Source organism: Chelon labrosus, assembly GCF_963514085.1.
Source record: "Chelon labrosus genome assembly, chromosome: 1".
NCBI classification, from domain to species: domain Eukaryota; kingdom Metazoa; phylum Chordata; class Actinopteri; order Mugiliformes; family Mugilidae; genus Chelon; species Chelon labrosus.
Window position 1 is genome coordinate 31286320 of NC_140337.1, and position 71861 is coordinate 31358180.

The 71861-nt window shown below is 41.3% G+C and overlaps 4 protein-coding genes across 4 annotated transcripts; 3 read left to right on the top strand and 1 right to left on the bottom strand.

The window, feature by feature from the left end:
• Window positions 1–11079: 11079 nt before the first annotated feature.
• Window positions 11080–14515, top strand: LOC311495681 (serine protease FAM111A-like). Its single transcript, XM_084555219.1, has one exon. It carries the CDS (start codon window positions 11202–11204, stop codon window positions 12546–12548), a length of 1347 nt encoding a protein of 448 aa, XP_084411345.1. The 5' UTR covers window positions 11080–11201; the 3' UTR covers window positions 12549–14515.
• Window positions 14516–16454: 1939 nt separating this feature from the next.
• On the top strand, window positions 16455–38791 carry LOC311486763 (serine protease FAM111A-like). Its single transcript, XM_084542755.1, has 5 exons — window positions 16455–16687; window positions 17896–18000; window positions 18106–18162; window positions 35017–35070; window positions 35156–38791. The coding sequence occupies exons 2-5, from the start codon at window positions 17947–17949 to the stop codon at window positions 36881–36883; spliced, it is 1893 nt and encodes a 630-aa protein (XP_084398881.1). The 5' UTR covers window positions 16455–16687; window positions 17896–17946; the 3' UTR covers window positions 36884–38791.
• A 211-nt stretch (window positions 38792–39002) lies between these two features.
• Window positions 39003–47261, bottom strand: LOC311486755 (toll-like receptor 2 type-2). Its single transcript, XM_084542743.1, has 12 exons — window positions 46850–47261; window positions 45898–46175; window positions 45651–45807; window positions 45387–45539; window positions 43702–43908; window positions 43474–43596; window positions 42881–43031; window positions 42499–42663; window positions 42250–42429; window positions 42017–42157; window positions 41426–41934; window positions 39003–40292 (listed from the first exon to the last, which is right to left on the bottom strand). The coding sequence occupies exons 2-12, from the start codon at window positions 46172–46174 to the stop codon at window positions 39890–39892; spliced, it is 2466 nt and encodes an 821-aa protein (XP_084398869.1). The 5' UTR covers window position 46175; window positions 46850–47261; the 3' UTR covers window positions 39003–39889.
• An 11228-nt stretch (window positions 47262–58489) lies between these two features.
• LOC311492590 (serine protease FAM111A-like) lies at window positions 58490–59948 on the top strand (the record flags this gene model as incomplete). The annotated part of the gene is made up of 1 exon (XM_084550906.1): window positions 58490–59948. The coding sequence occupies exon 1, from the start codon at window positions 58620–58622 to the stop codon at window positions 59946–59948; it is 1329 nt and encodes a 442-aa protein (XP_084407032.1). The 5' UTR covers window positions 58490–58619.
• Window positions 59949–71861: the final 11913 nt, after the last annotated feature.

The window sequence follows — 71861 nt, forward strand, 5'->3', positions numbered from 1 at the left end:
ACCCCTCTCACCCACTGCATCAGACTGTAGGAGACCTAAGCAGCTCCTTCAGCAGTGACCCCTACTGGTGGTGGGAGCCTGTTCAGTGGGGCGTGGAAATGGGGTGGATAGGCTTCCACACAATGGCAGATTTTGCCACAAATCCACAGCAGCCCACTTCTACTGGGCGGACATGAGCCCTCCAGCCATTCTGCTCTGCGTCTGCTGCTAACTCTGCATATTTGGCTCTCTTGCTCTCTTTAGCCTCCTCAGCTCTATCTTCCACGGCAAAAGTAGTCACATTCTGCACTTAAGTTAAAGTGCGGATACTCGTGTAAAAAAATACTCAGGTAAAAGTACTTATTCTTTATTCAAGTAAAAGTAAGAAAGCACAGGCTCTAAAATGTACTTAAGTAAAAAGTAGAAATGATGTCATTAATGAAACAATACATCTGTTGATAATTTTGCAAAATGAAAAAAGTTCTGACAGAATAATCTAGACTGAACTGACCAGAGGTCCTTCATGAGCATCTGGATCCTTTTTAATAATAAATTGGGTTGTTGTTTTTTAAACCGAGCGCTAGCTAGCGGTAGCTATATACAATCAAAAAGATGTGTTCCCATAGCATTGCTAATGTTGTAAACTGTCACGGACATCACGGAGCTTGCCCCTTTTAGCCTTCTCCATAGACTGTATATAAAAGAGGCCTTACCGGAGCGTGCAGTCCAGTCTCCTCAGTGTACAGAGAGAGTCTCTAACTTGACAGCAGATTCCAGGGCTTTGTCAGATAGCCAGGTCCCAGTGAAAATTAGAGCGTGACACTCTCTGGTTCTCAAGAGACCGCACGTTAGCAAAGAAGAGGCTAGGTAGCGGTGGTCGGTTAGCATGGGCTTTTAGCCAAGTATAGACACTTTTGGTTTTACCGCCGTCTCCGAAGCACTCTCCTGGCGTCATCTGGCTCTCTCAAGGTCAGTGCTTCGAGGCCTTCCTGCAGATAGTGGTGGCAGCAAAAAATTAGATTCAGATTCATAATCAGAAAACTTTATTTGTGACTGGGGGACAACTAAAGGCACATGTGAGCAGCATGACGTGAACAAGACTCTTTTAAGGAAACACAAAATACGACGTATATATAAAAAACTTTGCCATGAATGTTGAAACTTTACAAACCGTCTATGGAGGATGTGAACATGACTGTATGAATAAAGTGCAAATGTAAACAGGAATTACAGGGACTATATATATATATTTACATGTTATTGCTGAGGCAAATGTATATATATGTATATTATAAATAGAACAGGATAGAATGACTTTATTCACCCTTAGGTGTGGTAAAAAAAAGTTTTTTAAAAAAAACAAACAAAAAGGTAAGGAAATGTAAAAAACTAGAATAAAAACATGTACAAAACTATAGACAGTAACATGACATAACACTGTTATTTACTGGACTTCAGAGTCCTCAGGAAATCGAGTCTTTTTAACAATGGCTGTGGTGTTGGTGCTCCAGGTCAGGTCGTCTTCGAGGTCCACACCCAGGAACCGGAAGTTGGAGATCCTCTCCACACTATCCCCTCCAATGAACAGTGAGTTAGGGTTAAAGCCGGTAAATTCAAAAATGAATGTTGGTGATGTCCAGCAATGCTTGCCTGTTGTGTGTTAACAGTGCATAACAATTGTGCACTGCAGAAAAAAACACACAAAATAGAAGAAATAGAAGAAACATATGCCATTCAAAGCATTTGACACCAAATGTTGAGATACTGGAGTGGCCATCACGAAGCCCTTAACCCCAATACAGCAGGACAATTATGGGCAGAACTGGATCATAAAAATGAGCAAGAAAGGCCTACAAACCTGACTCACTTCCACCAGTTAGACAATTTAAAGGCTAAGCTTCTGATTAATAAGTGTTTGTAGCCTAAACTCCTACGCTATCAATCATATCTGCTTCACATAAAATTAAGTACTGATGTAAAGATTAGAAAAGAACAGAGGTCAATTGTATTACAACGACCTGCTCAAACTCTGTGTGTTACATAAAAGGTTTTTACAACTGAAGTTGTTGCCTCCTCTTGTAGAGTAAAATCGAATAAAACTTCCTACTCCAGCACATATGCTGTAAAAGCTCAAAGGTGTCGGACTTCAGACGTGGCGGACCACAATGAGCCCATCGACGCGACTGATTGTCTTGCTTCTCTCTCATGCCGTCTCAACAGGTACGTAAGCTGCACTTCTAACAGACATTTATACTTCTTCACGTCTGATGGGTGGCTGGGGGCAGCCTACCGTGGCTCCTTTGCATCGAAGGGCGCATTCCTTTGGAAATTTAGCGGGCACACCCAGCCGGGAGGAGACCCAGAATTCGCTGGAGGGATTATATATCTCGTCTGGTCTGGGAACGCCTCGGGATTCCTCATTGAAGGACTGGACTGTGTAGCTGGGGAGAGGGACATATGGAGTTCCTTACTTAAGGCTGATTTAAGGTACTACGGGACACAGAAACCATAACATACGTATGTAGCCTACGCTGGTGCAAGTCATTTATACTTGTACCTCGTCAGTCTGTCTCGCTCTGTAACAGCGCCACCCTAACACTAGTCGGGTTAATTTTTGTTTCTACTTCCTGCTTCACTTTCAACAATGCCGAGTGAAACTTTCGCTGAAGTCGAGTCATAGGAATGCTTGTAATCCTTTACCTCGATGCATTCCATCTTTATTGATCCAAAACAATCAATTGGAAAATTGTGGAGATGGGGAAGCAGCTGGAAATACTAAAGGGAGGTGCACGTAAGGCTACGGCGTTAGGGTGTTGCCGTAGCTACGCTATCAAATTGATGCAGAAGCCTAAACCACCTACCAGCCTGTTGCCACCGCGAGCCAACCTTGGATAAACGGATGGAAAATTAGTGAATGTTTCTGTTACTCAGTCTAGACCAAAGTCATGGGAACATATGTCGGTACAACACAATTAAAAACCCATCAAGAGCTTTATCAGTTACTTGAAACAAGTGAATGGAGACAAGATTTAATACAGAGCTGTTACGTTAAAATGTTTTCGCTCCTGTACCTAATGAAATGGCAACTTGTCCCTCTTGTTTTTTGTTAACAAGCCTTCAAGAAGAATTAAAGGTAGTCCAGAAGGTGTAATTGTTGGATCTAAATTAGTTTTCCGCTGGTCAGACGCTCAGGTTTTATCTGCCTTTAGTTAACAATTAGTTTGATTGTTTAATTAACAACTTATTTTCATGAGTGATGTTTGTAGCTTAAAAATGACCAAACCAACAAACACAAGATCCAGCTGTACCAACCTGGTGTCGTTCATGATAACAATAAACCTCCAGATGTCTACTTTTTATTAATATTACTGTAGATAGAGTCCTGTAATAGACGTTTCATACATTTCTTTCAATATTCCAACAGCACCAGTGGATAAAGACGGCACTCTGAAGCAGGTAGAGGATTCAGGTAGGTATATGTGTTGATGACCTGACAGAAACTGAACTTACACCTCTGTATGTGTGTGTGTTTTAATGTTTTAAGGATCTAATGAATCCGCCCATGACTGAAATGTAAAGAATAACACGCAGCACATGGTTGCATGAACATATTTTGATTCCTGGGAACGGTTATACTTTCAGTGTGATACTAGCTGAGAGTGACCAGACTTCAGTGGACGCAAACCTCAATCACCTCCTACTTTCATTATTATTATTTTTTTGCAGGTGTACGTCAGATTGTCCTTGACATCAGCATCTTCTCTGGCATCGTCGTTGTCATTGTCATTGCTTTCGCCTTGATAGGAATGGCAGACAATCAAGGGTACAACCAGACAAGACAAGAGGACAACCAGAGTAATACCGACTCTGAAAGTAAGTAATCATGCACAGGTCTCGACACAACAATAAAGACCTCGGCTAGGTTCCTCTTTACCAATTCCTCAATAGTGTAATGAGAATGAAAAAGGTTTTTGTTAACTGAGGCATCGTTTGCCTCATTTATGAAGAAATATTTAACCTTTGGCAAATTTTCTCTCTTCAGCTACTTTACTGGTTTAGAGAAACGCTTCTTTATTAGATTAGATTCAACTTTATTGCCTTTGCATATAGTACAGGGACATGAAATGCGGCATCTAACCAGAAGTGCAAATAGCAAAAAGTGCAAAATTGATCAAATAGTTGGAAACAAGCTACGACTACTGTGTTACGTAAGTCTGATACTAGTAATATGTAGATAGGTATATGCAGTAGGGACATATTGCAGCAGAGTGTTACGTCTGCACTTTTTATTTATACTTTTAAGCAAGTATAGTTTCCTAAAAGTTTCTGTCTCACCACAGTCCAGATTTTGATCTATTTTTTATTTCTTTATTTGATTTTGTAGGTTCCTGCGTCTTGTGCTGTCGTGATGCTGACGGTGGTAATGCTAACAGTGGTAATGCTTGCTGTTATGGGGGCTGTGGTCCTCCTTGCTGTTCTGGCGACGGTGGTAATGCTGACTGTTGTGATGTTGACTGTTGTGATGCTGACTGTTGTGACGCTGTGAGTAGTTGCGGTGATTGTATTTTTGTGTGAATTCACATTTTTGGAAGTTGTTGTGAGATATGTTTCATTATGTGCAAAATGAGTGGAGACAGTTAATGAAAGGAGCATGTGTGGTGTGGCTGTAGCATAAGTTGCTGACTGATGGATTCTACAGATGCGGTAGTTCTAAGGCCTACTGCCACCAGCTCACATCGACTCCTTTGCTGGGTCTTTTCTTGTCTTTTATGCTAAATAGTACGGAACTCAAATCCTTTGCAGTCTAGAGATGTTGGGCAGCCTTCATCATTTGTTCTGTTTCATTCATTTCTCTTGTTTTGCTCAGCTGGGAGGTTCAATGAATGTAAAGCTAGGTTAACTTTTAGTTTAGTCCATATGTTGATGTTTTTAGCTCTGATTGCAGCCAATTGTTGATTGTCCAACACTGTTCACATTAAATAAAGTCTTTAAAGCTGAAACTCTGTTGTCGGACGTTCATTCCGTATGATGCTGCCACCACAATGCTTCCCTGTGTAGTCAGTGATTTGCATACCAGAAGTGAGTCTCAGTAATTTTAGTCAAGTCCTACCAAGCCACCATTGGCTCTTCACCAGATGTAATGCCGTTAATCGGTGGAGGTCTGGAGGTTCGGAAAAAACAATCATTGTGAAGGTGTCACTCTGGATTAACTGTGATGACATTTCTCACTGTTTAATGAATAGATCCATGTGAATGCGTCTTCCACCACTGGTTCTGCAGTGATCACCAGATTTAGACACATAAAGCAGTCCCACAGAACGACATTAAAAACCTTTTTCAGTTATGGACGAACCATTAGGGATACTTGGCCTACGATAAAGTAGACAACAGTATTTCCTCGTGATAAAATCAACCCAAATAATAATCAGTTAATTTAAGCTGCCTGTCCATCAAGCTAGTTCTTCCAGGTTCACAGCGTATGAAATGGGGATGAGAGTATTCTTGGCTGTGTTCAAAGTGCACAGATAATAATCTAATAGCACCCCCAAGTGGCCGATCGACCACACTACCAGCAAAACGTGCTGTGAATGTGACCTCATTATAAATGTCCTTTTCTATTAGTTCTACACATTGACGTGAGTGTCTCTCTCCCTACCCGTCTAAGAGTCACTTATGTCAGGTCTGTGGTGCAGAGCTGCTCAGAGATTCTCATTTGCATTTTGGACCGAACCAACAATGTTGTCTCTCTGCTGGCTGACCTCAATCAGATGGGGCCCCAGAAGCTGGCGGGGGTCTGCTCAAGGTTTTCACTTTTTAAAACTTGTTGTTATTTTCTTGCCACCGCCAGCAACCCTCACCTTAAGCCCTAACCCTAACGGTGCATTTTTTTCCCCCAAACCAAACCCCTAACTGTCATGTGACAGACAAGGGCAGTGTTTTATCTCTCTTTGTCTTTCTCCCTCCCCTGTTTGTTCACAGTTGTTTCTACAAGTGATTCCACCTGGGAAGTCTGACGGGGCCTGCTGATTAGTTGTTTTGGCCCCCGGTCATCCAGTCACCACCCTGGGCCTATGTTAAAAGGGCTTTTGATTCACTGCTGCTTTGCTGTTTGCTCTTGGACTCTGTGTTACTCACTCTTGGCTGCTCCACGTGATCCAGTCTCTGCTCCCTGCTTGCTATTCTGCTTGCCTATTCTTTTGATTTCTGTTGCCTACCTTGTTATTGAGACATGTGGACCCTTTGAGTACAGTTTATGTTAGTTGTGGTGGAAGATGCAAACTATAGGTAAGATTGGGATCAGTGTTTGGAATAACGCCGTTTAAAAGAACGGCGTTAGGTAACGACGTTCTTTTTTCAGTAACGGGGTAATCTAACTAATTACTTTTCCCGTCGTTACAACGCCGTTAACGTTACTGGACGTTAAATGCGGTGCGTTACTATGCATTGATTGAATATGTGTAATCCGAACGCACCCCTGGCTCACCGCTAGTGAGGAGGTGGGTTAATAACGAGGTAAGCGATTATGATTGGCTAAGGCAGAGTCATGTTTCATGGTAGCCAATCAGAGCCAGTGTTTTTACACACATGCCAGCACACGCGCCACACACAACAGCTAAACAGAGACTCGATGAAGCAACAGAGATGGCGAGTCAGGAGCAATCCGATGAAAAGTTGGCATTTTCAAGGTGGAGATATAAGCACTACTTCAATAAATAAAAAAATTCACTGTGGTCAAAGGGAGGAACGTGCATGTAAGCAACTCTAATTTAATGAAGCATCACACAACGACACGCATCTACAAAGCTAGTGGCCAAAAACACCGATACCTCCACCACAGATGATAGCTCGCCGTCTAAACCCTATGGAAATATAAATATTATATATATAAATAATATATACCGGTATATATAAAATAAATATAAAAAAATATATATAAATATCGAAAGTTATGTACATACACCTGTCTGTTCTACCAATTTCAACTGACTTGTGAAAACTGCTCAAAAAAATCCAAATTATTTGACATATAGCAATTTTTTTTTTTAACAATAGTAAAATAGTTACTTTCCCTGGTAACGACTTACTTTTATTGTAGAGTAATTCAGTTACTAACTCAGTTACTTTTTGGAACAAGTAGTGAGTAACTATAACTAATTACTTTTTTAAAGTAACGTTCCCAACACTGATCTTGACACACCCACACCACTGTATAAAGTACACTGTAGTTAGATCGTATTTTTTTTACTTTTATTCTTGTAATAAATATCTTTTAAACATACCTGTTGTCTGTTCAGTGATGCACAATACTGCCAACCTCTACACTGTCAAGAACTCCAAATTCCTTCACATTAACTAGATGTTAATGTGTTAATTTTGGTTATAGTTATTAAGTTAATTATTAATCAGAAATCCAAATTGTCAATTTAGTATATTTTATGAGACTGATTTGATTAATTGGCTATCTTTTCCCTTCGTAGAAGGGTGGTGCCCCGAGGTGATCTAGTAATTCAGATCCAATTATTTAATAATAAATAATTATTTTTGATAATTATTAATTATTTGTGATAGCCGAACCCAAATATTGAGTGCCTTAGTACCCAGGCCCAACATTTTCTAAAGGTGCAGTGCACCAATTTTTCTTGATAAAAATATAAACAAAGACGGATAGAGCTTTATATATATATATATATAGGTAGATCACTTTGACTTGGTCATTGTAAAAGTGTGGGCACCCCTGCCCTAGAAACTGTTAGGGATGTAACACTAAACACTTAACCCTAACCCTAAGTCCTGACATAAATCCTAACCCTTAACCTAACTTTATTGCATTTGTTAGCTAAATCAACGCTTTTGTAGTATTTTTCACACTCAGTCGTCCTCAAACCTTCTTCGTTTTTTTCCTAAAACTCGAAACCCTGAAGGAACAGAAAAGTTTTCATGAAAAGCCTCCTGAGCTACGCACTTGTCTGCTATAAGTCTCTTTCTGAGATAATCATCATTCATTCCGTTTTGACACCAGGACTCAGCTTAATCCGTCCCTGGTTTTAATTATATCCGCTGTTGTGAGTCACTGGTCAGTCACTGCCCACGCTTCATATTTAAAATTGAGGAAGGCGGCAAATCAGTCAGTCTTAGTGCCGGGCGGGCGTTGTAATTGAGCATTGTCAGAGTTTTATCAAGAAATTTTTAACAGTTTAGAACCAGTCACTGAAAGAGAACCTCACTGTGTGACTGTTTACACTTCTCCTGGAGCTACTGGCTCATTATTTACTGATCCACCACAGATTAAAATAGTTTGCTCGAGGCTGAGAAGAGGAACTCCCGCCTGTTTTCTTTGATTTGACTCCCCCGTGTCGAGGCTTCACAACCACCTTCACAAGTAAAAGGTGAAGTAATGTCATTCTTTACCTACCAAGCCTTTTAGTGTTTTTTAACTATTTTAAAGCACAGAGGGGTTACCTATGAAAATCTATGAAATCAGAAACAGTGTCAAGGTAAACACTGTGGGGGACTGATCATTTAGCAGAGAGAGACTGTTGGTCACGTTTGCACTGTAGTGTTTTATTGCTGAGGCAACTTTTTGTGGCCGCTCGTACTGAACACAAACAGGAAAATGTGTTCACACAGGAGCCATGACGTGAGCAGAGCAGCAGCAACAGCTTCAGGACGAGACATTTTTCAACAGAAAGATTTAATATCTTCTGGGGTGGCTGTGAAAAATAAGATAAAATTCAACATCTTTGTAGTTTGACAGCTATCCAAAGACTAAACGCTAAAATATTTGTTGGAGAATGTCCTGCTCACCAGCTGCTGTCTGAACGGAAAACATTGGCAGTGAAACTCTTTTCCTGTTTCGCCCCGCCATTCAAACCACTTCCTTTATAGATTCACTGGTGTCACGGAGGGGAGGAGGGAGAGGAGGGAGAGGAGGGAGAGGAGAGGGAGGGACTTGGATTCAGACCTAAAATGTTGGTCCTCAGCAAGAGGCCACAGAAGAGACATGAAAACTGTTATGTCATTCTTGTTTTATTACATTCACACATGTATATGAAAGACAAGAATCGGATTCATGCATGGCAATAAGACGATCTTTGTTGGATATTTTAAATAGTTTGTTGGTTTAAACCTTTCAGAGAGACCAATATATTTGTGATGAATAAACATAACTTATATTCAGTGCCACAAAAAACTTCTTGTGAACGTTAGAATTTTGGATGTTTGAAAATTACACACAAGTAAAAAAAAAAAAAAAAGCAGCTTGGAGGAATTTTATCCCATTCCTCAGAACAGAACCACTTCAGTTCTGAGATGTTGGTGGGTTTCCTCACATCAACTGCTTGCTTCAGGTCCTTCCACAACATTTCTATTGGATTAAGGTCAGGACTTTGACTTGGCCGTTCCTAAACATTCATCTTGAAACATGAATGTATTCTGATGGGGTATTAAAAAACGAGAAAGAGGTCCAATGAGTGTTTTTCATTCTGGATCTTTATTGTTTCATTTCTTTTGCAGGGCATCAGTGTCTGAACTCTGAAATCACTCAGTCAGGATCTGAAGAAACCTCAGATTGTTTGGTGAAAATGCCTCCCAAGTTTTCCAAAAGGCGAAAGACTGATCCAGACATCAGGACCTTTTTCAAGAAGACAGATGTAAGTACCAGCTTAGCTGAGAGTGCTCTACATTCATCATCTTGACATCTGTAACTTATCTAGGCTGAAATATTTTTTATCAGGACAGTTCTGAAAGGAATGGCAGAAGCACACAGCCGGAGGACGCTACAACCTCTCAGGTGAGGTCTTATATCACTGTGAAATGTTTGCTGTAGGCGTGAGTGGGAGACTCTTTGCAACCTTTCAAATTCATTAGACTATCAAAATTCATGTCTTCATGGACCAATTAATTATGCCAGTGAATTCTAAAAGAATCTGAAGAGAAACTGAAAAGAAAAACTCACCCAGCAAGACAATGACCCCAAGAACACAAGTAGTTCTACAAAGAGCAGTTAAAGAGGAAGAAGAAGAAGAAGATGAATGTTAATCCAATATAACTTTTGTGGAAGGACCTGAAGCAAGCAGTTGATGTGAGGAAACCCACCAACATCTCAGAACTGAAGTGGTTCTGTTCTGAGGAATGGGCTAAAATCCCTCCAAGCTGCTGTAGACCACTGATCAGCAGTTACCAGAAACATTTAGTTGATGTTACTGCTACACAAGGAGGTCACAGCAGATACTGAAAACAAGGGTTCATTTACTTTACACCTCACAGATAAGAACAAAGGAATAATTTAAAAGAATGCACAAGTATAATATTAACTGTTACATTTGTTTGATTTGGTTCTCTTTGTAGATTTTACTTTCAAGACATTTTGAGTCATTTTTCCACAGAAATCATTTGTATCATACATATAAACAAAATAAATTTTAGGAGGAAGATCAGTATTTTATAAATATATCTATTTGTATATCATCTGTGCAAAGCTTACATTGTTTGATACAAAAGTTTCAAGATGCTCTCTGTGTAAAATTCTGCAAAGGTTTCTTTGGCCCTAACTTCTTGGCTTCCACAAGAGTATTAGGTGGGAACATCATAACTTTACTAATATTAATTTTACATCATGATATGTTTTAAACTTGTTTTCATTTCGCAGACTTCTGCTTCCACTCCAGTGAAAGTGAAGAAAGAGAACGACAGAGGTTCCTTGGTGAGTAGACCGTGATACAGCTCATGCACAAACTAGGTGGCATGTTTTTGTACAACAATGGCTTTTAACTTTTATTTTCTTCACTGTTTTCATGCAGGCTGGACATTCAGCACATCTCTTCAAAGTGAAATTCAATTCATCTGCCCGTAAGGAATACACCATTCATTGTAATCAGCCTTGCACAGTACTGAAGGCAATAAAATCTGATGAAATATCTATGAAGATGATAAAGAGTGTAGATGAGAACATTATCATTCAGCTGGGTAAAGAGGATAAGGAATCTGTTCTTCCAACACACTTCCCTTGTTCTTGTATCACAGATGGTGAGTCTCTGATCATATCATGTAAATCAGAAAAGGTTGAACAAATCCAAGACCTTGACAAGACAGTATATCCAAGAGATGAATATTCTGTCTTCTACATTGATACAGTGGGAGGAGAAAACACTAAAACAAAGACGCTTTTCAGAAGCTACTTTGTCAAAAAATTCAAGTATCTCTGTGTTTATGGAAAGAAGGGGATGACTGTGGAGGAAGCTCTGAAAAGAGACGGTCGCTTCATTGATGATCTAGGTGAATTCACTCTGTCTCACAATGACAACCCGAACATCCAAACAACACGCAGACAACCGGTTGACTCCCTAGATCAGAAACAGGTTAAGATATGTCTCCCAAAGGACAACACAAACAAAAAAGGTGCAAATCAACAGGGTGAACGTGAGCAGCAGGAAACAACATCAAATAGTTCAAAGAGACAAAGTGAAACTAGGTCAGTCTCAGAAGTCGCAAAGCAGAGTGGAATCAGTGCAAAAAGAGTCATGGAAAAGGTTGACAACACTGAGGAGATTTATAATCGACTGCGTGAGCAGTTTCCAGATCTTAAAGAGTTGATGGAGAGTAGATTCCCTGGAGATTCTTATCAGGAAGAACTAGACCTGAGGAAGGAGAACTTTGGAAAGATCCAACAGGCTTTTAGTGAAGTTCACAGAGTCAGGAAGCTGCTCAAACTTGGGGAGTCAGTTTGTAAAGTAGTTGTTCAGGATGTTTGTAATGGAACTGGCTTTGTGCTTTTTGATGAGTTCATCCTGACTAATGCACATTTATTCAAAGGTTATGTTGAGGAGAAAAACCTGCAGGATGGTGTTGAGGTGTTTGCTCTGTTTAACTATGATGATCCTGAGCCACACATCAATTACTACTGCTTTACTGCAAAAACGAGACTCGTTGACATTGACTTTGAGCTTGATTATGCCGTAGTGGAGCTAAACCCTGAGGCCCTGAAACCCAACCAACAAACAATAGCAAACAAAAAGGTGCCCCCAGGCCTTCTGCACATATTTGGTCCACTGCCTAGCAATGGTGAAGCCTGTCTTATTGGTCACCCAGCAGGAGGACTGAAACAAATGGATCCTACATGTATCATTGAGAAAGAGAAGAGAAAGCAGGTGATCGATGATCATTTACATCCATACAAAGATCATATGTTCATTGTCCACTCAATCAGTCAAGTTATCAAAGATCAAAACATTGAAAGCATAATTATGGGTGGAAATAAAGCAGACAAAGTAGGGACATACAACACTTTCATGTATCACGGAGCTTCTGGCTCCCCAGTGTTTGATGCTCTTTGCAGAGTTTTTGGTTTGCACACAGCAGGATTTGTCTATGGGTTTTCAAACCACACGAAGAGTGTGATTGAGTATGCCATACCTGTGCTTACTATATTTGAGAAGTTTGTGGGCAATCTGAAGGACAGTGGAAACGAGGAGCTGCTAAACAAAGTTAAGACGGCAGCAAAGAAAAACAAGGCTCTACAAGAAATACTGAACACAGAGCTGGAAGACACTGAGGTGCCAATGGAGGAGTAAACTCGGCTTTGTGCAATTCATTCACTTTTAATCTTAATAAGCATTCCCTATTTTACATCACTCAGGGTTCAGGTTGACCTAACATGAAATGTCAGAGTAGAGAGAAAGATGTAAATCAGCTTTTATTTATTTGATTCATTCCCAATAGTTTAAAGGTTTAAATGCACTGAGTCAGAATTTGGTAGCTTTGACTTGAAATTGTTGAACTTGAGTCAAACTTCCACAAGCAACATGATGTTGCAACCCCCGTGCTTCACAGTTGGACAGGTGTCCTCCTCCATTTTTGTTTCCCCCTCCAGACATAACAATGGTCGTTTTGGCCAAACGACTCAGTTCTTGTGTCATAGGACTGTCAGATAATCCTCGAGAAAGTACGGTCTCTGGTCCCATGCAGCAAACTGTTGTCTGTTGTTTTCTTGTTGTTTTTTTATTGCAGTCTTCAGTGGTGCATTCTTGATCTGTACTTGTCATACCAAAGTATGTTCATCTGTAGGAAACAGCACACATGTCTTTCCTGAGTGGTATGATGACTGTGGTCCTATGGTGTGTAGTATCCTTTGCTCAGATTAATGTGGTACGTTCAGGGATTTGGAAATTACTTTAAAAGGATGAACCAGGCTTAGTAGTAGTGGTCTATATATATTTTTTTTCTTAAAGTGCCTGACTCCTTGTAATGAACTCAAATGTTCTCAGTCATCCAGGTGATGGTATATCCAGAGAAACTCTACAGGTCCAGTTTCTCTTATTTCATCTTTGTTTTTTGGATACTTCTGTTTGAAGGCACAGTCTGTTGAGTGTATGTAAACTTCTGACCCACTGAAATTGTATAAATTCTACATGATATACAGTATATGTCGTGCATAAAGGAGGTGTCCTAACAGCCTTATCAAATCTATTGTTTGTTAACATAAAAAATCAGTTTTATTTACTTAAGCCTGAAGGTATGTAAACCTCTGACCTCAGACTTCCCAGATCAGAGACTCATCATGTTAATGGTAAAACACATGTGGCTGCACACATTGGTATATTCTTTTATTTTTATTTTTATTTTCTATTTCACTCAAAGTGACTTTAGGATTGAACATATTACATTTTGTTTGAAAGTGTGCCTCCAGTTTGGTCCAAACTCACAAAATCCAACTTTGTATTTTGGGTGAACTGGATGTTGTTAAGTGACCTTTAATTAAAATCATCTACTGTTAACTTGTTGATGAAATGTTAAATAATCATAGCTGAGTGGTTTAAGCATTCTTCTTAACTATTTCCTTGATCTTACTTTGGCTCCTGTTGTATTATCTTTGTACTTCATTAAAACTTGTTTTGTTCTCCTCAGTTTCCTGTCATTGATGTTTTCGTCTTAATTCAGGCTCCATGTAATGAAGGTCACTGTTCCCACATCTCAATCTGAAACAACCCTAACCCTAACCATCTCAACAACACATCCATGTGTGCTGTAGTTACCACATGTGGGATTTATCTTGTGCAGGTAGTGGTGCAGGTAGATTGAACACCTCATAAAATCACATCTAAGAACGGTTTCCATTATCATACTCATCGAAGAAACTGTCAAGCAGGTATGGGAATGTCTTTCACAAGCGTCTTCACTGGAACTGAAGGATGAACTGATTTTGGTGGTCAAAGAACAAAAGTTTGCACAGCTGTGGGTGCTAAACTTTGTGCTGCAGGGATCACAGACAAACTAAGTTCAAGACATAAAACAGTCCCACAGAATGTCATTTAAAAAAACTTTGTCATAGGCGACAATACTTCCTTGTGATAAACTCAGTCCAAATAATGGGCCCAAATAAAAGGATTGACTAATTAATTTCAGCAGCTCATCCGTCAAGTTAGTTTTTGCACAGCGTATTAAAAAAAGGTGTTGAACAATTGCCGATTTTGAAGTCGACTAATATGTGGTGAATGTCGAGTTGATGTTGATAATGTCACACATAAAAACCCAGTAGAAAGTAATGCTTGGCAACAATGAAATCGATATTCTTGACCTGAATACATATTGGAACGTCTCACACAAAAGAAGCTACGGAGGCTTTTTTTTTGTAAATTTATTGAAGCTTGAACACAGGCTACTGTCAGCCATGGACCACATCAACACCATAAACACCGTCAGTCTGACACATCTAACACGCGGCTCTCAGCTCTACCATAACTCAAGTCTCTCGCATGGTGCATTCACTGACATCAAGGACCACAACCACAGCAACAATATCAACTAACAGAACACAAAAGAACATGTTCAAACATTGATAAGCAGGTAGAGCTTATCAATCCTGTGCACTGCAGATATATATAGTCTATATAAATCAGCACCGTCAAGTCAATAGCATTTAATAGTACTTTTCAGCATGTTGTAAGATATAATAATGTAGCCGGGATAAAAAAAAAAAAATAAATAAAAACATGTGGTATTTCTCCAAAGCCTTTTCCATTCACCAACAAATAGTTGATGTGCAGCCTCCTTCTCTCTGTTACTGCAGGATGTTTGGAGAAGTTGTTAACTGACTGCTGTCCAGAGAATTTGGACCGTTTCTCTGCTAGCGTTAGCCGATGTCTTTTCAGATGCATTGCAGTCGTACTTTAGTTGTATTTCAGGCCTGACATGTCACGGTAGTATGGGCTTCGTCTTTAGTGAAGTATTTCCACACACTTGATGAACCGCTGCTAGTTTGCTGCAATGACCCACTTGGCTCCTCACCTGTCTTCTAGGAGGCGTCCATGTTGTTATTGTCACATGATTGACAACTAGTCAACTTCCTGCTTAAAGCGTCATGACACAGCAGTGAAGTCGACTAGTTGGTACAACCCCTAGTATAAAATGGGGGTGAGGGTATTCATGGCTGTGCTTAACCCTTTTGACTCACCTAACTATTTTTAATTATGTGCTGCTGCATTTTCTCTTCGTTACTCTTTTCCCTTCTTCATTGTACACCTCTTTTTGATTTTTGGCTTTTAATTGTCCTTTTACCCTTTTCCAGCCTTTCTCCTTGTCTTTCAGTCGAGTTCGTCTCCTCTCAAAGCTTTGCGGAGACTCCTCCAGAACTCCCCCCTCCTCTCCTCCTCCTGAGGCCACTCCAGGTAGGTGGTGGAGCTCATGAGTTTGCGTAGTTTGTAGAAACGTTTCGGCACATCGTCCTTGGCCAGCGGCTCCAGCAGGATCAAGATGGCCGCGTCTCCGCCGGTTTGCCCTTCGAAAAGCCAGAAGTGGGAGAAGTCTAGCTCGTAGCGGTCAGACTGGACAAAGTTTTCGGAGAGAATTGTTTTTTTATATAATTTTTCAGGTCACATTACACTGCAATACTTAGTTCTCTTATCTTGTATGAAACATGGCACTGTTATTTATATATTTATTTTTTACCACTTACTTTGCAATAATTCTCACAATAGTACTGGTTTGTATATTTGTGCCTTATTCCGTGCTTGATTGTTTTTTTTCCTTGTATTGTGTTCTGCCTTCCTGTTTTTTTTTGCATTGCTGCTGTAACGTGTGAATTTCCCCATTGTGGGATAAATAAAGTATAATCTAATCTAATCTAATCTAATCTAACTCTTTTGCAGTATTTTTCACACTCAGTCATCCTCATTTTTTTGTCCTTTCCTAAACCCTTAATACCCTGAAGGAACAGAAAAGGTTCTATGAAAAGCCTCCTGAGCCACGCCCTTTTCTGCTATGAGTCTCTTTCAGGTATAATCATCAATCATTCCGTTTTGTAACACCATGACCCAGCTTAATCCGTCCCTCCCTGACAAAGTCTGATACATAAAAAAGAAACCCTCCCTAGATCACGTGTACATCTTGCTTTTAATTATACCCACCTTTGTGAGTCACTGCTCCGTACTTAAAATTGAAGTAGGCGGCAAACCAGTCAGTCTTAGTGGCGGGCGGGCGTTGTAATTGAGCTTTGTCAGAGTTTTATCAAGACATTTTTAACAGTTAACCAGTCACTGAAAGAGAAACTCATTGTGTGACTGTCTACACTTCTCCTGGAGCTGCTGGCTCATAATTTACTGATCCACCACAGATTAAAATAGTTTGCTCGAGGCTGCGAAGAGGAACTCCCGCCTGTTTTCTTTGATTCGACTCCACCGTGTCAAGACTTAACAACCACCTTCAAAAGTAAAAGGTAAAGTAATATCAGTGTGGACACAAGCTTTTAGTGTTTTTTAGCGGTTTAACTGGCAGTGAGGGGTTACCTTTGAACTTTTCTTTTCACAGACAGAGTGTTAAGGTACACTGTGTGGGGGATTAATCATTTACCAGAGAGACTGTTGATAAGGTTTGCACTGTAGTGTTTTATTGCTGTGAGGAAACTTTTTGTGGCCACTCGTACTGAACACAAATAGGAAAATGTGTTCACACAGGAGACATAATGTGAGCAGAGCAGCAGCAACAGCTTCAGGAAGAGACATGTTTTTCGACATAAGGATTTAATGTCTTCTGGGGTGGCTGTGAAAAATAACATAAAGATGAGATAAAAATAAGAGAAAACCCAACATCTTTGTTTTCAGTTTGACAGGTATCCAAAGACTCAACGCTAAAATATTTGTTGGAGAGTGCTCTGCTCACCAGCCACTGTCTGATAGGAAAACATTGGTAGTGAAACACTTCTCCTGGTTCACCCCAACATTCAAACCACTTCTTTCGTAGATTCACTGGTGTCATGGAGGGGAGGAGGGAGAGGAGAGGGAGGGACTTGGATTCAGACCTAAAATGTCGGTCCTCAGCAAAAGGCCACAGTAGAGACATGAAAACTGCTGTGTCATTCTTGTGTTATTACATTCACACATGTACATAAAAGACTAGAAGATAAGATTCATGCACAGCAATAAGATGATGAAATACACTTTCTTTAGTAGGATGTTTTAAATAGTTTGTTGTTTTAAACTTTTAAGAGAGTCCAATATATATATGATGAATAAACTCAACTTATATACAGTACCGCAAAAAAGTTCTTGTTCCTGTCAGAATGTTGTACATTTAAAAATGACTCAAAACAACAGATTTCCACACAAGTCCGTAAAGTAGACAAAGAGAAACCAACGTTTCTGGTAACTGCTGATCAGTGGTCTACAGCAGCTTGGAGGAATTTTAGCCCATTCCTCAGAACAGAACCACTTCAGTTCTGAGATGTTGGTGGGTTTCCTCACATCAACTGCTTGCTTCAGGTCCTTCCACAACATTTCTATTGGATTAAGGTCAGGACTTTGACTTGGCCGTTCCTAAACATTCATTTTGAAACATGAATGTATTCTGATGGGGTGTAACAAATGAGTAATAGGCGCAGTGAGTCTTTTTTAATCCTGGATATTTATTGTTTAATTTCTGTTGCAGGGCATCAGTGTCTGAACTCTGAAATCACTCCATGAGAAACTGAAACTGAAAATGTCTTTCAAGTCTCTCAAAAGGCAAAAGACAGATGTGGACATCAATCAAGATGTAAGTAACAGAGTGGTCTACATTCATCATCTTGACATCTGTAACTTGTCTAGGCTGAATTAGCCACTGGATGATTTGTTTGTATATGAATCTTTTTTTTATCAGGACAGTTCTGAAAGCAGCAACACAAGCACACAGCCGGAGGGCGCTACAACCTTTCAGGTGAGCTCTTACATCACTGTGAAATGTTTGCTGTAGGTGTGAGTATATCCAGCAAAGGTTCAAAAAAGGCAACTGAACCTTTGTTGGATATACCATGACCTGGTTTGTGAGAACCTTCACAGACATATCTAGGTGTGAGTATGAATGATTGTCTGTCTCTCTGTGTTAGCCCTCTGATAGATTGGCGACCTATCCAGGGTGGACCCCACCTTTCACTCAGTTTATTTTGCAACCTTCCAAATTCATTAGTCTATTAAAATTAATGTCTTGCTGGACCAATGAATTCTGAATCATGCCAGTGAATTCTAGAAAAACTGAAAAGAAAAACTCATCAACAACGAGCCCGAGAACACAAGTCATTCTACCAAGAATGGTTAAAGAAGAAGATGAATGTTAATCCAATAGAAATGTTGTGGAAGGACATGAAGCAAGCAGTTGATGTGAGGAAACCCACCAACATCTCAGAACTGACAAACCATTACGCAAGATAATTTATTCCTTTAGCAATTACGCTATTAAATACTGAGCTGAGGAAATACTTATTGACTGATCTGTTCTTGGCACAATGCACTTTAGGAGCTACGGATATGTGCAGTTCATCTTCCATTTATTTATTTATTCATTGCGTTTTAGTACTTTTTTTGGCAATTTTTAATTTTGTATTTATTACTGTGTTTTTAATAAGCACACATCTTTTATTCTGGGCTGCTATTTTATCTTTTTTATTTTTATTTTATTTTACTTTATTCTCTATCAGGACAAGCGGTTATTTGTATTCTTTTTATCATTATTTATTCTGATTCTGATGTATTTTTATTTATAAATTGTACTTGGACCCAGACCTTATCACGTTACTCCTGCTATATACTATTGTTGTGTGAATGGTTGTATGTCTAGATGGTGGACTGTAGAAACTGAATTGCCCTTTGGGGATTAATAAAGCTTTCTTTATCTGTATCTGGTTCTGTTCTGAGGGATGGGCTAAAATTCCTCCAAGCTGCTCTAGACCACTGATCAGCAGTTAGACTTAGATAAACTTTATTCATCCACAAGAAAAATTGCTTGGTCACAGTAGCAGTAACACTCTTAAGAACCACAGATAATCATCAAATCAAATTTTATTTGTATGGCACTTTTCATATTAAAAGCAATACAAAGCCTCACAGAGGCTAAAATCAGCAAAGACAAAACACAGGCTAAAAACACTAAGGACAAAACCCAACCCTCCCACCCCCGTAAAAACACAGAGATACAGGAGACACACACACACACACATACACACACCTCCCCATCCCCCCCACATGTAGAAACACATACACACGCACACACCCAAAGGCTCACACTCACTGTACACGTTAGAGAGAGACATGGCCAGGCACCGAGACCTGGAGCAAGGAGAAAGCCACCTTTGGGGGCCGACCGCATCGAGAGGGCCTCCAGCCCACGACTATAGGCAGTGCCGCCATAGAGAGACAGCCCCGACCCGGGTAGACCGGAGGCCCTACACCAAGGTGCAGAGCCCCCCAGCCACCAGGGCCAGAGCCGCCCACAGGACAGCACCCCCGTCAGTAGACCAGCAGCAACTCCCAGTGTGGTCGGCCCCCATGAGGAGACACTGGAGCTAAAAACTGAGGGACTAAAACTGTAAGACAAGATAAAAATGACCAATATAGATAAGATGCCTTCAGCTTGTAAAATTGTGTATGTAGTTAAAACATTTATTCATTACAGTGTGGTGGTCTTTCTGCTGGGCCTTAGGCCTGTCGCACCTCCAACGGTGCCTGTGGTGGACTATGCATGGCAGGGGTCGTCCACTTCCCCTGAGGCAGGTCTAACCCTGACCGCATACCGCACGGTTTTGCTGCAGGGTCTTCAGCTAGGGACCACCGCTCATCGACGTTTCGCCCCTTAACCCAGAACATCTCTTGGTGGTGGGGCAGTGAACAGGGACGTCTCCCTGACACCCCCTGCAGGAAAACCTAATTGGATGTTGCTCCCCAAGCCTTATCTCGTCGTTTCAGCCAGAGCCAGTGGCTTGCTTTCTCTGCTTCCTCAGAGAGCTCTTTGGTGGATCTGCTCAGTGTGGCTCCACGTAGTCCCAGGTCCTTGAGCAGGCGTGATGTAGATCTGCCCACAAAGCCTCTGGCTCCCACCTCCACCGGGTACAGTCTCACACTCCATCCACTTTCTCTGCACTCCGCGACCAGGTCTGCATACTTTGCCTTCTTTCTCTCATGTGCGGCTTCCAGTCCCTCCTCCCATGGCACTGTCAGCTCAATCAGTATTGCTGACCTTGCCGCTGCAGACCACAGCACGACGTCTGGTCTTAAGGTGGTGCTGCATATCTCCTGTGGGAACTGGAGCTGCCTTCCCATGTCTACCTCCATCTTCCACACCGCCCCTGGTGTTAATAGCTTGGCGGGTGGTCTCCTGTTGGTACGCACTGTGGGTTCCCCCTCCCTACGGAAGTGGATACTGCATCGGTTCTCTGATGGACTCTGGTTGTTTGCCTCCTGCCGACTTCTCTCCAGCACCCCTGCCAGCTTCCTAAGCACTTGGTCGTGCCGCCATCTGAGCCGACCCTTTGTCAGTGCTGTTTTGCAGCCCGACAGAACATGCTGGAGTGAGGCATTGATGGTCCCACAGAGGTCACAGGATTGCTCTGTTCCAAGCCATTGGTGGAGATTTTTAGGGCTCGGGAGGGTGTCGTATGTTGCCCTAATGAGGAAGCTGAGCCGAGCCTGTGGCAGTTTCCAGAACTCTGCCCAGCTGATTGCTCGGTTTGCAACACCCTCCCAAGTTGTCCACCGCCCCTGCTGCCCCAGTGCCACAGACCTCACTCTGAGCTCCTCCTGCTCAATCCTGGTGACCTCTGCAACAACGAGGTCCTTCCTCTCCTTCCTGCTTGCCTTGGACCATAGGATGGGTGGCTCGCTCCATCCAAGGCCTGCCCGCCCTGTCTGGACCATGCCCACGACTTCTTGATGTTGCAATCTTCAGATCACCTTCTGCACCTCCTCCTTGGCCCTCCATTTCCTTCCACTCTCAACATTTGTCTCGGCCACTGCCCTGTCGGAGGAGTCCCTTAATTCCATCACCAGCCTTGCCTTCTCCTGCCTGTAGCCCAGGGTGATGGATTTCAGGGGTAACTGGAGTGAGTTCACTCCATACAGGCCAGCAGCTGAAAAGCACCGTGGTAGACCAAGCCATTTGCGGATGAAGGAGTTGGTTTTCGCCTCCATCTGGTTTACGGCTGATGAGTTGACCTCGCACAGCTTCAGAGGCCACATCACCCTTGGGTACAGGGTGAAGTGATAACACCACACCTTGTACTTTCCAGGTAGCTGGCTTGCGTCGATCTTGGACAGACCTTGTGACAGCTGCCAAAGAATGATCTTCCCCATATCCTTGTCTGAGAGGCAAGATGTATAAAATCTTCCCAGGCTTCGGATGGGCTGATCCACGATGCGGGGGATGTCTTCCCCGCTGATGGTGAAGGTGGCTCTGTCATTTCTCTTCCCCCTTCGCAGCGAGAGGCTTCTTGACTTCTGCGGCTTGAACTTCATCCTGGCCCAGGTGATCAGCTCATCCAGCCTCTTAAGCAGCCTAGATGTGCATGGGGCGGTTCGTAATAGGCAGGTGATGTCGTCCATATAGCTCCTTAGGGGTGGGAGCCGCTGGCCTGCAGGCAGCCGAACCCCACCCACCACCTGCCTTGCCCCGATCAGGATGACCTCAAACGCTGCCACGAAGAGGATGGGGGAGATGGAGCATCCCATTGCGATCCCTGCTTCTAGTTGTTGCCAGCCAGTGGTGACCTTCTTCAGTGCAAAGCACATGTGCATGTCCTGGAAGTAGTTGTTAATCATGGTCCTGATGTTGTCTGGGATGTAGAAGAACTCCAAGGCATAGTCTATGAGCAGGTGTGGCACTGATCCATAGGCATTGGCTAGGTCTAGCCATATGATGTGCAGATCTTTCTTCTCCCTCTTAGTGGTCTGGATCTGTTCCCAAATCATGGAGGCGTGCTCTACACAGCCAGGGAAACCTGGAATCCCGGCTTTCTGGCAGCTGGTATCGATGTAGTTGTTCTCCATTAGGTAGGTGGTCATTCTTCTTGCCATCACAAAGAAGAAAATTTTCCCCTCCACATTCAGTAGAGCTATGCTCCTGAACTGCTCGATGGTCTTAGCGTTCTGTTATTTGGGAATAGAGACTGCCACCGCCCTCTGCCACTCCGATGGTATGCTCTGCTTAGTCCAGGTGATTCTCATCAAGGTCCAGAGTAGCTTCAGCACTCCTGGGCAGTTCTTATACAGCTTGTACGGTATTCCGTTCGGGCCTGGTGCAGAAGCTGATCTTGCCCGATGTATCACCTGCCTGACCTCGCTGAGCTTGGGTGGTGATGCGTCAAACAGGGCTGATGGTTCTGAGGGTCTAGGCACATACCCTGGCGAGCCTAAGGGGATGTTCTTTGCTGGGTCACTGTACTGAGTGCGGATGTGCTCCTGCAGTTCTTCTTTGGAGATATCCAGAGTTCCACTTGTCTTCTCCTCAAGGAGTCCACGTGCATGCCGAAATGGATCCCTGAAGAAACTTGATTGTTCCTTCTCCTTTCTTTTCCTCCGTCTTCTGATGCGTTCTGCCCTCCGGAGTCTCCTGATCTCATCCCAGAGAGCTTTCAGGCCCTCCTTCTCAGACTCCTCTGCCTTCCTCCAACGCTTGCGGAGCTGCCTTCTGCTTGCCACCAGGTCATCGATCTCTTTCTCCCTCCTGCCCTTTGATCTTATTGCTGCTTCTCTGATGGTCACCTCGCCATACCTGTTGCTGCATTCTTCATACAAGATTTCCCCGAACAGGTTTAGTTTGGCTACCACTGACCCATGCAGTGCTTTTTGCAGCAATCCGCTCAGATGTTCATCCAGCTTTCTCCACTCCTCAGCCTCGTTGGCCTTCGGCCACTTGATCTTGTTCCTTCGCAGTGGGCTCTTCAAGTTCCTGGCCTTTTGGCTCAACTCTGTTCTTGGGTTGCTCTGGGGTGCTACTGAGTTCACTTCTTGGGGTTCATCAGCATCCCTTTCCTCCTCCCTCCTTTCATATTGCCCTACCTCTGCAACATTGGGCCCGTTGGCACTGTGGTTGTCAACCCGGCCTTGGATCCCATTTGTCTGACCCGCCCTTACCGGGACGGTGCAAGGTTGCATCAGGCTACCACCACCACATTTCTTCTTTCCCATATGGATGTGAAGTCCCCTCAGAGTTGTTGTTTTTTCCCAGCCACACCCACACTTCCTTAAGGTCTTCTCTTTTGCCGATATCCTTGCGTTCGTTACCATGTGGTCCGTCCTTGTTGGCCCTTCTTCTAGTTAAAACATATTCTTCTTCTAGTTAAAACATATTATTAGAGTAAAAATAAAAAAGAAATGATAAAAAGTCTGAGAAGAACTGCTAAGAACTAAAACTGCTAAAATCTGAGGGCCGAAAACTAAAACGTTAAAATGGGGTAAAAATGAAAAGTATAGATAAAATGCTTTCAACTTGTACATAAAGACATGTAGTTAAAGCGTATAAAAAATCTGATTAAAAGGTAGGTCTTGAGCCTCTTTTTAAAAATGTCAACAGTCTCTGCGACCCTGAGGTTCTCCGGCAGGCTGTTCCACAATCGGGGACCATAATAACTAAAAGCCGCCCACCATTTGTTTTCGATCTAACTTTTGGTATGATTAAAAGGCCAGTGCCAGACGACCTCAGGGTCCGCGAGGGCTGATATACTAAAAGTAAGTCAGATAAATAAGGAGGCCCAAGACTGTTAAGACACTTAAAAACAAGTAAGAGAACCTTAAAATCAATCCTGAAGCGCACGGGGAGCCAATGCAGCGATTTTAAAACCGGTGTAATGTGCTCCCTCCCTCTGGTCCTCGTCAGCACTCATGCAGCTGTGTTCTGTAGTAGCTGGAGATTAGAGATACTCTTTTTGGGAAGACCAGAGAGCAGGGCATTACAATAATCTAAACGACAAGTGATAAAAGCATGCATCAGTATCTCCGTGCTGGCCTGAGAGAGAAATGGGCGGACTCTGGCTATATTCTTAAGATGGTAAAAAACAATCTTTGTTATGTTTTTGATATGTGGGATAAAACTGAGCTCAGAGTCAAAAATCACGCCCAGGTTTTTTACAGTTTGTGATGGTTTAAGATCTTGTAATCTTGTTAAAAGTTTCTCTCTCTGGCCTTCAGGACCAATGACTAAAACCTCTGTTTTGTCCTGTTGTGTATCATCAGCATAACTATGAAAGCTGATGCCGTGCCTCCTGATGACATCCCCAAGGGGAATCATGTAAAGATTAAAAAGAATTGGACCTAAAATTGACCCCTGGGGAACCCCACACTTGAGCTCATGGGTTCCTGAGGAACATGTACTGTATCCATACTCACAAAAAAGTGGTGATCTGTGAAGTAAGAGACAAACCAGTTGAAAACAATACCAGAGAGGCCAACCAGGTTCCTCAATCTGTTTAATAAAATGTGATGGTCTACTGTATCAGAGGCGGCTGTTAGACCCAGTAGTACCAAGACTGTGAGTTTATGTTTATCCAAGTTAAACCTGATATCATTTAAAATAATTAAAAGGGCTGTCTCGGTACTGTGGTTCGTCCTAAAACCAGACTGATGCCTCTCTAAAATGTTGTTTGTCTTTAAAAAATAATTTAATTGGTTAAAAACCTTTTTTTTTTTTTTAAATTTACTTAAAAATGGTAAGTTGGATACAGGCCGGTAATTCTTTAGAAGGGTGTGGTCTAGACTGCCCTTCTTCAGAAGGGGCTTCACCACTGCCGTTTTGAAGGAGGTGGGGAAGACACCTAGCCTGGTCGTCACCATCCTACGTTTCCGCCCGAAATTTGATTTCGGTCTTTCACATAGTCTGGCCTAGTGGCCCTTCTGCGGTTCGTGTTTAACCGCGCCAATCAGCGAACAGTTGAGTGATGAGGTGGAACTCGCCTGCCGAGTTGGTTGTAGTCCAGCGAAGCTTGTAGTTCAACAGCATAGCAACAATGGCGACGGAGGAAGAGACGCTAGAAGCCATCCGCCAAGTTGTCTCAACTCTGGAGAGCATCACGGAATTAAAACCAGAACAAGAGGCTTGTCTTGTCAATTTTATAAATGGCACATGTCATTAACATCCATTATCTTGAAGAGTCATTGCAACCATGATCTCAAAACCAGTACGACATAGCCAGCGGTCTGTTTACTACTGAGAGAGGAAGTGGTAAGCGTAAGAGCCTGAACTCCGGCGCACAATATACGTCATTACCAAACGTTGCTGATTGGTTAAGAAACTCCAATGATTTTAAACTTCAGAATAAGCATCCGCCCATTAAGGAGACGGATTCCTATTAGGGTAGGCCAGACTAAGTGCAAGACCAAAATCAAATTTCGGGCGGAAACGTAGGATGGTGGTGACCAGGCTAGAAGACACCCGTCTGAAGAGAGCAATTCACAATGTTTAAAAGCTGTTCCTCAAGGAGCCCATAAAATGTTTTAAAAAACGGTGTGGGAATTGGATCTAAAAGGCAGGTTGTGGGGTTTACCTGGGAGAAAACTCGACCAAGTGTCCTTGCATCAACCAGGGCAAAACTCTCCAGTGTTTCCTCAGGTAAAATCAAAGATCCAGGTGTGGCAATAGTTAAAATCTGATGAGGTAAAATACTGGATCTGATATCATCAATTTTACCTCTGAAGTGGTCTGCAAAGTCCTCACAGAGGATATCTGTTGTTTTTTTGTGGGACCTGTTAGAATTTCTATTTGTTAAGTGGTTTATGGTGGAGAAAAGGAATTTATTATTTTTGTGGTCAGAGATGAGTTTTTTGAAATGTGAGATTCTTGCCTGCTTGATTGCGTTATTGTAGATTTTGAGTTGTTGGCGTAAAAGGGGAGAACCATAATGTTTTTTGACCGCTCTTCTTTTTGTTTTTGTTCTTGTTTTTTCTTCTCATTGATAATGATTGTGGACACTGAGAAACAGACGCAAATAAAACGCCGTATATAACTTAAAAGAGGCAGTGATTGTTTTACTTGGAGCGCGTCATGACCACAGCGAACCCCCGAACAAAGAACGGCGTCTAGAAGCCGGTTGCCGGTTAAAACACCGTCACAATTGTCAAAAAACAATCTCAATCTGTGGATGATCGAACGCATTGGAATAAGTGCTGGACTTTTATGGACCTAGACACAGACATCGGACTCCGGACTCGTGAGTAAATATCACGCTGGAAATTATGAAAGAATGATACATTGTTACGTTAATGGAGAGGGATTATCGGCTTCATCGGACAAACAAAACGAAATCCAGTGATATCTTGATGCTTAAATATGGAAAATGGAAATGTTTTGTTGAAAAGTTTATCATTCTTTGGGGATCAGATGCTTGTGACATCTGATGAAATGAAAATGTATATGAATGACTTCTACAAACACGGGCTGAACTTTATAAATAAGTTGAACTAAATGTGTGAATAAATACGGAAGAAAAATGAATGCTGATGAAATGCCGGCTGATGCTGGCCCAGAGGAGAGATTTAAATCGCTCAGCGCGTTGCGCAAAGGGAAACTGGGAGCATGCACGCGCAAAATGAATGAAATAAAAGCCTTGATGGAAACCGAGGGGAATGTTGAAAAGGTGAATGAGTCGGTTGACTTGTTTCAGAGATCACTTGAAGATTTCAATAACATTCATGAATCAGTCCAAACGTTTTTGTCTGAGGAAGAAAAGGAAAGTGAGAGAATTGATTGGTATGAACCAAAAATGTCCACATTTGCGGATTTCCTTAAGGATGTGGAAAAGTGGAAAACCTCTCAAACAGATCCTCAGACACTCATTGGACCTCAGGACAGCATTTCCAACGTTTCAAAGGAATCACGAGTCTCAAAATGTTCAGGATCAGGATCAACCATTTCTTCTGTTGCTTCAGCCCGTCTTAAAGTTGCCACAGAAAGAGCTGCTCTGCTGGCCTGGACATGGAGAAGGCTCAATTAAGAAACAAAATGGAACAAATGGAGTTGGAAATGAATCTGGCTGAATCTGAGGCAAAATTAAAAGTGTTGGAAAACTTTGAATCTCAAAATGAACAACAGCTACCAACACATGCACCACAAGCACATCATGGAGATAGCATGAATGAATATTTGGAAACTTATCAGGAAAACACAAATACATGGTCCTACTGTTCAGAGTTCGCCACAAACAGCAACAGGTGCTGGGATTAACATGACAAACAACAATGACAATTTCTTGACTGCAATGCAGAGACAAAATGATATTGCTGATTTATTGGTTTTACAGCATAAACAAGTATCACTTCCTGCACATGAAATTCCAGTTTTTGATGGAAACCCTCTTAATTATCAAATCTTTATGAGGGCATTTCGGCATAACATTGAGGAGAAAACAAATAACTGCCAAGACATGTTATATTACCTGGAGCAGTATACAGCAGGACCCTGCCAGGAGTTGGTCCGTAGCTGTCTTCATATGGATGCTGTAGCAGGCTTTGCGGAGGCCAAGAGACTGTTAAAGGCTCATTTTGGAAATTAAATAAAGATTGCAAATGCTTATATGGCTAAAGCTCTGAACTGGAACAATATAAAGCCAGAGTATGGAAAAGCACTGCAAAGTTATGCACTTTTCTTAAGAGGCTGTTGTACTGCCATGAGAGGTTTGCAGGATATGGAGGAGCTTGACCTACCATCCAACTTAAAGCTCATTGTGTCAAAACTTCCTTATAAACTGAGGGAGAAGTGGAGAACGGCAGCTTGTGGCATTTTGGAACAGCGAAACACACGGGCAAGATTGCAGGACCTTGTGGAATTTATCGAAAGGCAAGCTAAGATACTACAAGATCCTCTTTTTGGTGATATTCATGATCCTCTCACACATAATAGGACTTTAAAGGCCAAAACTACTACAGATACAAAACTAAACAGATTTAAAAGTAGAGGAAGCAGCTTTGCTACCACAGTGCCAATGGTGTCTGACAGCAAATAAGAGAAATCACCCATTAAAGTTAACTTGAACTGCAGCACTCATGAAACTCTATGCTCCTTTTGTGCTAGTATGCATCTCTTAGCTTACTGTCAGAAAATAAATGTACAACCTCATGAAGCTAAAATTGAGTTTCTCAGAGAAAAGGGATTGTGCTTTGGAAGTTTGAAAGTGGGGCATCTGAGTAAAAACTTCAAAAGAAGAATGAAATGTCGGAGTTGTCAGGCCAAACACCCCACTATTCTGCACATAAAGAGATCAGCCACCAAGGCATACACGCACAAGCCAGAGCAACACAGTATGGCAGCTAAACCTGAAGAAACATCAATAAGCATCAATAAGTGCTCTTGTGACACTTGGAGAAGGTGAGGGAAATGGGGCTGGCAGAGACTGCATACTGGCCATAGATCCAGTCCTGGTTAAACTCTGTAAAGGAAGTAAAAGTGTACCTACCTACGCCTCCCTGGACCTCTGCAGAACTGACACATTTTGTACTGAGAACCTTATGAGGAAGCTCAATGCTAGAGGCCATAGAACTGAAGTTCTTCTGCAGACTATGGGAACAGAAAAAACGGTTAAGAGCTATGAGCTAACAGGTCTAGAGGTTGGTCATATCAAAGATGGTACTTACCTGACACTGCCAAAGTTATATAGTCAAGACAAAATCCCTGTGACAAAGAAAAACATTCTCACACCGGCGGATTTAAATAAGTGGCCTTACCTGCAGGAGATCAAGGTAAAGGAGATAGATGCTGGTGTGGATCTTCTTATTGGGGTGAATGTACCAAAGGCGATGGAACCATGGAGAATCATTAATAGCCAGAGAAATGGACCATATGCAGTTAGGACACTGTTAGGATGGGTGGTTAATGGTCCACTCAATGTCTCTTCTGCTATGGAGAAGGAACGCACCGTGGCATCAGTGAACCGAATCTCCATTGTGCACATTGAAAGACTTCTGGAAAGACAATATGCACACGATTTCCCAGAGAAAGATTATGTGGAGAAAATGGAGATGTCAGCTGATGACTGACAGTTCATGCAGATTGCCTCAAGTTCTGTTGTTCTCACAGATGGCCACTACTACTTACCTTTACCTCTTCGTGATAAGAAGATCAGCATGCCAAACAACTATCAGATGGCAGAACAATGAACGTTACATCTCAAAAGAAATTTTCAAAAGGATCAGGTTTATGCAAATGTGTACAGAGACTTCATGAGTGACATCATCAGGAAGGGTTATGCTGAGTAAGTACCACCAGAAGATTTAAAACCAGAGGCTGGCAAATTGTGGTACATACCTCACCATGGTGTGTATCATAAACGTAAAAAAACCCTCCGTGTAGTCTTTGATTGTGCATCAACCTTTAAAGGTGTATCACTCAATAATGTACTCCTACAGGGCCCAGACTTGGCTAACTCTCTGATGGGTGTCTTGCTCAGATTCCGGCACGAGCCAATTGCAATTATGGCAGATATTGAGAGCATGTTTCACCAGGTGCGGGTTCACAGAGAGGACAGAAACTTGCTCAGATTCCTATGGTGGCCAGAGGGAGACACAAGCCAAGAATTGGAGGAATATAGGATGACAGTCCATCTGTTCAGTGCTGTATCTTCTCCAACCTGTGCCAATTTTGCACTACAAAAAACTGCAGAGGATAATAACAGCACATTCAATAGGGAAGTGTCTGATACAGTCAAATTTAATTTCTATGTTGATGATTGTCTCAAGTCAGTTCTAACAGAGAAGCAAGCAATATGCCTTGTTAAGAACCTCAGAGAAATGTGCTCTCTCGGAGGATTCAAGCTGACCAAGTGGGTTAGTAATAGTCGTACTGTATTGGCATCCATCCCTGATGACGACAGAGCAAAACTAATTAGAAACTTGGATCTGGACAGGGAGAAGCTGCCTAACGACAGAGCATTAGGACTGTACTGGGACATTGAGAATGATATATTCAGCTTTTGTGTCACTGTTAACAACAAAAGCCCCACCAGAAAAAACATACTTTCCATTGTTAGCTCTGTGTATGATCCTCTCGGATTTCTTGCCCCTTTCGCACTGAAAGCTAAGCAGATCCTTCAAAAACTTTGTAAAGCTAAGTACGGATGGGATGAAATAACTCCTGTGGAATTGTTAAAGTCATGGCAACAGTGGCTGAAGGATATGGATGAGCTGGACAGATTCCAAATTAACAGATGTGTGAAACCAAGAAACTTTGGCCAGGTAAAAACTGCACAACTGCATAACTTTTGTGATGCAAGTGAACAAGGTTATGGAACTGCAAGTTACCTAAGGTTCACAAATGACTCTGGAGAAGTACATGTTGCATTTGTGATGGGAAAATCAAGAGTAACTCCACTCAAAACAACAACTATCCCAAGACTGGAACTCACTGCTGCCACACTGGCTTCACGGATAGACAGAATGCTTCGCTCAGAACTTAAAATTGAACTCCAAGAATCCACTTTCTGGACTGACAGCCAGTCTGTTCTAAAATATCTTCGAAATTAAACACGGAGGTTTCGCACCTTTGTGGCTAACAGGAGTGCGGTGATCCATAACCTGTCAAAAGTGAGTCAGTGGAGGTTCATAGATTCCAAACTCAACCCTGCAGATGATGCATCTTGAGGACTGAGCATTGAACCCTTTCTCAGTTCCAAGAGATAGCTTCAAGGACCACAGTTTCTGGAAAATTCGGAAACAGGATGGCCAGGAAATCCTGTAGAGTGTGGCTCCATCCTCCCAGATGATCCAGAGGTGCGGAAAGAAGCTATTGTAAGTAACATTGTCACCTCTACCTCAGAGAAAACTCCAACAAGCAAGCTTATATTCATAATATTCATGAATATTATTCATCATAGAATGATCTGAAAAGAGCTGTAGCCTGGATGATGAAACTAAAGAATCTCCTTCTACAAATGAACAGGAAAAGGGAAAAGGAATCTGCACTGATTTGTCGAGATAAAGGCAAATCACTAAAGGATCAGATGCTCCTTCTCAAAATGCCTGTAGTCACAGGTCTTTCAGTAGAGGACATTGAAAATGCGGAAAAGGCTATTATTTGCTATGAGCTGAGACAGCATTATAAGGAGGAAATGGCTACTCTGAAGCAGGGAAAACCATGCAAAAGAGGAAGCTACTTGTATAAACTGGACCCTACCATTGATGCTGATATCCTGAGAGTGGGAGGACGAACAAAGAGGATGGCTGTGTCCATAGAGATCAAACACCCCATGATCCTACCTAAATATTCTCATGTGTCAAAGCTAATACTGAGTCATATTCACAGACAGGTTGGTCACTCTGGGCGAGGTCACATGCTCTCCAAACTTCACCAACAATACTGGTTGTCTGGTGCCAACTCTTTGGCAAGAAAGATTATCAAGAGCTGTGTTTTTTGCAGAAGACAACTAGCTAAACATGGAGAGCAGAAGATGGCTGATCTCCCTCTGGACAGAGTAACACCAGATCTTCCACCCTTCACTCATGTCGGCGTAGATTATTTTGGACCCATTGAGGTGAGACGTGGCTGTACTCTTGTAAAGGGATGGGGAGTGATATTCACTTGCCTTGTAAGCCGTGCTGTTCACCTGGAGGTTGCCAGTCAACTAGATACAGAGGCATGCATAAATGCTATTCGTCGGTTCATCTGTCGTCGAGGCTCAGTGAAAAGCATCAGATCGGATCAAGGCACCAACTTCATAGGGGCAGAGAGAGAATTGGAGAAGTCCGTGAAACAGCTGGATAATGACAGAATCTAAAGATCACTTCTCAAAAGAGGAATTGACTGGACATTCAATCCCCCCTCTGGAGCTCATCACGGTGGCATCTGGGAAAGACTAATTAGACTGGTTAAAAAGATCCTTTACTCCGTCTTAAAGGAACAAACTTTGGATGATGATGGTCTACATAAAGCTTTGTGCGAAGTGGAAGCAATTATGAATGACAGACCAATTACAACAGTAACCAGTGACCCAAATGACCTTGAGCCACTAACTCCAAATCATCTGCTTCTCTTAAAAAAAAAAAACATCATACCCCCCAGACTTTTTCAGAAAAGGGACACATATTCAAGGAAAAGATGGCGGCAGGTGCAATATATGGCTGATTTGTTCTGGAAGAGATGGACCAGGGAATACATTCCACTTGTGCAAGAACGACACAAGTGGAATAACATCAAAAGGAACTTTGCTCCTGGAGATCTCGTCGTCATCATTGATGACAATGCCCCAAGAAACACCTGGCTCCTAGGACGAGTGGTCAAAACTCTTCCAGGGACAAAGGGCCTTGTTCGAAGTGTTTTGGTGAAAACCAAAACCAACACAATCCAGAGACCCATCACCAAGCTCTGTCTGCTTCTGGAGGAAGAACAGAAGGGACTGGTACCATGAGTGTACCCTTACATGGACATGGACTATTAATAATATGAACTTTTTGGCCAAGCCAATGTCTTGTATGCATTATTGAAATTGCTCTATTGCATTGGTAATTGTTATGTAATAAGCAATTAGGGGCTGGTATATTAAAGCCATTTTTGTATATTTGGTTTGATTATTATTATAATTTGAACTGGAGCATAACTGTTTAGATGAAGTTTACAATTTCATTTGGATACAGGCCGGTAATTCTTAAGAAGGGTGTGGTCTAGACTGCCCTTCTTCAGAAGGGGAATTCACCACCGCCGTTTTGAAGGAGGTGGGGAAGACACCCGTCTGAAGAGAGCAATTCACAATGTTTAAAAGCTGTTCCTCAAGGAGCCCATAAAATGTTTTAAAAAAAACAGTGTGGGAACTGGATCTAAAAGGCAGGTTGTGGGGTTTACCTGGGAGAAAACTCGACCAAGTGTCCTTGCATCAACCAGGGCAAAACTCTCCAGTGTTTCCTCAGGTAAAATAAAAGAACCAGGTGTGGCAATAGTTAAAATCTGATGAGGTAAAATACTGGATCTGATATCATCAATTTTACCTCTGAAGTGGTCTGCAAAGTCCTCACAGAGGGTATTTGTTGTTGTTTTGTGGGACCTGTTAGAATTTCTACTTGTTAAGTGGTTTATGGTGGAGAAAAGGAATTTAGGATTATTTTTGTGGTCAGAGATGAGTTTTTTTTGAAATGTGAGATTCTTGCCTGCTTGATTGCGTTATTGTAGATTTTGAGTTGTTGGCGTAAAATTTCGTAATGGACCTATTAGAGCCATTTTTGTATATTTGGTTTGATTATTATTATAATTTGAACTGGAGCATAACTGTTTACATTAAGTTTACAATTTCATTTGACTGTTTTGATTATTTGTAGTTGTGATGCCGCCTCCCAGGAAATGAGGACAAAGGGGGAGAGTGGCACAGGTGTCTGAGATGAGACAGGGGAGAGCCATAATGTTTTTTGACCGCTCTTCTTTTTGTTTTTGTTCTTGTTTTTTCTTCTTATTGATAATGATTGTGGACACTGAGAAACAGACGCAAATAAAACGCCGTATATAACTTAAAAGAAGCAGTGATTGTTTTACTTGGAGCGCGTCATGACAACAGAGAACCCCTGAACAAAGAACGGCGTCTAGAAGCCGGTTGCCGGTTAAAACGCCGTCACAGGACCGTTAGCTTTGATTTTCTCCATCTCCTTTCAGCACTCCTGCAGTCTCTTTTTAGTTTCCTAATCTCCTCAGTTCTCCACGGGGGTGTAGGTTTTGATTTAATTGTTTTGGTTAAAATGGGAGCCACTGAGTCCAGCGCTGATTTCAGATTTTTGTTAAAACTGTCCACGATAAAATCACAGGGTGCTGGTAAAATCTCTGCAGGAGTGCAGGAGATAAAAGAAAGATTAAATAAAATAAAATAAAAATAAGTAAATAAAATCTAGTAGAATAAAATAGTATAAGCAAAATGTACAAATTAGCATATTAGCATATGGACAAATTTACAAGAAATAAAGACGGAAGAATCTATATTATATACACATGGATGATAGTAAGGTGCAATAGTGTCCATTAACATGACTAACATGGAGTTATCTGTTACAGAAAAGTGAGCTGTTGTACAGCTGGATTGAGAATGGTATGAATGACATCCTGTAGTGTTCAGTGTGGGAGCGGAGCTGGATCAGCCTGTTGGAGAATGAGCTCCGCTGTCCCCCTATTGCCTGGTGTAGTGAATGTGACAGATTGTCCATGATGGAGAGCAGTTTATCCAGTGTCCTCCTGTCCGTCACTGAGACAAACGTCTCCAACACACTGCCAATCACATGACCAGCCTTTCGGATCAATTTGTAGAACTTCTGCAGGTGGCAGGACCCAGAGCTGTACTGGAAATCAGAGGTGTAGAGAGTGAACAGAAATGGAGACAGGACAGTCCCCTGTGGTGCCCCCACATTACTGACAACAGTATCAGAAACACTAGAAACACTTCACTTTTACATCTCACAGATATGAACAAGGGAATAATTTAAATGAATGAACAAGTATAATATTACTGTTACATTTGTTTCAATTGGTTCTCTTTGTACTTTTTACTTTCAAGATGTTTTGAGTCATTTTTCCACAGAAATCATGTGTGTCATAGATATAAACAAAATAAATTTTAGGAGGATGATCAATATGATAATACTGATTTAACCAGCTTTTGATATACAGATATATTTATTTGTATATCATCAGTGCAAATCTTACATTGTTTGGTCTTAAAGGTTTAAGACGCTGCGTGTTAAACTCTCCAAAGGTTGTTCTTCTTGGTTTCCACAAGGGTATTAGGTGGGAACATCATACCTTTACTAATATTAATATTACATCATGATATGTTTTAAACTTGTTTTTGTTTTGCAGACTTCTGCTTCTACTCCAGTGAAAGTGAAGGAGGAAAACGACAGAGGTTCCTTGGTGAGTAGACCGTGATACATCTCATGCACAAACTTTAGTACAACAATGGCTTTTAACTTTTATTTTCTTCACTGCTTTCATGCAGGCTGGACATCCACATCTCTTCATAGTGAAATTCAATCCATCTGACAATGATGAATACACCATTCAATGTGATCAGCCTTGCACAGTACTGGAGGCAATAAAATCTGATGCAATATCTAGGGAGAAGATTAAGAGTGTAGATGAGAACATTATCATTCAGCTGGGTAAAGAGGATAACAAATCTATTCTTCCAACACACTTCCCTTGTTCTTGTATCACACATGGTGAGTCTCTGATCATATCATGTAAAACAGAAAAGGTTGAACAAACCCAAGACCGTGACAAGACAGTATATCCAAGAGATGAATATTCTGTCTTCTACATTGATACAGTGGGAGGAGAAAACGCTAAAACAAAGACGCTTTTTAGAAGCTACTTTGTAAGAAAGTTCAAGTATCTCTGTGTTTATGGAAGGAAAGGGATGACTGTGGAGGAGGCTCTGAAAAGAGACGGTCGCTTCATTGACCGTTATCTAGGTGAATTCATTCTGTCTCACAATGACAACCCGAACATGAAAACAACAAGGGAACAAAAGGTTGACTTCCTACATCAGAAAGAGTTTAAGATATGTCTTCCAAAGGAGGAGAAAACTAAAGAAAAAGATGCAAATCAACAGGGTGAACGTGAGCAGCAGGGACAAAGTGAAACTAGGTCAGTCTCAGAAGTCGCTAACCAGAGAGGAAAAAGAGTCATGGAAAAGGATAAAAAGCGACTGCATGAGGCGTTTCCAGATCTTAAAAAGTTGATGGAGAGTGGATTCCCTGGGAATTACTATCAGAAAAAACTTGAGGACATGAGGAAGGAGAACTTTGGAAAGATCCAACAGGCTTTTAGTGAAGTTCACAGAGTCGGGAAGCTGCGCGAACTTGGCAAGTCAGTTTGTAAAGTAGTTGTTCAGAATGTTTGTACTGGAACTGGCTTTGTGCTTTTTGATGGGTTCATCCTGACTAATGCACATTTATTCAAATACTGTGTATGTAAAGAGAAAAAGCTGCAGGATCGTGTTGAGGTGTTTGCTCTGTTTAACTATGATGATCCTGAGCCACACACCAATTACTATTACTTTACTGCAGAGACGACATTCATTGACATTGACTTTGACTTTGATTATGCCGTACTGAAGCTAAAACCTGAGGCCCTGAAACCCGACCCACAATCAAGACCAGACGAAAAAATGCCCCCAGGCCTCCTGCACATATTTGGTCCGCTGCCTAGCAATGGTGAAGCCTGTCTTATTGGTCACCCAGCAGGAGAAGTGAAACGAATGGATCCTGTATGTATCATTGAGAAAGAGAAGAGAGAGCAGGCAGTCATGAATCATTTGCAAACATACAAAGATCATATGTTCATTGTCCACTCAGTCATTGAACATGTCAAAGATCAAGGCATTGGAAGCATAATGGAGGGTGGAAAGAAAGCAGACAAAGTAGGGACATACAACACTTTCATGTATCACGGAGCTTCTGGCTCCCCAGTGTTTGATGCTTTTTGCAGAGTTTTCGGCTTGCACACATCAGGATATACCTATGGGTTTCCAAACCACACAGACAGTGTGATTGAGTATGCCATGTCTGTGCTTACTATATTTAAGAAGTTTGTGGGAAATCTGAAGGAAAGTGTGAACGATGACCTGCTTAACAAAATTCAGATAGCAGCAGGTGAAAACGAGCACCTAATAGAAATACTGAACGCAGAGCCAGAAGACTCTGACGAGGAAATGGTGGAGTAAACTCAGCTTTGTGCAATTCATTCACCTTTAATCTTAATAAGCATTCCCTATTTTACATCAGTCAGGGTTCAGGTTGACCTAACATGAAATGTCAGAGTAGAGAGAAAGATGTAAATCAGCTTTTATTTATTTGATTCATTTCCAATAGTTTAACGGTTTAAATGCGCTGAGTCAGAATTTGGTAGCTTTGACTTGAGATTGTTGAACTTGAGTCAAACTTCCACAAGCAACATGATGTTGCAACCCCCGTGCTTCACAGTTGGACAGGTGTCCTCCTCCATTTTTGTTTCCCCCTCCAGACATAACAATGGTCGTTTTGGCCAAACGACTCAGTTATTGTGTCATAGGACTGTCAGATAATCCTCGAGAAAGTACGGTCTCTGGTCCCATGCAGCAAACTGTTGTCTGTTGTTTTCTTGTTGTTTTTTTATTGCAGTCTTCAGTGGTGCATTCTTGATCTGTACTTGTCATACCAAAGTATGTTCATCTGTAGGAAACAGCACACATGTCTTTCCTGAGTGGTATGATGACTGTGGTCCTATGGTGTGTAGTATCCTTTGCTCAGATTAATGTGGTACGTTCAGGGATTTGGAAATTACTTTAAAAGGATGAACCAGGCTTAGTAGTAGTGGTCTATATATATTTTTTTTCTTAAAGTGCCTGACTCCTTGTAATGAACTCAAATGTTCTCAGTCATCCAGGTGATGGTATATCCAGAGAAACTCTACAGGTCCAGTTTCTCTTATTTCATCTTTGTTTTTTGGATACTTCTGTTTGAAGGCACAGTCTGTTGAGTGTATGTAAACTTCTGACCCACTGAAATTGTATAAATTCTACATGATATACAGTATATGTCGTGCATAAAGGAGGTGTCCTAACAGCCTTATCAAATCTATTGTTTGTTAACATAAAAAATCAGTTTTATTTACTTAAGCCTGAAGGTATGTAAACCTCTGACCTCAGACTTCCCAGATCAGAGACTCATCATGTTAATGGTAAAACACATGTGGCTGCACACATTGGTATATTCTTTTATTTTTATTTTTATTTTCTATTTCACTCAAAGTGACTTTAGGATTGAACATATTACATTTTGTTTGAAAGTGTGCCTCCAGTTTGGTCCAAACTCACAAAATCCAACTTTGTATTTTGGGTGAACTGGATGTTGTTAAGTGACCTTTAATTAAAATCATCTACTGTTAACTTGTTGATGAAATGTTAAATAATCATAGCTGAGTGGTTTAAGCATTCTTCTTAACTATTTCCTTGATCTTACTTTGGCTCCTGTTGTATTATCTTTGTACTTCATTAAAACTTGTTTTGTTCTCCTCAGTTTCCTGTCATTGATGTTTTCGTCTTAATTCAGGCTCCATGTAATGAAGGTCACTGTTCCCACATCTCAATCTGAAACAACCCTAACCCTAACCATCTCAACAACACATCCATGTGTGCTGTAGTTACCACATGTGGGATTTATCTTGTGCAGGTAGTGGTGCAGGTAGATTGAACACCTCATAAAATCACATCTAAGAACGGTTTCCATTATCATACTCATCGAAGAAACTGTCAAGCAGGTATGGGAATGTCTTTCACAAGCGTCTTCACTGGAACTGAAGGATGAACTGATTTTGGTGGTCAAAGAACAAAAGTTTGCACAGCTGTGGGTGCTAAACTTTGTGCTGCAGGGATCACAGACAAACTAAGTTCAAGACATAAAACAGTCCCACAGAATGTCATTTAAAAAAACTTTGTCATAGGCGACAATACTTCCTTGTGATAAACTCAGTCCAAATAATGGGCCCAAATAAAAGGATTGACTAATTAATTTCAGCAGCTCATCCGTCAAGTTAGTTTTTGCACAGCGTATTAAAAAAAGGTGTTGAACAATTGCCGATTTTGAAGTCGACTAATATGTGGTGAATGTCAAGTTGATGTTGATAATGTCACACATAAAAACCCAGTAGAAAGTAATGCTTGGCAACAATGAAATCTACACCCTTGACCTGAATACATACTGGAACGTCTCACACAAAAGAAGCTGCGGAGGCTTTTTTTTTGTAAATTTATTGAAGCTTGAACACAGGCTACTGTCAGCCATGGACCCCATCAACACCATAAACACCGTCAGTCTGACACATCTAATACGCGGCTCTCAGCTCTACCATAACTCAAGTCTCTCGCATGGTGCATTCACTGACATCAAGGACCACAACCACAGCAACAATATCAACTAACAGAACACAAAAGAACATGTTCAAACATTGATAAGCAGGTAGAGCTTATCAATCCTGTGCACTGCAGATATATATAGTCTATATAAATCAGCACCGTCAAGTCAATAGCATTTAATAGTACTTTTCAGCATGTTGTAAGATATAATAATGTAGCCGGGATAAAAAAAATAAAAAAATAAAAACGTGGTATTTCTCCAAAGCCTTTTCCATTCACCAACAAATAGTTGATGTGCAGCCTCCTTCTCTCTGTTACTGCAGGATGTTTGGAGAAGTTGTTAACTGACTGCTGTCCAGAGAATTTGGACCGTTCCTCTGCTAGCGTTAGCCGATGTCTTTTCAGATGCATTGCAGTAGTACTTTAGTTGTATTTCAGGCCTGACATGTCACGGTAGTATGGGCTTCGTCTTTAGTGAAGTATTTCCACACACTTGATGAGCCGCTGCTAGTTTGCTGCAATGACCCACTTGGCTCCTCACCTGTCTTCTAGGAGGCGTCCATGTTGTTATTGTCACATGATTGACAACTAGTCAACTTCCTGCTTAAAGCGTCATGACACAGCAGTGAAGTCGACTAGTTGGTACAACCCCTAGTATAAAATGGGGGTGAGGGTATTCATGGCTGTGCTTAACCCTTTTGACTCACCTAACTATTTTTAATTATGTGCTGCTGCATTTTCTCTTCGTTACTCTTTTCCCTTCTTCATTGTACACCTCTTTTTGATTTTTGGCTTTTAATTGTCCTTTTACCCTTTTCCAGCCTTTCTCCTTGTCTTTCAGTCGAGTTCGTCTCCTCTCAAAGCATTGCGGAGACTCCTCCAGAACTCCCCCCTCCTCTCCTCCTCCTGAGGCCACTCCAGGTAGGTGGTGGAGCTCATGAGTTTGCGTAGTTTGTAGAAACGTTTCGGCACATCGTCCTTGGCCAGCGGCTCCAGCAGGATCAAGATGGCCGCGTCTCCGCCGGTTTGTCCTTCGAAAAGCCAGAAGTGGGAGAAGTCTAGCTCGTAGCGGCACCAGTCAGACTGGACAAAGTTTTCGGAGAGGACGAAGACAGTACGCCGGCTGCGCTCCATTGCACTCATGATGTTGTCCACAATCCAGTGACCAGGAAGGAAGTCTCTCTTGTGGAGGCATAGGTTCAAAGGTCGTTCGCTTCTGGGATCGCTACTGTCACTCTCACTGTCCGAGAACAGACAAGAAAGGAAATTTAAGCCTTTCTCTCTCTTTTGAGTATCTTGATGAACAAGTCAAGAACCATAACTTAATAGCAATACAATCTTGATGGTTACGATGAAAAACTCTGTATTATTTAAACAATCTTTCTTCCACTGTCTCTTTATCAGCCAGGATTTTTTTTTCCACTTTTCTATCCATATACAGCTGTGTAGCTATGCTGTGTCAGAATTTTCTATGTTTCTGCAAAAAAATATTCAAAACATTAGTGGATTTCAAGAGTGTAGACAAAGAAGAACCCAATCAAACAAATAAAACAGAAATATTATACTTGTGTATTTGTTTGGAGTTTGGAGAAAAAATTAAAATAACATGGGGGTGCTAATGTCCTTGTTTGGGCCTATTCTGCAAGATGTCTTGTCATCATTGATGGACCAATGAGTCCAGAATTCTACCAGTGAACTCTAAAAGAAAATGTCAAGAAATCTGTCCATGAGCTGAATGTAAAGATAAACTGGGTCATGCAGCAAGACAACGAGCCCAAGAACACAAGTGGTTCTACAAAAGAATGGTTAAAGAAGAACAAGATGAATGTTTAGGAACGGCCAAGTCAAAGTCCTGACCTTAATCCAATAGAAATGTTGTGGAAGGACCTGAAGCAAGCAGTTGATGTGAGGAAACCCACCAACATCTCAGAACTGAAGTGGTTCTGTTCTGAGGAATGGGCTAAAATTCCTCCAAGCTGCTGTAGACCACTGATCAGCAGTTACCAGAAACATTTAGTTACAAGGAGGTCAAAGCAGATAAATGATTAATGATTAATGATTAATCTCCAATAAATAAATGCACAAGCATAATATTTGTGTTTCATTTATTTGATTGGGTTCACCCGCGACCCTTAACAGGAATAAGTGGGTATAGAAGATGAATGAATGATTGGGTTCACTTTGTCTACTTTCAGGACTTTTGCTAATGTTTTGAAGACAATTCTGAAGGGCGCAACTACTTATCCCTATCATATATGCAAATATAAGAAGGTAAGTACACCCAACGCATCACTTGGTTTCATAAATGAAAAGCGACCGCGCAAAAATAGCCTTTAGTTCTGTTCAAATTGTAACTGTATTGAGAATACTTACCTTGGCTCCTCCAGCTCAGGTACCAGGAAATTTTCCACCCAGCTTGCATCTCTTTCACTGTAGGAGACAAAAGCATCGAAGGACAGCAAAGCTTCTGAACCTGCCATATCTCTGTTTTGTTGCCGGCGCCGGGAGCTACGCTTGGCCTTGAGCCATGCCCAAGTCATCTTTAGGTACCAAAAGGCATGGAGGCGCCACAGCAAGACGCACACCAGAACTCCTACGAGCAGCGACAACCCGCAGCTCACGGACACAAACAAGACCCGCTGGCACACCACGACAGAAAGGTGGACTTGACCCAGGGGTTTCCCCTGCAGGTAGAGCGGGGAATCGCAGACGTAGCTGTCCTCTCCATCTGTTAACTGCACACCTCCATCTCCTTTAAGCCTCGACTGGAAGAAGGCGACAAACTCACAGGAACACACAAACTTATTCTGACCCGCCTGGAGGTTCTCGAGTCGTCTGTATGACTGGAGGTCCGCGAGGCTGAACATGTTCAGGGTGTTTGACTGTGAGAAAAAACATGGGGTATCATGCTAGGGAACACCAGCAGGATTGGAAGCAGAAAGACAAGATATGATTGTTTCTTACCTGTATTGTCAGCGTTTGCAGATTAGGAAAGAAGCTGCCATCTGGCAAAATCAGCAGCTTGTTCCCAGAGAGGTGGAGCTCTCTCAGCATCGGGAGACTCAGAGTGAAATCTTTGAGGTTGTTGTTACTCAGATCCAAAATCTGTAAATAATAAAGCAGAAGTTTTAAAGGATTTTGATGTGATGGCGTGTGAAGCTTGTTGGGATTAGAATTTTGCGGTCTAATCTCCATACCTCCAGGGTTATGGGGAGACATGAAGTGGTGGTGGTAAGCTTAGCCCTGGAGATGTTCAGATATCTCAGGGTCGAGGGCCAGGTGCAGCTTGAGGGCATGGAGTTGTAGCTGGTGCTGCTGATGTCCAGGTGGGTTAGTTTGGAGAGCTTTGCCACCAGACGGCTCACTGTGGACAAAGACTGAACAGAAGACTTCTTCAAACCTTCACATTCCTAGACTCTGATATAATTCTCATGTAGACAAGACACCTTCAAAGCGTTTCCACTGATGTTTAAAACTCTGAGTTCCTTCAGAGTTTGCTTTGTGTCGCACAGCGACTCCACCAATGTCAGGTCAGTCAGCAGGTTGTCGGACAGGTCCAGGTACTGCACGTTCACCAGCATTTGGGACGTGGCACAGGGCATCACAAAGACCTGGTTGAAAAAGTGTATTGTAGTGAGAAGAGCTGCTGGTTCCAGGTTTTTCATTTTTTTCTTTTTTCTTGATGTGACCCATATGTTTCTTACGTAAATGTGGTTGACGTGTCTCGGTGGGTCATGCAAACCTGGCCCTCTCACGTCTGTTGTACGTTGAGGTGCTGATTTAGTTTTAGCGGGATATATTGTTTCTAAAGGTCACCCACACACATACCTTGGAGTTTATGACTGACACCCTCCTGGGATAATGCAGCAGAAACTTCAGGTCCAGAAATGAGACAAACTTGAAGATATCCAGCACCACTGCGTTGCGGATGAAGAACTCATCAATGCTTTTGTGGTCGGTCCAGCTGGCTCCCTCCCACCTAGCAGCAACCGAAAAAGAATAATCAGGGACAGTATCCAACAGTCATCCAACGTTTAATTCTCTTACTATTAGACTTTTTTCTTCTTACAATTCAGTGCTTTACTAAAAGCTCTTTCTATATTTATATATCTAGCTGGTTGGTTAATATTGGTAGGACAGTTTCTTCTGATCTGACACCTGAGTTGTACTCAGACCAACTCAATACCCAATGGAACACCGGTGTGGGATGGGATGAGATGGGGATAGGACAGTTTCAGTTTGATCTACAGTGCGTTTCTCTTCACCTCCACAGCCTCCTTCTTAGCAATGAAATGGTTTATTGGTTCATAGCTCTTGTAGCCTAGTCTAAATGCATACATGTCTGGTTTTGGATGATTTTCTACAACACAACTCTTCTCTGCTCTTATTGAGCTGAATGGATGCTGGTTCTGGTTTCCCACCTGCCCTCGCCAGTCAGCGTGGCGCCGTCGCAGGAAATGGAGGTGAGCGGCACTCCATCCATGACCACCAGGAAGTTGACCATGGCCTCATCAGACAGAGAAAAGTTCCGAAAGAAGATTGACCTGAAGAGTGTCCCCGCAGGAGAGTGAATTATTATTATAATTTTTCTGAGAATCAGAAAAAAAAATTAAAAAAACAGGACAAATGATGGGATATTGTTGCTGGACCTGATCCTTTTGCTGGCTGCCTCTCTGAAGCACTGAACAGTCTCATTGTTACTCAGATGGAGGTTTTCCAGAATGATGGGCGTCTCAGGGTACGACACATCCCCGAGCATAGCCGAGGCCATGGCCACGTTTGTCAAAATCGGACCTTGGAGGTTCAAAGTTACCTGACCCAGCGGCCAAATGTCAGCTAGCGCACCAGGCTCGTATCTGTAGAGACAGTCAAACAAAACAGGACGTGAAAGAGGAACTTTACAGGGAAGATCTAATGAAGCAAGACACATTATGACTTTAGTAGTGCATTCATACACTGTCCCGCTGCTCCAGGTGTGGATTAACCCAAGCCTGGCTTAAGCCTGAGTCAGTTCTGACAGTTGGATTTCATTATGGGGCATGGCTAGTCCTAGTCCTAATCCTTCATCCTTCATCCTGTTAATATCTTGACTAAATAGCTCCATCTAAACATCTTGATTCTCCGACAGCAGTCACCATCTGTCACCAATGTAATGTATGGACAAACTTTTATCATGTGCCCTAACTGTCCACAGTTAAACCACACTTCAAAAGCACAAGATGAGGCAGCCAGTACTTCGCCAGTGCTCATGGAAGAGGGCACCATTGAGCCACAGGTTCCTGCTTATTCTGCAGTTGCTCTTCTTCTACGCTGAGACAAGGTCACGGTGGCAGGCCGTATATTTTTTATTTTTTCTCAGGCTGAATGCCAAAAATGAAAGATCGTACATCTAAGTTTAAAGAAAACAGAAGTGGTGAATAATGGAAGAGCTTGTGTTGCACAGCCTGGATTAAAAATGGATAAAGTCATCATATGATCTGAATATTGTGATTACGGGCATGATTTGTTTTCAAATATAGTTCAGTCTCATTTCACTTTTCAAAATTGTCAAAACTGAAATCCGTTTGATTTATTTTTTTGTGTTAAATGAGTATAAACTGTGGAACCGCTATAGATTTAAATATGTACCATAAAGAATTCTCACAGAAATAACCAGTTAGTGTGGAAGCAGCCAACTGAATGGTGAATTTAAGTTATTCTATTGAATGAAAGTGAGTTGTTTAAGGATTCAAACAGGATTTGATTTCACAATAACCTTTCCTGAATCTGCTTTTTAGGATTTAAAACAGGGGTGTCAAATTTGATCTCAAGCCGGCAGGACCATAATAAAAGCATGATAATGTATTAATAATGAAAACTCAAAAATGTTCCCTTTGCTTTATTGCAAGGAAAGTACATATTTTTGCAACATTTTTTGAGTTTAGTTTTATGCATTGACACTGTTGTTTAGTTCTGGGTCTCAGTGTTGTGTTATGTCCACAACTTTTACTAAAACAGCACGACCCTTGGTGGACAAATTAGGAATAGGCAGCAATTTTATTGAAAATTTGCAGTAAAAGGTCTCTTAGGGAATTTTCGCATTTTGCAAAGTCATCCCGCAGGCCAGACTGGACCTTCAAATGGGTGGGTTTTTGCCCGCTGCCCTTATATTTGACACCCATGGTTTAAAAACATCAAACATCATGAAATTCAGCCGTTCAGCCGTCAAATGTGAAAATGTTTTTATTTCTCATACATTGTAGCAAATGTAATTAGTTTAGTTTATTTTGGTTTGGTTCTGTTTAGATTAGTTGATGAGTACCACCAAATTGTCAAAGTAGTTGGGGTTTCACACCTGGACAGGTTGTTGGCATGCACAGTGAACTCATCCAGCTGGGTGACTCCAGACAGATCTCCTCTTCTTAGGTCCTCCAGGGCCGGACCACCAAACGCCAGCCTCCTCAGTCTGACGAGCCCCTGAAACACTGGAGCAGAAGAACCCAAGTGGCTGGAGAAGAAAAAAAAAAAAAAAAACGTTAGAGGGGAGGCTCTTCTAAAACCACCCCCGGACAGCTCCTTAAAGGTTTCCTCGCCATCTTTACACCTTCGACCTTCTCACCTGTACGGGTTGTTGAGCAGGTTGAGCTGCTGCAGAGCCTCCAGCTTGCTGAACCATTTGTGGTTGAGAGAAGTCAGCTGATTGTCTGAGAGATCCAGCTGCTCCAAGCTCCACAGAGAGTCGAACGCTGAGGGATGGATCACAGCTAGTCCGTTACCTGGGGGACAGTAACATCTACATTTAAACACATCCTGCATTCAAAAACTAAACAAAGGGATTGGTCCGAAAAGACTAGGCATAATCCCACTGTGGAGATCCAGAGTCCTGAGTCGGGTGTGACCCGTCAGGTCATCGTCGGTCACCGTGGTGATGTTGTTGAAGGCGAGGATGAGCGTCAGGGCACGGTCCGTCACCACGGGGACATGGGTGAACCCGCCGTAGGAACAGTTACAAGAAAAATGCTGGTCGCAGCGACTGCAGGACGGCCTCTCGTCATCCGTGTTTGATTCCCCACCCCAGCTCAGGCAGAGGAAGAGGAGGAGGAAGAGGAGGAAGGCAAAGCAGCAGCCATTCGGATGCCTCATACTGTAGGAACAAATAGAACAAACAATAAAAGTGGGATTTGTTTTGAAGCAGCGGTGGACACAGATGCTGAGTGAAGTGAAAGAGACTCCTAAAGGAAGAGAGAATTTGATAAAAGAGGAAGTTTTTCTTTCTTGTTTCTTTCGTACAACGCAGCTCTCCCAGCATTAGTAACATGTCAGGAGGATGTTAACTTGGCGAACATCAGGACAGCTGGCAGGAGAACACATGCACTAAAGCTGGTCACTTGCGATCGGATTGCCCAGGACGGATGTTTATGCACAGCTGAACAGATTTCCTTTGCCCCATCGAATTAAAATGTTGAGGTCAGCGTCTAAGGGTGCCGCCCTCGCCAAAACCGGAAAACCACTTCTTTGTGCCTCAGGGCTCAAATGTGCAAAACGTAAAAGCTTTTCATTTTAAGCCGCTATGGCCCCATGTGGCCTCTGATGTGCACCCTGAGACGCACTTCACTCTAGAAATGAATACTGACGTGACTCTCTCAGTCTCTGGTCACAAAGACATTAACCAACCCTTGCTTTGGAAATCCAGAATCCCTCATTAGCTCAAATACTTCCCTCTTCCTTGTTCGCGTTCTGTCCGTGACTCAAGCGAACGATTTCCGCTGTGAAACAGAAAACTGACGTACCCAAACGAAAATATTCGAGTTGCCTTACCTGACTTTTTTCTTTCTCCTCTTTTTCTTTCTTCTTTCCTGATCAAGATAAAAAAAAGAATAATTCTTGAACTGATAAAAAAATAAATAACACGAGGAGGATTTTCTGGGTTCGCTGAGAGGAAGAGGAAGAAGTCAAGGGGGGCAGCTGGAGGCGAGTGTGAAAAGAGGTAGTGAGCATGAAAATTAACTTTTGGGAGGAAACCTTTGTGAGACGGTCTGTGACAATGTTTAAAGGTTATAAAAAAAAAGTGCAGCACATTTTACACATTATTAGAACTTTTATACATTGAACTCAATTTTCAAGCAGTGTTTAAGTGTTTAAGGACACGGCTTTGTGAAAGATACGGGAAATATCGTCTTAAAACTCTTCTCTTGATATTTAGTAAAGAAAGAAACATGTCACATAATGGTGCGTGTGGTTTCGGTTGCATAACATGTTGTAACTGATGTGTGCACAGGGCCGTGACCACAGCGACTTCCCCTCTGCCTCTGGCTCAAACCAACCCTGTAAAGGTCACGAGCCAGACATCGCGTCTACGGGAATCTTAGAGCGAAGAAAATAAGTTAGATTTATGATGTAATTACATGCAAAATAGGACGTTGCATCTGCATGATAACCACTTAAAATAAAATTTTAGAGTAAAAAAAATTGTTAGAATGATGACTTTGTCACCAGTGTTGTCACCGTCTGAACTGCACTCACAATGCACTGTGTGTGCAGTGCAGATCTCACATCGACTCCTTTGCTGGTCTTTTCTTGTCTTTTATGCTAAATAGTACGTAACTCAAATCCTTTGCAGTCTACAGATGTTGGGCAGCCTTCATCATTTGTACTGTTTCATTAATTTCTCTTGTTTTGCTCAGCTGGGAGGTTCAATGAATGTAAAGCTAGGTTAACTTTTAGTTTAGTCCATATGTTGATGTCTTTAGCCCCGTTTGCAGTCAACTGTTGATTGTCCAACACTGTTCACATTAAATAAAGTCTTTAAAGTTGAAACTCTGTTGTCGGACGTTCATTCTGTATGATGCTGCCACCACCATGCTTTACTGTGTAGTCAGTGGTTTGCATACCAGAAGTGAGTCTCAGTAATTCTAGTCAAGTCCTACCAAGCCACCATTGGCTCTTCACCAGATGTGATGCCGTTAATCGGTGGAGGTCTGGAGGTTCGGACAAAACAATCATTGTGACCTAAATCAGATGGGGCCCCAGAAGCTGGCGGGGGTCTGCTCAAGGTTTTCACTTTTTAAAACTTGTTGTTATTTTCTTGCCACCGCCAGCAACCCTCACCTTAAGCCAGGGATGGGCAACCTAAATGATGGAGGGGGCCACAATTTTTCATCGACACTACCGGAGGGCCACATAGGACCGCGCACTTAACCAGATATGATAAAACTGCCATTTTAAATATGTTTGTGTGTGTACAATTAGAATATATTTATAGTATATATATTTATAATTATATATATATGTGTGTGTGTGTGTTTATTGAAGCAAACAAAAAATAACCACTTACTTTTTTTTTTTATTATTAATTTGTGCATTTTTACACCAAAAAACAGCTCAATATTGTCCCTGTATACCCACTCTACCTCGCCATTATCAGCAGTGGGCTCTGGTAAAAAGCCGCCGTTGTTTGCGTCCTTTTGATTTAAGGTCCGCTACAATAGCGGCCCTTGCAGCTTCAGTATACTTCTCGTATTTAACTTTGTGCAAAGTGTTGTAGCGGCAACTTAAATTGAAATCTTTCACGGCAGACAGCGTCTCCAAACAGACTAAGCACATAGGTTTGCCTTTACATTCTGTGAACAGATAACCTTCTTTCACCTGAAAGACACGATTTTCTCGATCAAGTTTTCTCTCTCTTCCACTCTGAGACACGGCTGAACGCCCCCTTCTTCACTGGTAGAGAAGACCCGGTGGAAGCGTGTGCGAGGCGGCGTCTGCATTAGAGCCGCCATCTAGTGGCTAACTGTGTCATTACAACTGATACAGATTTATAATTTTCAAAAATTTATCTAAGGGCCACGTTGAGTGCGGGCGGCCCGCGGGCCGACAGTTACCCATCCCTGCCTTAAGCCCTAACCCTAACCGTGCATTATTTCCCCAAACCAAACCACTAACTGTCATGTGACAGACAAGGGCAGTGTTTTATCTCTCTTTGTCTTTCCCCCTCCCCTGTTTGTTCACAGTTGTTTCTACAAGTGATTCCACCTGGGAAGTCTGACGGGGCCTGCTGATTAGTTGTTTTGGCCCCCGGTCATCCAGTCACCACCCTGGGCCTATGTTAAAAGGGCTCTTGATTCAATGCTGCTTTGCTGTTTGCTCTTGGACTCTGTGTTACTCACTCTTGGCTGCTCCACATGATCCAGTCTCTGCTCCCTGCTTGCTATTCTGCTTGACTATTCTTTTGATTTCTGTTGCCTACCTTGTTATTGAGACATGTGGACCCTGTGAATACAGTTTATGTTAGTTGTGGTGGAAGATGTGAACTATAGGTGAGATTGAAGTACCGTATACACCACACCACGTAGGTAATCATTTGTTTATACATGCTAGGATTATTGGTTGGTGCCACCAGTGTAGTTGGGGTAACATATTTTAATAGAGAAGCTTTTCAGTCTTTTTGTTTGTTGTTTTCAAGACGGAGAAGTTTGTTAGCCAGGCCTAGTTTTGTTATATTACTTTCATTTACTTGGCACAACCACGTGGTCCAATCCTTCCCCACTGTTTATCCCTCGAGGAGATTTTTCAGTTAACAGAATTTATTTAGATACAAAAAGGTACATTTTCTTTACATCCACACTCTACTTGATTGGTTGTCCTGTGGTTGTCACTAAATTCCCCTGATACAAAAAAAGAACCCCCCCCCCCCCCGATCACGTGTACACCTTGCTTGTATATGCGCCTTTGTGAGTCACTTCTCAGTCACTGCCCACGCTTCATATTTAAAACTGAGGAAGGCGGCAAACCAGTGAGTCTTAGTGGCGGGCGAGTGTTGTAATCGAGCATTGTCAGAGTTTTATCAAGAAATTTTTAACAGTTTAGAACCAGTCACTGAAAGAGAAACTCATTGTGTGACTGTTTACACTTCTCCTGGAGCTACTGGCTCATAATTTACTGATCCACCACAGATTAAAATAGTTTCTCAAGGCTGCGAAGAGAAACTCCCGCCTGTTTTCTTTGATTCGACTCCACCGTGTCAAGACTTCACAACCACCTTCACAAGTAAAAGGTAAAGTAATATCATTTTGGACACAAGCTAAGACATAAGACCTAAGACATGTTTATTAATCCCACATATGGGAAATTTCCTTGTCACAGCTGCGCAGAATTTGGCAAAAATATGTCCAGAAACAATAATGAGTTCGACAGAGGTATTACCAAAAAAAAAAAACAATACAAATTTGAAAAATATATACAAAAAATAACTCTGAAAAATATATAGAGAGATAGAAATATAAAGACATCCTGTATATACAGCATGGTGGTGGAAATTTTTTTTACAAATAAATAATTGCTAAAAACTTTAAAAGCTATAAGATGGTGAGGTAGTGGTTAGTGCAAAATACGGCAGTGCAAAAAAAAGCAGATTTATTTGCTTAACGAAGCCAAGTCTAACATGTGGGTTATTGTTGACTCAGGCTGCTGTTGTACAGCCTGATGGCAGCTGGAATGAAGGACCTGCAGTAGCGTTCCTTCTTGCAGTGTGGATGCAGCAGTCTTTTACCTATGAAAATCTATGAAATCAGAAACAGTGTCAAGGTAAACACTGTGATCATTTAAGAGAAAGACTGTTGCTACTGTTTGCAGTGTAGTGTTTTATTGCTGAGGCAACTTCTTGTGGCCACTCGTACTGAACACAAAGAGGAAAACGTGTTCACACAGGAGCTATAATGTGAGCAGAGCAGCAGCAACAGATTCAGGAAGACACATTTTATTCGATAGAAGGATTTAATGTCTGCTGGGGTTCCGGTGAACAATAAGATAAAATTCAACATCTTTGTAATTTGACAGGTATCCTAAGACTAAACGCTACAATATTTGTTGGAGAGTGCTCTGCACACCAGTTGCTGTCTGATTGGAAAACATTGGCACAGGAACACTTCCCGGTTGATCGGAAAACATTGGAACAGGAACACTCCCAGTTGATCGGAAAACATTGGCACAGGAACACTTCCCGGTTCACCCATTGAAACCACTTAATTTATGGATTCACTGGTGTCACAGAGGGGAGGAGGGAGAGGAGAGGGAGGGACTTGGATTTAGACCTAAAATGTTGGTCCTCAGTAAGAGGCCACAGTAGAGACATGAAAACTGCTGTGTCATTCTTGTGTTATTACATTCACACATGTACATAAAAGACAAGAAGATGGGATTCATGCACGGCAATAAGATGATGAAATACACTGTCTTTAGTTGGATATTTTAAACAGTTTGTTGTTTTCAGGTAAAACCTTTAAGAAAGTCCAATATATTTGTGATGAATAAACTCAACTTATATACAGCACAGCAAAAAAGTTCTTGTGTCCGTCAGAATTTTATACATTTGAAAATGACTCAAAACATCAGCAGATTTTCACACAAGTCATGAAAGTAGACAAAGAGAACCCAGTCAAACAATGAAACTGAAAAATTATACTTTGTTTCCAGTATCTGCTGTGACCTCCTTGTAACTAAATGTTTCTGGTAACTGCTGATCAGTGGGCTACAGCAGCTAGGAGGAATTTTAGCCCATTCCTCAGAACAGAACCACTTCAGTTCTGAGATGTTGATGCGTTTCCTCACATCAACTGCTTGCTTCAAGTCCTTCAACAACATTTCTATTGGATTAAGGTCAGGACTTTGACTTGGCCGTTCCTAAACATTCATCTTGTTCTTCTTTAACCGTTCTTTTGTAGAACCACTTGTGTTCTTGGGCTCGTTGTCTTGCTACATGACCCAGTTTCTCTTCACATTCAGCTCATGGACAGAGGTCCTGACATTTTCTTTCAGAGTTCACTGGTAGAATTCAGAATTCATTGGTCCATCAATGATGACAAGCCGTTCTGGTCCAGATGCAGCAAAATAGGCCCAAACCAGGACATTAGCACCTCCATGTTAACTGTTTTTTGTCTCCGAACTCCAAACAAATACACAAGTATAATATTTCTGTTTCATTTGTTTGATTGGGTCCTTCTTTGTTTACACTCTTGAAAGCCACTGATGTTTTGAGTAATTTTTTGCAGAAACATAGAAAATTCTGAAGCAGCACTGTATATGGATAGAAAAATGGGGAAATCCTGGCTGATAAAGACACAATGGAAGAAAGATTGTTGAAATAATACAGAGTTTTTCATCCTAACCATCAAGATGTATGGCCTTGCTATTAAGTTAAGGTTCTTGGTTTGTTCATCAAGATACTCAAAAGAGAGAGAAAGGCTTAAATTTGCTTTCTTATCTGTTGTCTGACAGTGAGAGTGACAGTAGCAATCCCAGAACCCTCCGACCTTTGAACACAACATTTCTACTGAATTAAGGTCAGGACCTTAACTTGACTGTTCCTAAACATTCATTTTGAAAGAACAATGTATTCTGGCGGGGTGCAAAAAAATAAATAAATAAATAAATAAAAGATGCTGTGAGTTTTTTTCATCCTGGATCTTTATTGTTTCATTTCTGTTGCAGAGCATCAGAGTCTGAACTCTGAAATCACTCTGTGAGGATCTGAGGAACCCTCTGATTGTTTGGCGAAAATGCCTCCCAAAAAGCAAAATAATTCTGGGACCCCTTTAAAGAAGACAGATGTAAGTAACAGCTGTAAAACAGAGTGGTCTACATTCATCATCTTGACATCTGTAACTTGTCTAGGCTGAATTAGCTGCTGCATGATTTGATTGTATGTGCATCTTTTATATCAGGACAGTTCTGGAAGCAGCAACACAAGCACACAGCTGGAGGGCGCTACAGCCTCTCAGGTGAGCTCTTAGATCACTGTGAAATGTTCAGTGGATAGGGCAGCACAGAGGCGTGGTGGTTAGTACTGACGGCTGGGCAGGAAGACTCTGCATTCAAATCCAGGCCGACTGAGGACCCCTGTGTTGAGCCAGAGTACACGAATGAATGTTTGTGAGATGATTAAAAACTAAATATTATATTATAAATATTCGAACATATTAAAGTGTCATGTGGGACAACAACACATCCCACTATGATGTCAGTTGTAATCTTCTATGGTGGTCATGTTTTTGTGCAACAATGTCTTTTAACTTTTATTTTCCTCACTGCTTTCATGCAGGCTGGACATTCACATCACTTCAAGGTGAAACTCAGTCCATCTGACGATGAATACACCATTCATTGTAATCAGCCTTGCACAGTACTGGAAGCAATAAAATCTGATGAAATATATAAGAAGATGATTAAGAGTGTAGATGAGAACATTATCTTTCAGCTGGGTCAAGAGAATAACAAATCTATTCTTCCAACACACTTCCATTGTTCTATGTTCCACAGTGACGCTCCATTTATACTCGGAATCCAAGATGGCCGCGTGAGCGTTTTGGCGTGCTGATGCAGTCAAACTTTTTAACAAACTTTTGTTAAACCCGTGATTTGTCGGTTAATACGGTCTCTCATTGGGATTGTAAAGTTTACACCCTCGCCCGGTGGCGTGAAGTGACAAATTTTGGACAAAACCATGGGAGATCAAGACAAACAAGGGCGAACCCGAAACAGCAATAAAAATGACACCGAAGGTTGCAGCAGTGCGGCGGTGATGAAAGAACTGAAAGCAATTAATGCCAGACTGGACCGCATACAGATTGACATAGAAAAGCAAGTCAACGCTGTTATGGCCTGGCTCTGAGACCATAACAAATAAGGGAAATACACAGGGAGTTACCTCAAAAGAAAATATTTATTTTAACAAAGATAAATTCCAAAAGAAATATTAACCATATTGTTCAACAAAATGAAACTACCAACCTAGATCAACCTAGGAAAATGCAAAATAAACCATACAAGAAATTAGAAGAACTCAAATCAAATACAGAGCAGGAGAGAGAATGAGTTCGCAGGAGGGCGGGCTTTTATGGGTCTGGAGACAGTGGCCAGCTGCCCCCAATCCCATAATGGCCAACCAGCTACCAGCACCCTGGAAGACAAGAGAAACACAAACACCAACACAAACACCAACACAGCAAAGGCCCTGGGGCCGTCACAACGCTAGAATCGACAGCATGGAAAAGCAAGTAAATTCGAGAGTTGATAAGTTGTGTGGATCGATGGAGAAGATGATCGCCGAAAGTCAGAATGTTGTGCTGAAAGAGATAGAGAAGGCCACAAAAGACATGAAGACAAATCTGGACATCGAGGTGGGAATTATGTGTGCACGAATGGAAAATATTGAACGGAAAATGGCTGAGAAAGAGGCGAAGAAGAACAGTTTTGATCCGGATGTCTCGCTTATCGTTGTGGGGCTACCTCATTCAGAGGAAGAGGATTTAATGGCTAAAGTGAAAGACCTGTTGCACGCCGGCCTTGGTTGTGACACTGCGCTTTGCCCCGCTGCGGTGGAGCGGCTGCGGGCGCGCGGAAACCGACCGGGGCCTGTTAAAGTGGAGCTGAGCTCGGCCCAGGAGAAAGTGGCCGTGTTGCGCAGAAAATCGGAACTGAAAGACAACGACATCTTCAAGGACGTATACGTGTCTTCAGCGAAATCACATGCTGAACGAATGATGGAACTAAACTTTAGAACTTTGATCCGTGAAACTGCAGTCGGGAGGGAATTCTACTTGGCAGCTAATGGACGCATGGTGAAGCGGACGCAGTCACCTTTGCGTGCGATGAGAGAGGGAATGGCAGCTGATGGCGGTCATGTATGAGAAGGGCTTGCCCAGCACGTCAGGTTTGTTAATGAACAGTTTTTGTTAGCCCACTGGAATGTTAATGGGTGGACGATGTTAAACTGTGAACTCAGGATACTGCTACTTAAATCCCTAGACCCTGACTTTATTTCGCTGAATGAAACTCACTTAAGCAATGACACACTGGACTTTGATGGATTCACTTGGTTTGGACATAATCGTATTGCCCATAAGAGGGCTGTTAAAGCCTCTGGTGGAGTAGGATTCTTGGTTAAAAATGCTGTGTTGGGGCGGTATTCAGTTAGCATTGTTGATAAAACATTTGATGGAATATTTTGTTTACGCTTTGACCATAGAGAGTCACAATATTCTTTCATTTTAATTTCATGTTACCTGTCCCCAGAATCATCTACCTGGGGCAGGAATGCAGATCTCTATTTCAGCCATTTATTGGCGTTGCTATATATTGTTACCGACAAGGTGGATTCAATTTATATCTGTGGTGATGTTAACAGCCGAATCGGGACGCTTAAGGACTATGTGGAAGGGGATGACATTTCTCCTCGAATAGCTTTGGACACGAATGTAAATAAGCATGGTCATACCTTTCTGGAATTTTTGAAGGACTCTAAATATTGTATACTTAATGGAAGGTTAAATCCTGAAAATGACAATTTTACTTCAATTTCTGTAAGGGGCAAAGCTGTTGTTGATTATATAGTGACATCTCATGTCGATATGAAAACATGTCTTGGATTTAATGTTTATTCCCCTTCTGAGCTTATTGATAGAATTGGTCCAGAAAGTTTTAATTTGATTGATGACCATAGTAGACTCCCTGACCATTCAGTTCTTTGTTTACGTTTTCAAGCTGGGGAGGTAGTTAATATTCAGAATAATGCAGACTGTTTACTGCATGCAAGAAAACGAGATAGAAATTATCCTGTTGATTTTCTGTCTTCAAAGATGTGTTGCAGTGCTCTACTGGAGGTAATATGTCAACTACAGATAGTGCAGGAAAATCAGGAAAAGATGGACCAGTGTTATACCAACCTCTGTAATCTTTTACATGGTGAGATGAACAAATATTGTCCTGTAAAAAAAATGGGTTCTACAAAGAAATATTATAGAGCTAAACAACCTTATTGGAATAATGAATTAAATGAGTTATGGTTGAAGTTGTGTTCTGCAGAGAGAATATTTCTTAAATGTGGTCTGGGGGAACCCTGGAAGAGGAGAGCCTTGCATAGTGATTTTACACAATGCCAGGCTAACTTTGATAGAAAGCTCAGGTTCTTCAAAAGAAGGTTTAAAAGAGGCCAAGCTCTCAAATTAGAACAGTTACAAACTGCTAATCCTCAACAATTTTGGAGGGAAATACATAAGTTAGGTCCAAAAAAGAAGACATTAATACCTATGGAGGTCTTATTGGAAAGTGGTGAATCCTCTTTTGAATGTAGTCAAATATTAAAAAAGTGGGAAAAAGATTACAGTGAATTATACGCTTATAGTAGTACTTTATTTGATGGTAATTTCTTAGAAGAAACCTGTAAAGTAAAATTTGAGATGGAAACTGGGATGAATACTACATACTATCAAAATGAGATATTGAATAGTGATATTACATTGGATGAGGTACTTCAAGTGCTAGATAAAGCCAAAGAAAATAAAGCTGTGGGCATTGAAGACCTCCCTAACGAGGTACTTAAGAAACCTAACTTGTGTAATGTCCTACATTGTTTGTGTCACATGTTTTCAAAATGGTATTATCCCATCCGAGTGGAAAAAATCAATTATCAAACCCATCCCGAAATCTATAAAAGATGACCCTAGAGTCCCGTTGAATTATAGAGGGATTAGTCTGATCAGTACAGTATATAAAATTTACTCAGGAGTTCTTAACAACAGACTTAATACGTTTTTGGAGGTTTATGGAGGGTTGGTAGATGAACAGAATGGCTTTAGGAAAAACAGGGCCTGTATTGATCATATTTATGTGTTATCTTCTGTGGTAAGAGCTCGTCTGGAAAAGGGTAAAAGTACTTTTACCTGCTTTGTTGACTTCAAAAAGGCGTTTGATTGTGTCAACCGAGACCTTTTGCTGTTTGAATTACTATCATTTGGTATCAATGGAAAATTCTATAATGCTATAAAAGCCCTTTACAAAGACCCCATTGCTTGTGTGCAAATAAATAATTTAAGAACGGAGTGGTTCTCAACGCCTTTTGGGGTGAAGCAGGGAGACTTACTCTCCCCTTCCTTATTTGCTTTTTATATAAATGATTTAGCTCAAGAAATTAAGCAGGGTAATCTTGGGGTGCCAATTGAGGACATGAATCTAAGTATTCTGCTTTATGCAGATGATATTGTTTTGATAGCTGAAAATGAAGTGAATTTACAAAATATGTTGAATATGATGAGTTCATGGTGTAGTAAATGGCGTCTTACTATTAACAGCGAAAAAACGCAAGTTGTTCATTTTAGGGAAAAAAGTGAATTACAGAGTATCTATACATTCCAGTTTGGCCCTGTGCCCCTAAAGTATACTCGTTGTTATAAATATCTTGGCTTTGTTTTTGATGAAAATATGAAATTTACAGAGGGAAGGAAAATACTAGCAGAGTCTGCTGGAAGAGCATTAGGTTCTGTGTTAAGTAAATTGAAACTATGTACAGATCTTGGGTTTTCTACATTTACACAACTGTATAAATCTTTGGTTGACTCCGTTTTGTTTTATTCTGCAGGAGTTTGGGGCTTTGATGAAGTTTTTGACTGTAACTCTGTTCAAAATCGTGCTTTAAGGTGTTTTCTTGGTGTGCATAAATACGCAGCAAAGGTAGCTGTTAATGGGGATGCAGGATGGGATCCATGTATTGTAAAACAAAGGTGTGAAATGGTGCGATTGTGGAACCGTCTTGTCAGTCTGCCAGAGGAAAGGGTAACTAGGAAAATTTTTAATTGGGACAGAGCAAGGCATCACCCCTGGTCTAGAGAGATTTCAATAATATTGTCTGCGTCTGACTTACATATAAAGTTTCAAAATAATTTACAATGTAATATAAATATTGTCAGACAAAGATTGGTAAGTAAATATGAAGAGCAATGGAAACAGGATATATGGAAGAAGCCAAAACTTAGAAATTATGTTCAGTTTAAGAATGATTATGTTACAGAACCTTATATTTCCTTTAATCTAAAGAGAAGGCAGAGGTCCCTCTGTGCTCAATTGAGAACTAGTACTTTACCTCTGGCAGTGGAAGTGGGTCGATTTAAAGGTACACCTGAACATTTACGTTTATGTGAATTCTGTGACCTCCAAGTGGTTGAAGATGAATTTCATTTTGTTTTTTACTGTCCCTTATACTGCGACCTAAGGATCTCACTTTTTGAATCAATTCAGTTAAAAAACCCTGATATATTTTGGCAATATGAAGGAGAGATTTTGTGCTGGCTGTTTGAAAATGATGTTTTTGCTTTGGCCAAATTTATAGAAAAGGCCTGGTATTTAAGACAAAGTATTCTGTATCCAGTTTAACAAGCTTTTTTATTTTTGTATTTATTTTTAGTGGTGTTATGTTGGGTATCTCTGTGTACGTGGCTATCTGGAGACTATTGTGTAAATTATTGCTTCAGTGTCTAATAAGCCCATGTGGGCTGGGCACCATGGTGTTTGACACTTAAATAAACTTAATCAATCAATCAATCAAAAAAAATGTATCACAGATGGTGAGTCTCTGATCATATTATGTAACTCAGAAAAGGTTGAACAAACCCAAGACCGTGACAAGACAGTATATCCAAGAGATGAATATTCTGTCTTCTACATTGATACAGTGGGGGGGAAAGACACTAAAACAAAGACGCTTTTTAGAAGTTCCTTTTTAAAAAAGTTCAAGTGTGTCTGTGTTTATGGAAAGAAGGGGATGACTGTGGAGGAGGCTCTGAAAAGAGACGGTCGCTTCATTGACGATCTAGGTGAATTCACTCTGTCTCACAATGACAACCCGAACATCCAAACAACACGCAGACAACCGGTTGACTCCATAGATCAGAAACAGGTTAAGATATGTCTTCCAAGGAAGAAGAAAACAAAAGAAAAAGATGACAATCAACAGGGTGAACGTGAGCAGCAGAGACAAAGTGAAACTAGGTCAGTTTCAGAAGTCGCAAAGCAGAGTGGAATCAGTGTAAAAGGAGTGGTGGAAAAGGTTGACAACACTGAGGAGCTTTATAATCGACTGCGTGAGCAGTTTCCATGTCTTAAAGAGTTGATGGAGAGTAGATTCCCTGGAGATTCTTATCAGAAAGAACTTGACCTGAGGAAGGAGAACTTTGGAAAGATCCAACAGGCTTTTAGTGAAGTTCACAGAGTCAGGAAGCTGCTCAAACTTGGCGAGTCAGTTTGTAAAGTAGTTGTTCAGGATGTTTGTATTGCAACTGGCTTTGTGCTTTTTGATGGGTTCATCCTGACTAATGCACATTTATTCAAAGGTTATGTTGAGGAGAAAAACCTGCAGGATGGTGTTGAGGTGTTTGCTCTGTTTAACTATGATGATCCTGAGCCAAACACCAATTACTACTGTTTTACTGCAAAGACGAGACTCGTTGACATTGACTTTGAGCTTGATTATGCCGTACTGGAGCTAAACCCTGAGGCCCTGAAACCTGAAAACCAACAAACAATAGCAAACAAAATGGTGCCACCAGGCCTCCTGCACATATTTGGTCCACTGCCTACCAATGGTGAAGCCTGTCTTATTGGTCACCCAGCAGGAGAAGTGAAACGAATGGATCCTACATGTATCATTGAGAAAGAGAAGAGAGAGCAGGCAGTCAGGGATCATTTGCATCCACACAAAGATCATATGTTCATTGTCCACTCAGTCAGTCAAGTTATCAAAGATCAAGGCATTGAAAGCATAATGATGGGTGGAAATAAAGCAGACAAAGTAGGGACCTACAACACTTTCATGTATCACGGAGCTTCTGGCTCCCCAGTGTTTGATGCTCTTTGCAGAGTTTTTGGTTTGCACACAGGAGGATATACCTATGGGTTTCCAAACCACACGAAGAGTGTGATTGAGTATGCCATACCTGTGCTTACTATATTTGACAAGTTTGTGGGCAATCTGAAGGACAGTGGAAACAAGGAGCTGCTAAACAAAGTTAAGATGGCAGCAAAGGAAAACAAGTCCCTACAAAAAATACTGAACACAGAGCTGGAAGACACTGAAATGCCAGTGGAGGAGTAAACTCAGCTTTGTGCAGTTCCTTTACATTTAATCTTAATAAGCATTCCCTGTTTTACATCAGTCAGGGTTCAGGTTGACCTTACATGAAATGTCAGAGAAGAGAGAAAGATGTAAATCAGCTTTTATTTATTTGATTAATTCCCAGTCCCAGTAAAGGTTTAAATGCACTGAGTCAGAATTTGGTAGCTTTGACTTGAAATTGTTGAACTTGAGTCAAACTTCCACAAGCAACATGATGTTGCAACCCTTGTGCTTCACAGTTGGACTGGTATCCTCCTCCTTTTTTCCTCCAGACATAACAATAGTCGTTTTTTGCCAAACCACTCAGTTATTGTGTCATCAGACCATCAGATAATCTTCGAGAAAGTATGGTCTCTGTTCCCATGCAGCAAACTTTTATTACAGTCTTCAGTGGCATATTCTTTCTTGTTCAGGAAACCACATTGATTTGTGCTTTTCGTACTCAACTATGTTCATCTGTAGGAACTCTACAGGTCCAGTTTCTCTTGTTTTTCTGTTTGAAGGCACAGTCTGTCGAGTGTATGTAAACTTGAATCACTGAAATTGTATTTCTACAAATTCTACGTGAAATAATTTATCTGTAAACCATTTTTGGAAAAATATACAGTATCTATATCGTGCATAAAGGAGGTATCCTCTCATACTTATTATATCTACAGTTTGTTAACATAAAAAAACTGTTTTATTTTCTTCAGCCTGAAGGTATGTGAACTTTTGACCTCAGACTTTCCAGATCAGAGACTCATCATGTTAACGGTAAAACACGTATGGCTGCACAGATTGGTATCTTCTTTTATTTTTATTTTTTATTTTACTCAAAGTGACCTTAAGATTGAACAGTTGAGCTTATAGGACTAGATAGTACAATCCCTTAGATAATCAGCACTTGGTATTGAATGGGGTAGGGGTCAAAGCTTCACTGGGGTCTTCAGGTGGGCACCCTCCTTCATTGGTGTTTCGTTGACAGGCCCACGACACCTCCGAAGGGCTCAACGGCGACACCTGGCGTCCCAGGTGTGCCCCCCTCTGCTTTTATTCCTTGATAGTCATTTTACAGCCCAGTTGGGGTCCTTTCTCTTGATCCACAGCCAGTTGCTGCTGCGTTCGGCAACCTCTGACAGTGATTTGACGGCTTGTCGGAATGCCTGTCCTCGCACTCCCATCCCCTTAAGAAGCTTGGTTGTGGATATGGCAACAAATCCTCTACACTCAACCTCAACCGGTAGCACCTGGGCACGCCAGCCACGTTGTTCTGCCTCGGCTGCGATGTCGGAGTACTTCAGTCGTTTACGTTCGTATGCTTCACCAACTGCAGCTTCCCATGGTACAGTTAGTTCTACAATGAATACCAACTTCTGGGAGGTTGACCACAAGACCAGGTCCGGCCTGAGGCTAGTTGTAATGATCTCAGTCGGAAAGATAAGTTTCTGGTCTAAGTCAACCTGCATTCTCCAGTCCCAGGCAGTGTCTAGGAGGGTTGCTTCTACTCTTGCAGATGGCTTTGCTGGGAGCTGTCCTGCTCTTACAAAAGGGGTGGTGTTTGAGTGTCTAGGCATTGGGGGAGGGAGGGCATTGTTGGTAGTTCTCCTTCCTTCCAGGGTGATCGCCAGTTGTCTTAGGACCTGGTTGTGTCTCCAGGTGTAGCGCCCTTGGGACAAACTGGTTTTGCAGCCGGTGAGGATGTGCCTCAGTGTTGCAGGGGTTTGACAAAGTGCACAAGAGGGATCTTCTCCAAACCACTGGTTTAGGTTCATGGGGGTGGGAAGAACATCGTAGGTGGCTCTGATAATGAAGCTGATTCGGCTTTCTTCCATTTCCCAAAGATCCTTCCATGCTAGCTTACGATGCTCCAGGTTTTTCCAGCTAGTCCACTGGCCCTGTTTGGACTGTGAGACTGCCTTTGTGCATCGGTCTGCCTCCTCTTGTTGACATATTACATTTTGTTTGAAAGACTGCCTCCAGTTTGGTCCAATCTCACAAAATCCAACTTTGTATTTTGGGTGAACTGGATGTTGTTAAGTGACCTTTAATTAAAATCATCTGCTGTTAACTTGTTGATGAAATGTTAAATAATGATACCTGAATGGTTTATGCATTCTTAACTATTTACTTGATCTTACTTTGAATCCTGTTGTATTATCTTTGTACTTCATTAAAACTTTTTTTTTGTTCTCCTCAGTTTCCTGTCATTGATGTTTTCATCTTAATTCAGGCTCCATGTAATGAAGGTCACTGTTCCCACATCTCAGCCTAAACAACCGTAACCCTAACCATCTCAACAACACATCCATGTGTGCTGTAGTCACCACATGTGGGATTTATCTTGTCTCTAGTCCATCAAGTTAATTCTTCTAGGTGCACAGAGTATAAAATAGGGGTTGAAAGACTTCAGATATTTTTTAAAGTCGACTAATATGTGGTGAAAATCAAGTTGACTCGACTAGTCGATGACGTCACAGTAGAAAGTAATGAAATCTGTATTCTTGATCTGAATACATATTGTAGCGTCTCACAGTTTATTGAAGCTTGTGCACGGGCTACTGTCAGCAGTAGAGTCTGACACTTCTAATATGCGTTTGGTGAAGTTGTTAACTGACTGCTGTCCAGAGGATTTGGACCGTTCCTCTGCTAGCGTTAGCGGATGTCTTTTTTGCAGTAGTACTAGGATAGGATGAGCCGTCTGTAACACACCGATAACGTCAGCTTGCCCCCTTTAGCCGTCCCCATAGACTGTATTTAAAAGAGGCCTTACCGGAGCATGCAGTCTGGTCTCTTCGGTATACGGAGAGCGTCTCTAACTGGACGGATTCCAGGGCTTTGTCAGATAGCCAGGTCTCTGTGAATATTAGAGCGCAACACTCTCTGATTCTCCAGTGACCGCACATTAGCTAGCAAGAGACTGGGTAGCGGTGGTCGGCTAGCACAGGCTATTAGCCTAGCATAGAGCAGGAGTTTCAGATTCAGATTCAGAAAATGTTATTTATCCCCGGGGGAACAATTAAAGGCACATGTGAGCAGCATGACGTGCAGGAACAAGACACTTTTAAGGAAAATAAAGATAGGGCACTTTGCCATGAATGTTGAAACTTTACAAACTGTCTATGGAGGATGTGAACATGACTGTATGAATAAAGTGAATAAAGTGCAAATGTAAAGAGGAATTACAGGGACTATATATATTTACATGTTATTGCAGATGTGTGTGTGTGTGTGTGTGTGTGTGTGTATATGTGGATCAAATAACAGACACAGTGGTGAATATTGTACGCTCTTTTAATGTCTGGATAGCATTTAATTGCATTTCAACTCAAAACAGTAGAAAAAGAAAGAAAATATCCCTGGCCAAAACTGACCTAAAGATAAAGTGATATTTTAAGTACTTTAAGTAATTTTTCAGAATAGTATTGACTTTAAATGGTAAAAAAAAAAAAAAAAGTAGTTTTGGCTGCCTTCATGTCTTGTCTGTACTCAGACAGGGACTGCTGGCGCTAACAGCTCTGGTGGTTTCTGTGCTCACTGCAACATGCTTTGCATTCAGATGTGTGGAGGGGGCATGGTGCATCAGCTGCAGGAGAGAGGTGTGGAGAGGGCTCAGGAGAGCAGCACCAGGTGAGAGTGATTGGAACACCGGCATCCTGTTAGACTAATCACTCTCTTCTTTTAACACAGTAGCGTGTTGGACCTGAGAAAAAGACCAGACCAGTCACAACTGAGAGACACACACACACTCAGATGTCAGCAGCAAGAGAACATGAGAGAGTAGGCTACGCCTGCGAACGACATAGTGTTCAATCATATGTTCTTCACTTTATTAAAATAAAGTAGTGATTACAAAAGAACAGAAGTTAATTGTATTTCAACTTCCTGTTCCAATTGTACGTGACATAAACACTGTTGCGTGTATCGGGTTTTTCCCACTGAAGTTGTTGCTTCCTCCTGTAGTAGTTTAGAAAATGGAAACAAAGGTCCTGCTCCAACAGATATGCTGTAACAGCTCAAGGTGTCACACTTCGGACGTGACGGACCACGATGAACCCACCAGTGAGATTGATGGTCTTGCTTCTCTCTCATGCCGTCTCAACAGGTACGTACGTTTGCTGCACTTCTAACAAACATTTATACTTCTTCACGTCTGATGGGTGGCTGGGCTCAGCCTTAGAGGTAGGGTGAGGGGCTCTGAGTAGAACCACTGCTCCTTCTCATCGAAAGGGTCCAGCTGAGGTGCACGTCAGGCTATGGTGTTAGGGCAGTGGTTCCCAATCTGGGGTACGCCTACCCCCAGGGGTACGCAGAGTGACGTAGGGGGTACGCGAAAGAGTTGATTCTGAGCTCTGCCTGATTACATTTTGAAACTGAAAAAATGGATAACAGGTTGTTTTCTCATAGGGCTGGGCATTTAATTGAATTTTGATTTCAATTTTGGCTTCCCTCGATCATGAGATCATTATCATAAGATAATCGTAATAAAACGATCATTCTGCCGCACGCCGTGTCTTGTGTGGTAAATGCAGCGAACCCTTCCATCTCCACCTGTGCGGAAAAAAAAGGCGTAGAACAAGACAATAGATGACGGCAGAAAGGCAGCCTTTGGTCACGAAGAAAGGTAAAGTGAATTCTGTGGCGTGGAAACACTTCGGTTTTGAGGATTCTGACTTGGAACAAACGAAGATATTGTGCAAGATATGTCACGCTACTAAGGCTGCCAACCGTCCCTTGAAAAATGGAATCGTCCCGTATTTGCAAACAAAAGTACGTGTCCCGTATTGTGCTGTCACGGTACGCACTTTGTCCCGTACTACTGTGAAAATAATAATAATACTGTGTAAAATGTCAATGGATTTAAGGAATAACCAGGTGATTTATATGAACATTTACAGTAAATTTATTCCCAGGCTGTCTCCTGCTCTGTGACCAATGAGCTGACAGCGGAAATCCGACTCACCTCATTGGTCGAGGTACTGTTGCTTGTGAATCTTGTATTAAAAATAAATTGTTGAAAAAAAAATTCACCATGCTGGCCATAGTGTTTATTTTTTATTTGTACAAATTATTTGTACATAACGTTATTAATATATTTTTATCTTATTTATTTGTATTTTTCTTGTTTTTCAGTTCAAACTTATCATGTTAAAAGAAATACCAGAGTAAAAAGTTCAGTAAATGCTTGTTCTCAAATCAATGAATAATCGTCTTTAATAATCGTGATTATGATTCTTGCCATAATCAAGCAGCCCTATTTTCTCATTTTCTGATTCTCCACCTAAATGAAAAATCAAAAGACTGTTTTTCATGTGAGTCAAGTATATTAATAGCTAGACTGCAGGACAACTGGCTTTGACACTATGTATCAGTTTGCTGCTAATGTAGCTAGCGCTAGGTCACCTAAATAAGAAAGACACCGATTCCCTGAAATGTCTGTGATTGATTGTTGACAGAAACAAGCAAATCTTGTTCTTGATTGGGTCTTTAAATTGTGTTGTCAACAATTTTGATAACTTTCTGTCATTCGAGCTGTCAAGTCATCAGTCTGTGGTAAACTATGTCGCCCGGCTAACCACCAAAAATGGATAAATGGCTAAAACGGATAGATTGCCCTTCCAGAGAGACCTCAACTGCTACCACCAGTCAGGCTCTCAGACATTTCTTTTTTCTAGCTGCTACAAGTGCGTGAGAGTAGGGGGTACATGGCTGGAGGTCAAATGTCTGAAGGGGTACGTGCTGTGAAAAGGTTGGGAACCACTGTGTTAGTGTGTTGCAATAGCTACGCTGTCAAATTGACGCAGAAGCCTAAACCGCCTATTAACCTCTTGCCACTGCGAGCCAACCTTATAAATAAAGGGATGGAAAATTAATGTTTCTGTTACTCAGCATAGACCAAAGTAATGGGAACAAAATTAAAAAAAAAAAATCAATCAGGATTTTAACCCTTTAAATGCCAATTTAAAAAATAAAGTCACTGATTTTGGGTGGGGAAAAACACAAAATGACCTATTTTCAACATAAAAAATGATCGGAAACAGATGTTTTACCTGTTATTACAGTCTTGAATATGTCAAAGATCAGTAACATCATAAACTCCATATATCAAATACAGAAACTAAGCTTTTTATACAACAGGCCGATGTAATGGGTAAATGGCACAATTTGGTGGTCAACAGTAAAATTGCTAAATTTGAGTCCTTCTGAATGGGGGGAATCACCAAGATTGTAAAATGCATTGTTATTTAGTGTCATGTCTGTGCATTCAAATAATGTGGTTATAATGGGACTCAATGGGGGAAAAACAGCCACTAACGGTATGAAAGGAAGTTTTAATGAAAATCTGATGCTGCACAAAAACTAAATATGCTTCTAAGTCAATGATGTTACTAATCTTTGACATATCCAGGACTGTAATAACAGGTAAAACATCTGTTTCCGATCATTTTTTTGTGTTGAAAATAGGTCATTTTGTGTGTAATTTTCCCCATATCAGTGACTTTATTTTCTAAATTGGCATTAAAAGGGTTAAAATTTTGATTTATTTTTTAACATTTAGTAGTTTTGATCTTAGCTGAAGCTGATTAACAGATTTAAGCAAATAAAGTTGAATAAAATATTTATCTGTTATTTTTACAGCAGTCAAAGTTAGTGGTTGTTTTCAGCCACTAACGTCCTAACAGTATGAAAGGGTAGTAAATTTGCCCACAGTGTATTATTGGCCTATTGAAAAGTTTGAGATCATATTTTCAAAATTGATGTAAAATAATAATAAACCTAAAGATGTCTACTTTTTATATTACTGTATATAGAGTCCTGTAATTTACGTTTTATACATTTCTTTCAATATTCCAACAGCACCAGTGGATAAAGACGGCACTCTGAAGCAGGTAGAGGATTCAGGTAGGTATATGAGGGGATGACCTGACAGAAACTGAACTTACACCTCTGTATGTGTGTGTGTTTTAATGTTTTAAAGATCTAATGAATCCACCCATGACTGAAATGTAAAGAACAACACACATCACATGGTTGCATAAACATATTTTGATTCCTGGGAACGGTTATACTTTCAATGTGATACTAGCTGAGAGTAACCAGACTTCAGTGGAGGCAATCGACATGGGAGAAAAAAAAAAACCCTCAACCACCTCCTACTTTCATTATTATTATTTTTTTTGCAGGTGTACGTCAGATTGGCCTTGACATCAGCATCTTCTCTGGCATCGTCGTTGTCATTGTCATTGCTTTCGCCTTGATAGGAATGGCAGACAATCAAGGGTACAACCAGACAAGACAAGAGGACAACCAGACAAGACAAGAGGACAAGCGGAGGGATAGAAACTCTACATGTAAGTAATCATGCACAGGTCTCAACACAACAATATCTCGGCTAGATTCCTCTTTACCAATTTCTGAATAGCGTCATTCAACTTTATTGTCTTTGCATATACTACGGGGACATGCACAATGAAATGCGGCATCTAACCAGAAGTGCAAATAGCAAAATGTGCAAAATTGATCAAATAGTAGGAAACAAGCTTCGACTATTGTGTTAAGTAAGTGTGATACTAGTAATAATATGTAGATCAGTATATGCAGTACAGACAGGTAGTATATTATGCAGCAGAGAGTTACGTCTGCACTTTTTATTTATACTTTTATGCAAGTATAGTTTCCTGAAAGTTTCTGTCTCAGCAGAGTACAGATTTTGATCTATTTTTTATTTCTTTACTTGATTTTGTAGGTTCCTGCGACTTGTGCTGTTGTGACGCTGACTATTGTGACAACTGTTGTGATGCCAACTGTTGGGAGTGCATTTGTGAGATCTTATGTGACGTATGTATAAATGTGCTCGATAGTGCAGATTTTTAATGAAAGGACCATGTGTGGTCTGGCTGTAATGTAAGTTGCTGACTGATGGATTCTGCAGATGCTGTGGTTCTATGGCCTACTGCCACGAGCTCACATCGAGTCCTTTGCTGGGTCTTTTCTTGTCTTTTATGCTAAATAGTATGGTACTTAAAACTTTTGCAGTCTAGAGATGTTCAGCAGCCTTCATCATTTGTACTGTTTCATTCACTTCTCTTGTTTTGATCAGCTGGTAGATTCAATGAATGTAAACCTGGGTTAACTTTTAGTTTACTCCTTATGTTGATCTTTTTAGCTCTGATTGCAGTCAACTGTTGATTGTCCCACACTGTTCACATTAAACAAAGTCTTTAAAGTTGAAACTCTGTTATCGGATGTTCATCCTGTATGATGCTTCCACCACCATGCTTCACTGTGTAGTCGGGGTTTGCATACCAGAAGTGAGTCTCAGTAATTCTAGTCAAGTCCTACCAAGCCACCATTGGCTCTTCACCAGATGTAATGCCGTTAAGACCGGTGGAGGTCTGGAGGTTCGGACAAAACAATCATTGTGAAGGTGTCACTGGATTAACTGCGATGACATTTCTCACTGTTTCCAGATCAGAATAATTGATGAGTTAATGGAGAAAACGATCAGAAGCCTCCTTCATAATGAAAATAATCATTAGTTCAAGTTTTTGTAACAGAGTATTTTATAATGTGATACACCATCAGTAGTTTTAATTAATGAGTAGATCCATGTGAATGCGTCTTCCACCACTGGTTCCATCATTAACTTTTAAGCATCACCCACTTGGGACAGGTGTGTAGACAATGGTGTACATTGCAACTTGACAAGGTGGAGGTAATTCTACAGTTGGTTCTGCAGTGATCACCAGATTTAGACACATAAAACCGTCCCACAGAAAAAAAACCTTTTGCAGTTACGGATGACCCATTAGGGATACTTGGCCTACGATAAAGTAGACAACAGTATTTCCTCGTGATAAAATCAACCCAAATAATATTAAATTAATTTAAGCTGCCTGTCCATGAAGCTAGTTCTTCCAGGTTCACAGAGTATGAAATGGGGATGAGAGTATTCTTGGCTGTGCTCAAAGTGCACAGATAACAATCCAATAGCACCCCCAAGTGGCTGATCTACCACACTACCAGCAAAACATGTGCTGTGAATGTGACCTCATTATAAATGTCCTTTTTTATTAGTTCTACACATTGACATGAGTGTCTCTCTCCCTACCAGTGTTGGAGTCGCTTATGTCAGGTCTGTGGTGCAGAGCAGCTCAGAGATTCTCATTTTCGGTCTGGAACAAACCAACGATTTTGTCTCTCTGCTCTGCTGACCTCGATCAGGCGGGGTTCTCCTCAAGGTTTCCACTTGTTAAAAGCGGTTTCTTTTCTTGCCTCCACCAAGAACACTCACTACCATGTGCCGAACAGTGAAGTTGGGCAGTGTATTTATTTTTTGGTGCCACCAGTGTAGTTGTGGTAACATATTTTAGTAGAAAAGCTAGTTAGGCCTTTTGTTTGTTGTTTTCAAGATGGCAAAGCTTGTTAGCCAGGCCTAGTTTTGTTATATTATTATATATTACTTTCATTTATTTGGCACAACCACGTGGTCCAATCCTACTACCGTCTTTCTTAAAGAGACAGCGCTATTTTTTGTTGGGACCTGAACCTGATGGTGAGCTATGGAAGCTCATCATGCATAATCAAGTAAACCACATGTTTGTCTTGGAAACAAAGGGAAGCACTGGAGACCTCAAGTCCCACGATCCTCCAGGTGTGAAAACTGTCCCAGCAGTTCACTGGCTGACAGTACCATGTGACCTCTGAGGTCATCAGGTCATATAAAATGTTTGGCCTGTGTTCTCTCTCTTACTCTCTTACTCTCCCACCTCTTCTCCTCTCCACACCTCCATGTGGAGACCCCCAGCTGCTCGGCTGCAGCTGGCTGCCAGGTAGTCTGCTAACAAAGAGCAAATACTCCAGGCCTGTTCTCCATACAGCAGCGAAGCGACATCACTGCTTGAGGAATCTGCAAAAACAAAATGGTTTGCAGGCTAAACCCCCAACCAACAAGAACCACAGCTAATTAGCACCGAGCTGCTAACAAGCCACTTCAAAGGACCCAGTTTCCCTCCAACGTCTGCCATCAGGAACACTCACAAAGACTTCCAACTTTTTCCAGCTCAGCCCTTCCATCAGGAACCGCCAGCTTAAGGAGCAACACACCAAAAATTGACTTTTTCACCAAAACTGGTAATATGACCTGGGCCTAGTCTCGCTAAGCTAAGCTAAGCATAGAACTAGAAACTTTGATTCGATGTGATATTTGTTTTATTGATTTGTTGAGATCGTAAGGTTATAGTATAGTCATTTGATGTTAGTTTAGATTATGCAACACATAGCCTCAGGGTCTCTTGCATGCTAAACTAACCATCCTTCCTCTAACCTGGCACCTCATAAAACTCTTATCACATTCTACACATATACTCAGCCAGAACATGGTCTGAGTCTCCCCACTCAGCAGCCATCTTGTTTCCTTTGGGTTCAAGGCCTCAAGGCCTCAAGGCCATCTTGACACACCCACACCACTGTATAAAGTACACTGTAGTTAGATTTTTTTACTTTTATTCTTGTAATAAATATCTTTTAAACATACCTGTTGTCTGTTCAGTGTTGCACAAGAGTGAATACTGCCAACCTCTACACTGTCAAGAACTCCAAATTCCTTCACATTAACTAGATGTTAATGTGGTAATTTTGGTTATAGTTATTAAGTTAATTATGAATCAGAAATCCAAATTGTCAATTTAGTATATTTTATGAGACTGATTTGATTAATTGGCTATCTTTTCCCTTCCTAGAAGGGTGGTGCCCCGAGGTGATCTAGTAATTCAGATCCAATTATTTAATAATAAATAATTATTTTTGATAATTATTAATTATTTGTGATAGCCGAACCCAAATATTGAGTGCCTTAGTACCCAGGCCCAACATTTTCTAAAGGTGCAGTGCACCAATTTTTCTTGATAAAAATATAAACAAAGATGGATAGAGCTTTATATATATATATATATATATATATAGGTAGATCACTGGACTTGGTCATTGTAAAAGTGTGGGCACCCTTGCCCTAGAAACTCTTAGGGATGTAACACTAAACACTTAACCCAAACCCTAAGTCCTGACATAAATCCTAACCCTTAACCTAACTTTATTGCATTTGTTAGCTAAATCAACGCTTTTGTAGTATTTTTCACACTCAGTCGTCCTCAAACCTTCTTCGTCTTTTCCTAAAACTCGATACCCTGAAGGAACAGAAAAGGTTTCATGAAAAGCCTCCTGAGCTACACTCTCGTCTGCCATGAGTCTCTTTCAATGATAATCATCATTCATTCTGTTTTGACACCAGGACTCAGCTTAATCCGTCCCTTTCCTGACAAGTCTGATACACAACAAAGAAACCCTCCCTAGATCACGTGTCCATCCTTTTTTTAATTATATGTGCCGTTGTGAGTCACTGGTCAGTCACTGCCCATGCTTCATATTTAAAATTGAGGAAGGCAGCAAATCAGTCAGTCTTAGTGCGGGGCGAGCGTTGTAATCGAGCATTGTCAGAGTTTTATCAAGAAATTTTTAACAGTTTAGAAGCAGTCACTGAAAGAGAAACTCACTGTGTGACTGTTTACACTTCTCCTGGAGCTACTGGCTCAATATTTACTGATCCATCACAGATTAAAATAGTTTGCTCGAGGCTGAGAAGAGGAACTCCCGCCTGTTTTCTTTGATTCGACTCCACCGTGTCGAGGCTTCACAACCACCTTCACAAGTAAAAGGTAAAGTAATGTCATTCTTTACCTACCAAGCCTTTTAGTGTTTTTTTAACTATTTTAAAGCACAGAGGGGTTATCTATGAAAATCTATGAAATCAGAAACAGTGTCAAGGTAAACACTGTGGGGGACTGATCATTTAACAGAGAGAGACTGTTGGTCACGTTTGCACTGTAGTGTTTTATTGCTGAGGCAACTTTTTGT

Excerpts from the sequence above, each read along its gene's own strand:
- LOC311495681 (XM_084555219.1), top strand. The coding sequence starts at position 11,202 with ATGACTGTGGAGGAAGCTCTGAAAAGAGACGGTCGCTTCATTGATGAT.
- LOC311486763 (XM_084542755.1), top strand. The coding sequence starts at position 17,947 with ATGTCTTTCAAGTCTCTCAAAAGGCAAAAGACAGATGTGGACATCAAT. Across the intron at positions 18,001-18,105 it reads ATGTGGACATCAATCAAGAT|GACAGTTCTGAAAGCAGCAA; the intron begins GTAAGTAACAGA and ends TTTTTTTATCAG. Across the intron at positions 35,071-35,155 it reads AAAACGACAGAGGTTCCTTG|GCTGGACATCCACATCTCTT; the intron begins GTGAGTAGACCG and ends GCTTTCATGCAG.
- LOC311486755 (XM_084542743.1), bottom strand. The coding sequence starts at position 46,174 with ATGAGGCATCCGAATGGCTGCTGCTTTGCCTTCCTCCTCTTCCTCCTC. Across the intron at positions 45,540-45,650 it reads CTGCTCAACAACCCGTACAG|CCACTTGGGTTCTTCTGCTC; the intron begins GTGAGAAGGTCG and ends TTTCTTCTCCAG. Across the intron at positions 42,664-42,880 it reads TGTCAGTCATAAACTCCAAG|GTCTTTGTGATGCCCTGTGC; the intron begins GTATGTGTGTGG and ends TTTTTCAACCAG.